Below are 72,089 nucleotides of genomic sequence, written 5' to 3'. Positions count from 1 at the left end.
GTAAAAATTAGATCTCCTTTCTTGATACTCTACTTAAATTGAACAATGGGCAGATTACTACCGACTTATATGTGAAACCCACGGACCGTAACCAATTGCTACATTTTAATAGCTTTCATCCCCCAAACGTTTTTTCATCCATTCCAAAAAGTCAGATGATGAGGGTACAGCGGATCGTGAGCGACCCGCTGTGCCGTGATCAGAGACTTAATGAAATAAAAAACAAACTTACTAGTAGAAGATACCCACAACCTTTAGTTAATATCGATTATCCTCATACAGATTATAATAGATCACCCCGAAAGGAAAACAAGAGAATCCCCTTTATTATGCAGTATCATCCCTTCTCCAACAAAATCAACCAAATTGTCAAAAGACATTGGAATCTTTTAAGATCCAGTTACCCCATGGTACAGGAATTCTGGAATCCACCCATGTCCTCCTATAGAAAAGGTAGAACGATACGAGATCGATTGATTAAATCTGATCAACCTGTGGCTGCAGCAGCCAAACTAACCTTTCTGGGACCAAAAAATCTGGGATCGTATCCCTGCTTGTCATGCATACAATGTAACTCTATGATTAAAGGTAAATACTTTACACATCCACATAGGGGTTTTAATATCCCCATACGGGGTTACTATACATGCCAATCCTCATATGTAATTTTTGCCATAAAGTGCCCGTGCGGTTTAGTTTATGTAGGGGAGACTACACAAAAAATAAAAGACAGGATAGCGAGACACAAATACTTAATACGAGATAAACTAACCCAATTACCGTTGGCGAGACACTTTTTGGAATTTGGCCACAATGTATCACAATTAAAATATATGGTCCTAGAAGGGATTGAGAAAAATAGGAGGGGGGGCAACAGTGAATTGATTCTAAGAAAAAGAGAAGTATACTGGATAAATTTTTTAAATACGATTGCTCCATATGGCTTAAATGTTGATTTGGATCTTTATTTATTTGTTTAATTGTTGGAATAAGCATCTAAAAGTAGCCAGATAAAATAACTTTATGATGGGGATATCTTTTTGTTTTTACTCATGAATGTACCATTTTCCTGCATTTTTATAGGTATTCTGAATATATTATAATGTTAGTGAGGAGAATGAGAGATTTGACACCTGCTGCTTATCCTTGTTTTAATGGCATGTTATAGAAACATATGCATATATAGATGTTAAATGGTATGCGATTTGAACTAATTAGCCATATTGATTCCATATGTGAAGTACTTCACTAAACCTGTATTTAAATGAATGATTGGAATGAAACCTTCAGATGTGCTTCAATGGATCTCAGGAAGGGCGTAAGCTGACTAGCCCGAAACGTAATCCATCCATCCATCCATATCTGAATCTACTCATGTCTGAAACTGTGTAAGCATTTGTTGCTTTTTGATATTGCTTGAAAGGATTATACTTGCTTTGTAAATCTCTCCTGAAGATATTGTGAAATAAAGCAAAGAAGTTTTTAAGTGCAGCAACCTCTTGGACTTTTTTCTATATAAATATATATATATATATATATAATTTCTGATGTACCGGTGGTCTTATTTCTTGAGGCCCGTAAAATGCCAGGACAGTACAAATACCCCTCCCCCCCCCCCCCAATGGCCACTTTTTGGAAAGTAGATAGTCTGAGGTATTTAGTAACAGGCATGGCGAGTTTTTTGAAGTTTTTGAAGTAATTTTTTGTCACAATTTTTTGGTAAGCACAAAAATTTTTTTTATCACATTTTTTTTTTCTGCATACTGTCACCAATGCAGTACAGCATCATCATATACGTGTGCTGGTGATCAGGGGTACTGACTGGTGACAGTATGTTAAAAAAAAAAATCAATACATTATTTTATATTCAATTTTTAAGATTTTTTTACTTTCTTTTTTTAAACATTTTTTTTTCCTTTTTGTAATATTTTTACATACTTTCATCACAGTAGTTCAGTTTCAGAGTGACAACTCTAGGAGGGGGGGTGGTGATTTTTTGATGATTACCGTAACAGCAATGTTTCAACTGTCATAACAGCTGTGATTACTATTGTGTGCTATGATTGTCCCACAGCTATCACATGGTACAAGGTGCTGTGATTGGCCCAGGTACCATGTGATAGCTGTGTGTTAGGATCAGACTTGCCTTCTGGTGGCACTGTGGTGCTCTGGGCCATTTGCTGCAGTTCTAGCATCCACCAGCAGGTGTCTCCCAGCAATCAGCACCACCTGGCCACACCTGCTGGGGGGGTACTTAAATTCCACTTCTGCTGTGGCTCCTTGCCTTAGTGTTTTGGTTGCTCCTGCCTTGTTCCTTGTTTGCTGTGTTCACTGTGTCCACTCCCTCAGTTTTCTCTCTGCCTTGTATATTTCCTGTGTATATACTGTATCTGTATATTTAGTTTGTTGATAGGTTTCTGCATTTTGATTGTTCAGTTTTGATTTTGTGCGTTCTCATGTTTATTGCTGTTGGTGTGTGGTTATTGTTCACTGTAAATAAATCTCACTTTAAAGATATACATACCTAGTCTGGTGTAGCTACATGTATCTGTTCTCACAGCTGCTGGTTTCTGACACTGTGGGCCAATCACAACATTACAAATAATGGTTTGGTCATGAAGGGGGTAAAATCTTCAGTTTTTCAGCTTACGGTTCTCCCCCACCTCCCTATATACTTACCTAAGTCCTCAATCAATCCAGCTCAGTGCACGGCTGCATCATTTCTCTCCCCTCTCTTTATCTTCACACAGGAACTCGAGCAGCAGCAGGAGCCATTGGCTCCTGCTGCCATCAATCAAATGCTGCGAGGAGGAAGTGGGAGCAGAACTAAGCTGCTCTGTGTATGTCTATGGGTACACTAAGAAAAGGAGCATAACCAGCAGGGAACTCTAGAAAAGGAGGTTCGGGCTAATAACATATGCAATAACATTGCATAGAGCAGGTGAGTATAACATGTTTATTATGTATATTAACATAATAATGCTTGCTGCCCACCCACCATCAAATGACAGAGGGGGCGTTGCTGCTCTTGTTCTGGGATGATGTCATATGATGTCATCCCAGAATGGCTGCACTCGCGAGGGGGGCGCAGCGCGGCAATCGCGGCCATGCTGTGTTGCTAGGATCTCTGTAAAGAGCCGCAGCCGCGGTTCTTTAACCATGTGATCGGCTGTGTCCAATCACAACCGGTTACATGTAAACACAGAAATGCCGGTAATCGGCTCTCATCGCCTCACACTGACAGAGTGTGTGGCGAGGAGAGCCAATCAGCAGCATCTCCTCGCAGGGAACATCGAGACATGTAATCGGGGCACTGATCATCAATGCACTGATTACAATAACGTGCCACCAGTGCCAGCAATCAGTACCCACCAGTGCCAACAATCAGTGCCCACAAGTGCCACCAATCAGTGCTCATTGGTGATGCCGGTCAGTGCTGGCTATCAATGTTGCCTATCAGTGCTGCCCATCAATGCCCATTACTGATGCCCATCAATGCCCATCAGTGCCACCCATCAGTGCCTATCAGTGCCGCCCATCAGTGACCATCAGTGCTGCCTATCAGCACCCATCAGTGCCACCTAGCAATGCCCACCAGTGCCACCTATCAGTGCCCACCAGTGCCACCTCATCAGTGCCCATCGGTGCAGCCTATCAGTGCCCTTCAGTGCCGCCTCATCGGCACACATCAGTGAAGGAGATAAATTACTTATTTACAAAATGTACTGACATAAAATTATTTTTTTTTGTAAAAACTAAAAAAAACCATCAGTGATTATACACCACCAAAAGAAAGCTCTATTTGTGTGAAGAAGATTATTAAAAAAAAATGTGCATGGTTACAGTGTAGCATAACCGCGCATATGTCATTCAAAGTGTGACTGAAAGCTGAAAATTGGCCTGGACAGGAAGGGAGTGAAAATGCCCTGTAGGCAAGTGGTTAAGAAAATATTTTACCTTTAGTAACACTTAAGGGAATATCATCCATATTTTCACAGTTCTTACTGAAACTAATGAATGCATTGTACAGGATATGTTTTTGATGCTTTTATTGTACTGTGCATCTATACATGTATTTTTTGTTTACTATCAAATAATCCAATCTGAATAATTAGTAGTCTATTTTAGTGTATAATGATTTATTTTCTGTAAAAAAAAAGCAATACTTTGCACATTATGTTATTTAAAATATACCTTGTTAACTCAGGATTTGCTTGCATCATGAAGTCTTGTAGAGCTGGGCTATATATTTCTAATGTAAAGATCTGATTCCATGTGACAAGTTACTAGTAGAACCTAAATGCCAGCAGGATTTCATGTACTTTATCTATGGTGGCAAATTTTCTGCTTTTGGTATTTAGTGTCATCTACTACACAATCACTGACTTGTACTTCATAAGAGTTTAATATCATTGTTACCACCTATCTTTATATTCTACTGCCTCAAGCATTAAAAATGGGTAGACCATCCTATTAAACATTTTACCACAACACATCAACTTCAGTACCAGCTATAATTATATTACAGTCAGACAGAAAGAGAAGGGTGGAAAATAAACATTGGCATATATGCGACAGGACAGCACAGTTGTGATGGTCAATTTAAGGTCTTGTCCAATACATTGCAAATAACGTTACACATTGACAAGTCACTGGATAGTGGTCCTATTATATGAGCGAGACTTGCTAGCTAAGTAGTTTCCACAAACAATGCAAGAAAAAGAGAGACTTAGGAGGCAAGTTAGCCATTACAAAAAAACTGACCGTACATAACAGTACTTTGCTATTTAATTGTAAACAGTTTTATCATAGCTAGTTACTGTAATTTGCTTCTGTTACGTACAGGTATATATTTAGATCATGCTGGAAAATAATTTGAAATAACTATATCATATGCTTACAGTGCAAATATTTTTAAAACAGTGCTTATGGTTTGTCTTTGCTTTTTTTACTCTCGATTTTCTTACTTTTATTTATTTATTATGTTTGCGCATAACTTCTGTTGTGTTCTGTACTTAATCATCTTTCACCGTGAATGGTTAGCAAAAGAATGCTTGGCTAAACCCATTCAGAACAGGCTTCTTGCATACTGTATCTTGGAAAACCCATCAAAACATGTAATGTTATATGATAATTTATCATTTTCATATTAAATTTAAAGCAGTACAATGCCAGACTTATCCACCTTACCAACCGCTCAGTGTCTGCCAACCCTCTCCTCCAATCCCTACACTGGCTCCCAATCACCCAGTGAATTAAATTCAAAATACTAACCACAACATACAAAGCCATTCAAAACTCTGCCCCGAGCTACATCACCAATCTTGTCTCCAAATATCACCCAAATCGTCCTCTCCGCTCTTCTCAAGACCTCCTACTCTCAAGCTCTCTCGTCTCCTGCCCCCATGCTCATCTCCAGGATTTCTCCAGAGCCTCTCCCAACATCTGGAACTCACTACCTCCACCTGTCCAGCTATCCCCTACTCTTGCTACCTTCAGGCGATCCCTGAAAACTCATCTCTTCAGGAAAGCCTATCACGTTTCTAACTAACCTCCTACCACTTCCATCAGCTCATTCCCCACAGTTACAACCTGCCCCACCCTATTAGATTGTAAGCTCTTCTGAGCATGGCCCTCTTAATCCTCTTGTATTTTATTGTATTATAACTGTATTGTCTCCTTTTTATATTGTAAAGCGCTGTGTAAACTGTTGGCCCTATATTAATCCTGTATAATAATAATAATAATACAATAGATAGAGAATGCACAGAGAAACTGTCTAGATGAACAAAAACAAGCGTTTAACAGTGGCAAAAATATTATACTATGCTATTGGAATATCTCCAAATTTGGAAATTACAGTGGAATCACAAATTAATAAGTTGCTTTAAATACCATAACAAGAAGTCAGAGCTGTAGAGAGCTGGCTTGCAGATGGATCATTAGGAGTGATATTATCATTATAAATGATAATATCAAATCTCAGTGACCTGCAGTAGGAGGCATGACTGCAAGGTACAAGGCTTTATTGAGGACTGGAAAAATAAATACTTAAACTGCCACTGTTACTTGTTAACTGTGTAGGGAAGAGCCAAATGTATGCGGGTTCATTTTGAGGTGGATTTTGGTAAACTTTACTGAAGCTCGGGTGCTGAATTCGAACCCCATTGCTTTAATTGGAGATGAATGTTAAAAACCAGTAATGGCAACATTCTAGGCTAATTAGCAAGGAATTGTCAAACAATGGCATGGGGTGCTCGGCACTACCCTGGGGAACATGTAACAAAGCAAAAAAAAATATTTTTAAAGTCTATTTATTTGGAGCTATGATTTTAACCGGTTCAATACCGGGCCTTTTCACCCCCTTCCTTCCCAGACCAATTTTTAGTTTTCAGCGCTGTCGCATTTTAAACGACAATTGCGCGGTCGTGCGACGTTGTACCCAAACAAAATTTACGTCATTTTTTTCCCCACAAATAGAGCTTTCTTTTGGTGGTATTTGATCACCTCTGCGGTTTTTATTTTTTGCGCTATAAAAAAAAGAAGAGCGACAATTTTGAAAAAAACACAATATTTTTTACTTTTTGCTATAATAAATATCCCAATTTAAAAAAAAAAAAAAAAAATTTTTTCCTCAGTTTCAGCCGATACGTATTCTTCTACATATTTTTGGTAAAAAAAAATCGCAATAAGCGTATATTGATTGGTTTGCGCAAAAGTTATAGCGTCTATAAAATACGGGATAAATTTATGGCATTTTTTTAAAAAAATTATTTTTTTTTTTTTTTTTACTAATAATAGCAGCGATCGCGATTTTTTTTGTGACTGCGACATTATGGCGGACACATCAGACACTTTTGACACATTTTTGGGACCATTCACATTTATACAGCGATCATTGCTATAAAATTACATTGATTACTGTGTAAATGTGACAGGCAGTGAAGGGGTTAACCACTAGGGGGCGGGGAGGGGTTAAATGTGTTTCCTAGGGAATGCTTCTAACTGTAGGGGGAGCGGATGCACAAGGGGAGGAGACCGATCAGTGTTCCTCCGTTCTGGGAACACAGATCGCTCTCCTCTGAGCTGACAGGACGTGGATCTCTGTGTTTACACACAGAGATCCACGGTCCGGCCCGGTTAATGGGCAATCGCGGGTGCCCGGCGGACATCGCGGCCGCCGGGCACACACACCGGGTCCCGAGCAATGCGGTGGGCGCGTGCACGCGCCCCCTAGGCGAGCGGGAACCTGAGGCCATCATATGACGTCCACCCAGGATGGGAGATCCCATCTGTGGACGTCATATTACTATAGGCGGGTAGGGAAGTGGTTAATAATGCTTAAAATGAAATATTAAAATTCAAAATCCCTTTAACCACTTGCCTACTGGACACTTTCAGCCCATTCCTGCCTACGCCAATTTTCAGCGTTTAGGGCTGTCACAATTTGAATGACAATTGCATGGACATGCAACACTGTACCCAAATTAATTTTTTATCATTTTTTTCACACAAATAGAGCTTTCTTTTGGTGGTATTTAATTCCTGCTGGGTTTTCTATTTTTTGCTAAAAAAATTAACAAAGACCTGAATATTGGAAAAAAAAAGGTTTTCTTAGTTTCTCCTTCAATGACGTACGCTGATGAGGCGACACTGAAGGGCACTGATTAGGTGACACTGATGAGGAGGCACTAATATATATGCCACACTGATGGGCACTGATAGGTGGCACTGATATGCGGTACTGATGAGCACTGATAGGTGGCATTGATGGGCACTGATAGACAGCACTGATAGGTGGCACTGATGGGCACTGATAGGCAGCAATGGTGGGCACTGATGGGCACTGATGGGCAGCACTGATGGGCGGTACTGATGGGAACTGATGAGCAGGCACTGGTGGGCACTGAAAGGCAGCACTGACTGGCATCACTAATAGGCACTGAAAGGCAGCACCGACTGGCATCACTAATGAGCACTGATTGGTGTCACTGATGGGCACTGATTGGTGTCACTGATGGGCACTGTTGGGGCTGTACTGTAATCAGGGCACTGTTGATCAGTGCCCTGATTACCTGTACAGGTCTCCCCTGAGAGAAGATGCTGTTGATCGGCTCTCCTCGCCACACACTGTCAGTATGAGCCGAGGAGAGCCAATAAACGGCACTTCCTTGTTTACATGTGACCAGCTGTGATTGGACTCAGCCGATCACATGGGTAAAGAGCCGCATCATCAGCTCTTTACTGAGATCGAGCCCGCACTGTGTCCTAGGTAAACAGCGCAGCCACGATTGACATGCTGCCTGCCCCGTGGGCGCACAAGAGCAGAGGTTCTGGGGCACCGTCATATGACGTCGTCCCAAAACGAGAGTGCCACCCTGCCGCCCTCATTTTACTATACGGCGGGCGGCAAGTGGTTAAATAACATGTCTAAGGGATGCAATTAACCTGCTGCAAAGTAGTGAATAGGTACGATGTATACAACCTATTACAGTAAAATTTATATTCACAAAGAAAAAACAAAATGCCATTTAACTCACTGGTAAATGAATTTGTAACGCCCCATTGCAATAAAAGGTCCTCCATTACTCACATGTTTTCACATAGTTCTAAATTTGTCTTTAACCACTTAAGCTCCGGACCATTTGGCTGCCCAAAGACCAGAGCACTTTTTGCGATTCGGCACTGCGCCGCCTTAACTGACAATTGTGCGGTCGTGCAACGTGGCTCCCAAACAAAATTGACGTCCTTTTTTTGCCACAAATAGAGCTTTCTTTTGGTGGTATTTCATAACCCTGCGGTTTTTATTTTTTGCGCTATAAACAAAAAAATAGTGACAATTTTGAAAAAAATTATGATTTTTTTACTTTTAATTTTTTTTAAGAAACGCATGATTTTTTACGGATACGGAAACGGGTGACCCCTCCCCCCTCTGCCAACACAGGGAAAACCTGAGGGAAGTCCCCGTGAATTCCCCGTGCATCAGAGGAGGGCGGGGCCACCATTATATAAGAAGTGTCAGAAGAACCGAAGCGTCACATGGCAGAAGACTCCCACTGAGGCAGATCGTGCCGACAAAGTGGAGAAGAAGCCGGAGGAAGATGCGGGGCGAGAAGAGCAGAAGAAGAAAAAGATGGAGAAGAAGATGGAGAAGAAGAAGATGGCAGAAGAAGAAGAACATCGAAGGAAGACCAGAAGAAAGAAGATGGAAGAGGACGAAATTAATAAAGTACTTGTCAAAAACTGTCTCTTGTGTTTTTTAACCTTTTTGACACTTTTTTGTGAAATGGTAGGCATTACAAATTCACACGGGGGGCCGGGATCTGGGGGTCCCCTTGTTAAAGGGGGCTTCCAGATTCCGATAAGCCCCCCACTCACAGACCCCCACAACCAGCGGGCAAGGGTTGTGGGGATGAGGCCCTTCTCCCCATCAACATGGGGACAAAGTGCTTTGGGGGGCTACCCCAAAGCACCCTCCCAATGTTGAGGGCATGTGGCCTGGTGTGGTTCAGGAGGGGGACTGCTCTCTCTCCCCCCCTCTTTTCCTGCAGCCTGCCAGGTTGCGTGCTTGGATAAGGGTCTGGTATGGATTTTGGGGGGGACCCCATGCCATTTAAAAAAAAAAATCCATACCAGACCTGAAGGGCCTGGTATGGAATTTAGGGTGACCCCCACATATTTTTTTTTTAATTTTGGTTCGGGGTTCCCCTGTGGGGAAATTCCATGCCGTTTTTATCAATGAACTTTTATGTGTTTTGCCGGACCGACAATTCATTATAGCCAGTGCTAGCGATAGTAGTTTTACATGACTTTTTCCTTTAGAAATGTAATTTTGCTGTCAGATTGTTCTAAACACAGGAAACATGCGTCCCTTTACAGGCATACTATAGACACCCCCCAGGTACGAAATTTAAAGGAATATTACACTTTTATTGTTTCACTTTAAGCATTATTAAAATCACCGCTCCCGAAAAAACATCAGTTTTTAAAACGTCTTTTTGCATTGATACATGTCCCTTGGGGCAGGACCCAGGTCCCCAAACACTTTTAATGACAATACCATGCATATAAGCCTTTAAAATTTGCACTTTTGATTTCTCCCATAGACTTTTAAAGGGTCTTCCGCAGCTTTCGAAATTGCCGCAAACCCCCCAAATTGTTCGCTGTTCGGCGAACAGGCGAACAGCCAATGTTCAAGTCGAACTCATGTTCGACCCGAACATAAAGCCCATCCCTAGTAGGTAGGGCAGTGTACAGAGAAAAGCAAACAAGAAAACAGGGTGTAAACAAAGGACAGGGGGTCAGCTGGGCAGTGTACAGGGAGGTCAGGAGGGCCTAATACAGGGGGACGGGAGAGCACTATACTGGGAGGTTAGGAGAGCACATTACTGGAAGGTCAAGAAGCATGAGGGGGGTCAGGAGGGCATGATACAGGAGGAATCATGGGGGCACAAGAGGGCATGGTAACAGGGAGCACAAGTGGGCAAAAATGCTCAGAAGGGCATCCAAAAGGAGCCTCAGAAGGGTACAGTATAGGTGGGAACATCACAGGGGGGCTCAGGAGGGAACACAACAGGGGGGGTCAGAAGACAACAGTACAGGGGGGCTCAGGTGGGCACACCAAGGGGGTTCAGGTGGACACACACCATGGGGAGCTCAGATGGGCATGGTACAGGGAGGCTCAGGAAGGCGCGGTACAGGGAGGCTCAGGAGGGCATGCTACAGGGAAGCATATGAGGAAACAGTACAGGGGGGCTCAGGTGGGCACACCATGGGGGGTTCGGGTGGACACACCACATGGGGAGCTCAGGAAGGCACAGTACAGGGGACTAAGGAGGGTACGGTAGAGGGGACTTAGGAGAGTACACCACAGGAGGGCTCAGGAGGGTACACCACAGAGGGGCTCAGGAGGGAAAACCACAAGGGGGCTCAAGAGGGCATGGTAAAGGAGGGCATGGTATAGGGGGCTCAGGAGGACACATAACAGGGTGGCTCAGAAGGACACACCACATAGGGGGCTCAGGAGGGCACCAAAGGAGTTTACTGATGTAGCACAGTGCAGGAAACTTACTGCAGATTATCTACTTGTTCTGGCCCCCGCCGGCCCTCCTCTCTTGTCCATTTGAAATGATGAAATCTAAATGCTCCATTGGTGGACTGGAGAGGAGGGCCAGTGGGGATTGGCACATTGCACTGTGGGGATGTGCTCAGGCTTGTTGGGACAGAAGCCCAAACCCGCCCGAGCTATCCCGACTGAAAGCCGTCAAAGCCAGCGGGTAAACATAGGCGGCAGAAATCCTCGCTCTGCAGCAGCTAGTAAACAAGGTACAGGCTGTGGGGTGGGGATTAGATTTGATAGCCTTGGAGCTCAGGTGACCAAAAATGTAAATGTATTTTATTGGGATTTTATGTGATAGACCAACACAAAATAGCACATAATTGTGAAGTGGAGGGAAAATGATAAATGGTTTTCAAAATGTTTTACAAATAAATATGTGAAAAGTGTGGCATGCATTTGTATTCAGCCCTCCTAAGTGAATACTTTGAAGAACCACCTTTCACTGCAATTACAGCTGCAAGTCTTTTTGGGGATGTCTCTACCAGCTTTGCACATCTACAGAGTGACATTTTTGCACAATAGCTCAAGCTCTGTCAGATTGGATGGAGAGCGTCTGAACAGCAATTTTCAAGTCTTGCCACAGATTCTCAATTGGATTTAGGTCTGGACTTTGACTGGGCTATTCTAACACATGAATATGCGTTGATCTAAACCATTGCATTTTAGCTCTGGTTTTATGTTTAGGGTTGTTTTCCTGCTGGAGGGCGAACAGCCGCCCCATTCTCAAGTCTTTTGCAGACTCTAACAGGTTTTCTTCTAAGACCAACTTCCCTGTCCCTGCTGAAGAAAAGCATCCCCGCAACATGATGCTGACTAGACATGTGCACTGACAAAAAATTTGTTCATTTTGGTTTTCGTTTCATTCTTTTTTTGGAAATTCGAAAATTCGGCATTTGGAAATTTCAAAATCTGAAAATGCGGATTTTCACATTTTTTAATTTCTGAATTTTTGAATTTCTGAATTTTCGAATGTCCGATTTTCCGAATTTTCCAAATTTCGAATTTCAGAATTTCCAAATTTTCAAATTTCCGAATTTCGAATTTCCAAATTTCCAAATTTCGAATTTCCAAATTTTCAAATTTCCGAATTTCCAAATTTTCAAATTTCCGAAATTTAAAATTTCTGAATTCCAAATTTTCGAATTTCCAAATTGCCAAAATTCAGAATTTCCGGAATTTCGAATTTCCAAAATTCCGAAATTTCGAATTTTGTAAAATTCGGAAATGTGAAAATTCGGAATTTCAGAATTTCTGAAATTCGTGGCTTCTCGCGAACTGCAAACAGAACATCTTATGTTTTTCTTTTAACAATGGCTTTCTTTTTGCCACTTTTCCACAAAGGCCAGATTTGTGGAGTGCACGACTAATAGTTGTCATGTGGACAGATTCTTCCACCTGAGCTGTGGATCTCTGCATCTTCTCCAGAGTTACCATGGGCCTCTTGGCTGATTGTCTGATTAATGCTCTCCTTGCCCTGCCTGTCAGTTTAGGTGGACGGCCATGTCTTGGTAGGTTTGCAGTTGTGCCATATTCTTTCCATTTTCGGATGCTGAATTGAAAAGTGCTCCATGAGATGTTCAAAGCTTGGGATTTTCTTTTATAGCCTAACCATGCTTTAAACTTTTGCAAAATGTTATCCCTGACTTGTCTGGTGTGTTCCTTGGCCTTCATGATGCGGTTTGTTCACTAAGGTTCTCTAACAAACCTCTGAGGCCTTCACAGTACAGTTGTATTCATACTGAGATGAAATTACACACAGGTGGACTCTATTTACTAATGAACTAACTAAGGTGACTTCTGAAGGCAATTGGTTCCACTTTAGTTAGGGGTATCAAAGTAAAGGACGCTGAATACAAATGCATGCCACACTTTTCAGATATTATTTTTTTTTTTTAAATGAAAACCATTTATCATTTTCCTTCCACTTCACAATTATGTGCCACTTTGTGTTGGTCTATCACATAAAATACCAATAAAATACATTTACATTTTTGGTTGTAACATGACAAAATGTGGAAAATTGCAAGGGGTATGAATACTTTTTCAAGGCACTGTACATTCCACATGCTACCAAATTTAGTGCGTGCTGTAAATTGCCTCCTGCATTGCTCCTGTTTCTTCTTACTGGAGGCTGCCATTTTGCTTAAGCCCAGAGCCCTTGAGCAGCAGTAAATCTGCTGTCAGCAGATTGGCCTCTACAGTGCCAAAAAAAATACACAGCAACTAATCTTGTGACCCTGGATTTTAAACAGTATTGGCAATTATTTTGAATATTTTATATAGCTATACCAAAAAAGGGCCCAGCCTGAAGTGATCAAGCAGGACTTAATTTTATGAACAAAGATCCACTTTAAAGAGAAAGATAATATTTATGGCAAGAGTGATGCACCAGAATCACTTGCTCCTAAAATTTCACTTTTTTTATCAATTCACTAAAATAGTGCAAAGGCTAAGGTTGCCATACAAGATGATTCATATATTTATCTTGCGAAACGCGTATAGAATTTAAGCACAGACCATCTTGATTGATGGACAGCATCAGCTCAGTTGTCATAAGTTGATGTCAGGTCTTTTCAGACTTGAAGGTTTTTGAATGTCATTTGATGATGTTTTTTCACTGTTGGTATACATATATATAATATGTGTTTTATAATATATGTATTTTTTCATGTAATACATTTTCTTATATTTTACCTTGGTGTTGTGACTCGATAAAAGTCCTATGGGCTATATATAGTTGTGGTGTATTGGCCATACAAGTCTTTTTTTTTATTCGACCAGCAAGTTAAATAATAGAAAATAACTTGATTCCCCCATCCACACGCTCAGTGTAGATGGGAAAATCCCTCCCACTTTGTTATTGTATTCTGACAGCAGGGAGATTTCCCCGCCATCAGAATACATTCATCAGCACTGCCAGCTATAGTCGGTGGAGCTGATCGAGAGAAAAATTTCCAACAGGCTGGTTGTACACAAGTCAATCAATAGATTGATTTGTGTACAAGCAGCCTGCCCATGCATAAACTGAAATTAGCGGTTTTCCCTGCAGATAAACAAAAAGGGATGAAGTACAACAAATTGACTGTGATGGTACATCTGAACAGCTAACCTGCTTCATAGTCCAAATAATCATATCCGCTCTCTGCTTACCAAGCATATAAACTGCCTTGAAACCTTGCACTATCTAATAAAAAGGTTCTCAAAAATGAACCGTGTCAGGCATGAAACAAATAATTTAACACTGACGGGGTGCTTACAATGATCAGCTTTTGCAAAATCTTTATCCTAAAACGCTCCCCACCCCTCGACTGGCAAACATATTATTGTTGGGTTTTGTGTTTAATATCACTTTAATTCCCACATAGTGGCCCATTTGGATTGTTTACAATTAGAGAATTTCAAGCATCTTCTTTTTTTAATACTGTAATGGGAAAAATAAGGAAAATTCTAATTATTTTTAAAAATGTTAGTCCCCCTCCTCCTACATATCCTGCATGCCCTATATAAAAAAAAAAGATTTGTGCACTTACCTATTTTTAATCTGGTCTAGTCACATGATTCTGCAGCATTGGCTCCCCTGTGTCAGAGTGGAATGTCAACAAACAGGAGCCATGAGAGCCTATGGGTGAAACCATGGCTCCAGGAATTCCCAGCCGTCGTCTAGCCAATGATGTCTTTGGTTGTTAGGATGTCAGTGCCAGGCCCACATGGTGCCCAAGGTTGAATTGTTGCCCAATAAAAAAATGGCTTTGTGTAATAAAAGGCAGGCTTGGTCCACTTGTTGACTTGTTGACAATGTTTAGGTAAATTGTGGAAAGTTTTAAGCATTTTGCATAGGTACCTGTGAAGGACCCAGAAGGCATCCCAGGGTGCCACAGCACCTTGGTTGAAAAAGGCTGCTTCAGAATCTTATAAAGACAGGACCATAAACTGAAGTTCCACTTCCTGCATTTAAAAAAAGGGGAAACATTGATATGTATTCATTATTTTCTTTACCCTAGCTATAACATTAAAAAAAAAAAAATGTTAAATGTGTTTTGCTTTTAGTGTTACATAAGTAACATTGCAATTGATAGGTCATAATATTTGTAAACTATCACACCCTCAAAGAATCACATTACCACTTTAACTAAATAATTAAGATACATTCATATATACACTCGCCTCAAAGATATGTAAGAACAAGGTAAAATAAAAATAACTGATACATAAGAAAGTTTTCCCAGAGCGGAGTGAATGAGGTGAAGCTCTGTTGATGCCCCTCTTCCAGTCATGTGCAAGCAAAAGTGTTCCTAGCACGTGATTAGGTATGGGACCAGAGGCCAAACACAAAATTGTTCATTAAAGAATAAATAACAACAAAGAGAAAAATTAAAACCATTAAACATTTTATTGTGGATAAAGGATCGATCAAGGACGGTTTTCACGGAATAAGGAGATTTAACCATAAACCATAAATATCCTTGAATCCCCATGTCAGGTTCTTATGAACCAAAAGCATTTGTCTGAACAATTCAGCATAAAAAAAAACATGATAAACCTGGAAAGTTCTTGTAAGCCTCCAGGATTATTTCCAGATGACAAAACAAACTGCTGCACAATTCAGCATGTTTCTCATCCATTACACTGGCAAAAAAGCAAAAGGCTTGGAGCCAGTTATTAAACGTGCATGGAACAGTCTTCTTCCTACCACCATCTTGTTTATCTGAGTCTTTCCTATCTAAAAGATTCTCCCTTTTTTTCTCTTTAGCCAAAGGAGGCCCCGGGATTCGATCTGGCCGAGCTGTCTTCACTCTCACAGTTTCTTCATGGCCAGTAACCACTGCGCCTGTGCCAGCATCATCGAAGGTCTCCTGCCCAGATACTGATGGAGGCGTCACGACTGAGGTCACAGCAGACGGAGCCGGAGCAATGTCAGTCAGAGGAATCATGCAGCAAACAGATGAGACACCGAGCTGGATGGAAGGGGAAACTGAGAAAGAGGGGAAGAAAGGGGTGGACAAGAAACTGGAGGAGGCACCAATGAGAGGCAAAGGCGCATCCAGGTATCCCCGTCAGGTGCGGCGGCCTGCTTCATCATCTGATGCAGCAAGTATTCCATGCTGAGGAGAACTGATACAGGAATGCTTCTTCTTCAGCAGCGGTCATTGAACTGACGACTGTAATAATTTTCTTTTCTTCTTATAGATACTTCGAGTCACATGACCACCGCAGAGGTGTAAGATTTGAATAAAGTTAAAACAGGTAAGTAGCCAATCACATTAATTGTAATGTTTAACTGTATTTTTGTGTCGTTCCCACGTCCCATGGGCAGGAATCGCTATTGAGCTTTTCCTGCCTTTCATTCTTTGCAAAGCGATATTTCACACTATTTACTAAGCTCTGGGGAAAATTTCCTTCCATAGTGAACAGCCTATTTGCCTTTAGTAAATCAACCCCATAGTTGAAAACCTTCATAGGGCTACTCAAAATAAAAGATACAGTAGTCATATAGAAAAGCTCTTAGCAACTGGCCAAGATGTTTACTGCCCCCAGTGGAAGAAATACAATTTAAATATATCACCTAAGGCAGTGATCCTGCTGCAGCTCCGCTGAACCCTGCCCAAAATTAGAGTGAAAGAACGCTGGGTGACCCGGTTTTCACACACCAACTTCCCACTCAAGTTCTCCTTCAGGGCTGAACCGTGTTTCTGTGTCTAAATAGATACATGGAGCTGCAACTCGGCTCGGGTACCCCTATAGTAAGCTGCTTGCTGTGGGGGTGCATAACAGGAGGGAGGTGCTAGGAGCTCCAGCCAGGGACCCGAGAAGAGGAGGATCCAGGCTTCCCTGTGAAAAACCACTGCACAGAGCAGGTAAGTATAACATGCTTGTTATTTTAATAGGAAAAAAACGAGGCTTTACAATCACTTTAAAAATAATAGGTCTCCATGAGTCATATAAGCCTAACACATTAATAGATATTTGCTCCAGGTGCATTCCAGAGGCTTTGGGGTTGGATTCGCCCTGTGAAGCAGAGATGGCTCATTGAGTAGGAGCACAATCTGAAGGTCGTTCATCTCCTTGACCTGTAATAGTCCGATATTTAAATTATACAAAATGTAAATTTTTCAGCGCTACAGGAAAACTCGCAATCTATCAATAGATGGTCATAATCTATTGATTTTTGTGGACTATTCTGCTGACGTCACATGCAAATGGAAGCTTTCGCCTCAATCTGTTCTGACCTATATCATAAAAAGGAGATGTTTAACCCTTGCATATCCAGCTATTTTATATGTCTAATCTCCTGATGGGGAAAATCTTACCTTTATATCTCCTGAAGATGCTGATAAACTTCTGGATTCCTTGACAGATGAGTTCCAAAACCCTGGAATGTCTTTTTCCGAGGAAAGAAATAACTCTAAAAATAAGCAAAAATCTTCACCTAAACCCCAATGTAGCCCTAGGAAATCACCTACAAAATGTTTCAGATCAACAGGGCATAGACGCAATTCCAGAGCATGTTGATCCATTCGACCCTTATATGAAGGCTCTTTTACATTTTCCTTGTCAAAAGAAGTTTATTGAGTATACAATGTTATAAAGATACATAAAGTAAGTTTACAAGGATCTATAAAGTAAGCTCATTGTTTTACAGTAGGGTTTATATAGGTAAATATCATGAAATTTCAAATATTAAACATTGGGTTCACGTAAACCTAAATTAAAGATATATATAATTTCCTTAGTTACTTTTGTAGGTATTTAGATGATTTATACCTACTATACATATTGTTTACAAGTAGAGTGTATATAGGTCAAATAAATTCTGATAATGAGCTTTAATCGTAAGGTGGAGAAAAGGAAAGAGAAAGAAGAAAAAGGGTTGAAAGGTAGAGGTATGGTCCACAAGGTTGTCCAGCTCGTCAGTTTATTATTCTTATTAGTTCTCTTTGAAGCCTTAGAATGGGTGTCTCTGTAAGTCATTTAATCTGTTACCATGGCAACAGGACAGAGTCATCGAAGTTTGACAGGAACTGTTGTTTTATCCAAGGATGCCAAAGTTTTTCAAATTTTGGAATTTGATTTTGATCGATGGCTACCATCTTAGCATGGGACATTGTATTATTCATTCTGTGAATTGTTTCTGCTAGTACCAATGTAGGAGATTTCCATGCCTTGGCCACTGTTTGTTTTGCAGCCGTTATTAGTTGGATCATTAGTTTGAATTGAGAGAGTGTTAACCATTCCGGTTTTAGATTAAGTAAAGTTAAATATGGATCTGGTTGTATTATTTTTTTTAATATTTTAGATGCAATCACGAAGACTTCCTTCCAGAAGGTTTGGATTACTGGGCACGTCCACCATATGTGTAAATATGTGCCTATTTCTGGGCATCCTCGAAAACAAAGAGCTGAGGTATTAGGTGAATATTTTGCCACTCTAGCGGGTACAAGGTACCAGCGAGTTAGGACTTTATAATTTGTCTCCAGTGCTAAGATGTTGGGTGAAGATGACTTAGATGTGAGCCATATGTTAGACCAGTCCGTGTCTTCTAAAGTTCGTCCCAGGTCCTCCTCCCACCTCTGAACGTAAGAGGGTCTATTAAGATTTGCTACTCCATATAATTGATTATAAAGTGATGAAATTGTACCTTTAGCAAATGGATCTTTTGTACAGATTGATTCAAAAATGGATAATTGGGATAATGGTGTATCCCCCTTTAGGAATGGTGTATAGAAATTTTTGATTTGGAGATATCTAAATATCTCAGAGTTTGGTAGATCATATTTTTCTCTAAGCGATGGGAATGAAAGGAATGATTTAGATGCTATGAAGTCATTTAGTGTCTGAATGCCTGATGTTGTCCAAGCTTTAAAAGAATTTGGGTAGATCCATGCCGGATAAAAGGCCGGATTTCTGATAAAAGAAAGGAGAGGATTGTGTGGAGATTGTAACTGATATTTGGTTTTTAGTTTATCCCAGAGAGATAAGAAGTGTTTAGTTATGGGATTATGAATCTTAAAGCGGTCTTTAGGATCAAGCCATAATAAATTTGATATTAATAGAGGGTCATTTTCTGAAGCCTCTATAAATACCCATAATGGGATTTCCTGTTTTGCATGGTATTTGGACAGACTGGCCAAATGTGCTGCTCTGTAGTAGTTAGTAAAATTAGGGTATCCCAGGCCTCCTTTATTTTTGGGAAGATGTAGTGTGTGTATAGGTATACGTGGTTTAGAAGAGCCCCATATAAATGAAGTTGCTCTTTTTTGTACTATTCTCAAAAAATAGGAAGGAATTGGAATAGGGAGGACTCTGAATAGATAAAGCAATTTGGGTAGAATAGTCAGTTTGATTGCATTAATCTTCCCTATCCAGGATAAAGGAAGTTGCGACCATTGTTTTATTAGATTTGTGATCTGTCTTAATACAGGAGGATAATTGGTTGAGAATAAGTCAGAATGAGATGCTGTTAAATGAAGATATGGGATTGATTTTTCTGCCCATGTGAATGGGAGTGCAGCCCTAGCCGGGATCAATTCCATGTTTGTGAGTGAAATATTAAGCACTAGGCATTTCTTAGGATTAATCATAAGGCCGGATAGGGCTGCAAATCCATCAAGAGCTGGTATTAAGTTAGGACCAGAGACCTGTGGTGATGATAGAAAAAGTAATATATCGTCTGCAAATATACATAATTTGTGTGTAATACCTCCTACTTCAATGCCAGTTATAGTTTGGTTTGTTCTGATGTATTGGGCCATGGGTTCGAGTATAAGGGCAAATAATAAGGGAGATAATGGGCAACCCTGTCGGGTACCTCTTTCGATATTAAAGGCTTCAGATTTGTATCCAGCATATTTTATATAGGCTTTGGGTTTATTATATAATGCTTTGATCCATGTTAAAAAGTGGGGTCCAAAACCCCATTTTTGTAATGAATATTGCATATATTGCCAGGATACTGTGTCAAATGCCCTCTTAATATCGAGAGATAGAAAACATAAAGGGATTTTCCGTTTTTTAGCAATATGTGCCAATAACACTGCCCTGCGTATATTATCGCCTGCCTGTCTATTTGGCATGAAGCCTACTTGATCTCTATGTATTAATTTTCCTATAATGCTATTAAGGCGTTTTGCTATTATTTTTGCTAATAATTTAATATCGAGGTTTAACAGAGAGATAATTCACACAGGAAGTATCATCAGAAAGGGGTTTTGGGATCATACAAACAATTGCCATTAGTGTTTCTTGCCGAAAAGAATGTCCATCTAGAAGTTTGTTAAACGTTTCAGTGAGAATGGGAGAGAGTATTTCTGAGAATGTTTTATAGTATAAAGCCGAGTAGCCGTCTGGGCCTGGTCTTTTGTTAAGTTTTAGGTCTTTTATGGCGTTAGCAACTTCATCTATAGTTATAGGCTCATCCAAACTGCTTTTTTGATTCTGAGATAACTCAGGTAAGGTTATTTTTGAGAAGAAGGATTCAGCCTCTGTAGGATTAAATTCATTGTTTGTCTTGTATAAAGTTGCGAGATGTGAGTGAAATTTATGGACTATTTTAACTGGATTACAAGTGTAAACATTTTTTGATAATTTCAAACGTATTGGTTTGAAAGATTTGTTAGTTGAATTTAATGCCCGAGCCAAATATGTACCTGGTTTGTTTGTATTCATGTAGAAATTGTGTTTGGAGCATTTGAGGGATTTATCAACTGACTCAGTGAGAAATAGATCGTATTCCAATCTAGATTTTTCCAGATTAGATTTTGTACTCTGAGATGGATTATCTTGAAGTGATATGTAGGCTGCATTAAAATTGAGTTCTAGTTTTTTTGCTAGATTTTTGCGTTCCCGTTTAAATATTGCCATTTGTCTTTGTATTGTACCACGCAAGACAGGCTTATGAGCTTCCCACAGTGTTATTGGGGAGATGTCTGTTGTATTATTAATTGATATGTATTCCTTTAAAGCTTGTTCAATGGCCATCTGATGTAGTGGGTGTTTGAGCATTATGTCCGGTAAGTACCACGTTGGGTCATGCGCTTTTGGTATGGCTGAGGCTATAGTAGTGTATACTGCATTATGGTCAGACCACGGAATCGGAATTATATCTGATGCAATAATTTCTGGTATCATTCCTATTGTTAGAAAAATATGATCTATTCTGGTGAAGGTTTGATGAGGGTGCGAGAAATAAGTGAATTTCTTTTTCATTGGGTTACTTTCTCTCCAAGAATCTACCAGATTGTATTTGGAAAGAAGTTGAGAAAAAGGTAATCTAGAGGTTATTTTGGATGGTGTAAAAGGTGATTTATCTAGAAATGGGAGGAGGACCTGGTTCGAATCCCCACACATTATCACTGTTCCTATTTTGTGTGTATTAATCACTTGTAATATTTGTGAGAGGAATGGTGTAGGTTGTTTGTTAGGAGCGTAGTAGGAAATCACCGTGATTGCTGTATCCATTATATAACCCATGAGTATCAGGTATCTACCTTCTGGGTCTTTAATTTCTGATGATAAGGTAAATGGTGTGGATCGGTGAAATGCAATTAGAGTTCCCCTTTGCTTGGTACAGGCAGAAGCCGTGTAAATTTGTTGATAAAAAGGAGAAATATATTTTGGAGTAGAATCTTTGGTGAAGTGTGTTTCTTGGAGGCATACTATGTGAGCCTTCTTGTTATGGAAAGTACGGAAGGCTTTGGTCCTTTTTTGAGGGACATTTATTCCCTGAACATTCAGGGAAAGTATATTCAGTGGTGCCATGGCAATAGATCAAATAGTTTTGACTTACTTTTTGTTATGCAGAGCTGACTGCGCAGATCAACCTGTGTGGACTGAAGAGATGAATAGATAGAAAAGAAACCAGTGAATTCTGGAGTAAAGAGTAAACAAAAAACATATGAGATTAGATGATACATTGTATAAATTATTTTTTGCAAGTAATCACAATTTACCCGTGAAAGAGAATAAATATCTCTCTCAGGGGAATAAGTGCCTTCGTCACACTCCTACATAATATGGTTGGGAGAATAAGGAGGGCTAATGGGGGTACACGGATCTTCCGCTTACAGGAGAGAAGTGCTATGTCAAAAGACATCAAAATGATGTTTCATTAATTGGAGTGCAGAATATAGTTTTTGTTGAAATTATTTATTCCAGGGTGGTTGTATATGGTTAGTCTTGCCCTAGGCTAAATAATTCAGTTAGAAAGGTACTGTTAATAACTTTGGTATTGATGAAGATAGTTTGAATTATTTTGGGATTTTAACCCTTTTAGAGTAAACAATTACATATTTTATTCATATGCAACTGTTTAGATATGTTAACTCATAAAATTGAGGTTGTATTGCTTCAGATTAGAATAAACAAAAACATAATTCTAGGAACTAGTTAGGTAATAATATATTTGTTTTAAGAAAAGAAAGAAAAAGCTTCCATTACTTCTGGATTATTGAACATATTTGTCCTAAAAAGTAATAAATCTATTGTTATTACCTGATAATATATAACTGAACAAGAATTTCCTTATTTCACTTATATATTCTAAGGCTATATGAATCAGAAGTAATAAGAAATATAACTGGAATGTAACATGATCCCACACAGTGTGTGACTATCAGAATGCAGTTACATTCAGTTATAAATACAGGTTTTTTATAGAGAACCATCTCTTAGTATAATAAATGAAGAGATATCAGGAATTAGGATGTCAGTCCATTGAATCTTCTTGGTCCATGGATGATGTGGCATAACGGCCTCTTTTGTGAGAATGATGATTCTCATTTTGTTCTGAAATTTTCTGGGTGCTGCCTGAAGGTGAAGATGATGCCATTCTTCTGCGTGTGGGGGTGTTGCTGCTTGTGGGTTCTGTCAGATTTAATTTTAAAAGGGTTTGTTGTAGTTCATCTGCTGATCTGCTTCTGTAAATTGTACCTTGGTAGTTAAATCTGACTGAAAAGGGGAAGCCCCATTGATACATAATGTTGTGGCGTTGCAGTTCCATTAGTTGGGGTTTCATGGATCGTCTTTTAGTAATAGTAAGTTGGGATAGGTCAGCAAAAATTTGATAATTGTGTCCTTGAAAATTAAGTTCCTTTTTTTCTCTTGCAGCAATTAGTATTTGTTCTTTCGTTCTGTAATAATGAAATTTTGTGATTATATCACGTGGGGATCCATCTTTCTTTTTGGCTGTGAGGGTTCTGTGTACTCTGTCCAGTTCTAAACGTTCAATAGGGATATCTGGCTTTAGTTCTTGTAATAGAGCAGTAATAGTAGATTGCAGGTCTGTCACAGTTTCAGGTATTCCCCTTATGCGCAAGTTTGAACGTCTGGCTCTATTTTCGTAATCTTCGAGCTTAGTTTGAAGTATTAAATTCTCTTTTTTTAATTGTTCCAATTCTGTTATATTTTCTTGGGTTGTAATTTCAATTTCATCCATTTTTATTTCTAAGGCTGCGGTGCGGTTTCCCAGCTCTCTTATTTCTTTGGTTAGGCTTTTTGTTATTTGGTCTGAGGTTTGTTTTAAAGCCTTATGAAGCATCTTTTCAAATTGTAATAATATTACTGGGGATACTGAGGAGGCTTGTGGAGAAGTTTGTGAGAGGATTTGTTCTGTATCTGACTCAAATGAAGAGTCTTGCTGTGACATTTTCTGTCTGTGAGAGCGCCCTGATGCTGTATCTTGTGAGGTGACTGGAGCTGCTTCAGCTGCAGTGAGTGCCTGTGAGCTCTTTGTGAGGTGATTTTTATTTCTGCCACGGTTTCCTCCCAGTACCATATTTCCGGCCCAAACTTTCACAGTTTGTTCCCAGGGGCAAAAAGGTTCAAATGGATACCTTTTGAGTCTGCAGGCTCCACTTTGTCCTTCTCTTCTCTCCTCAGCGGTGTGGAGCTCTAACAATGCATGTCTGCTCCGCTAGGCTCCGCCTCCTGCCGGAGCTCTTTTACATTTTCAACCACCTAGGGGTGGATTTGAGGTAGTGACAAGGCATTTTACTATATTGAAAATATTGAAATTTTTTTTTTGTCTAAAGTAGAGTCATTATTGATTAACTGTTTGTTTTATTTGTTGTCAATCGGATTATGGGATTATGCTATGTTTTCAATAATTACTTTACGACAATGACCTTGATAATAATTGGTTGCATCGGTTATGCATCCATACTTGGAAAATATTTAAACCCCTAATTACTATACTTTATAAAGATAAAAAACAAATATGAAAATAGTGTCTTGGAATGTAAAGGGTTCACCTTCAAAAAAATAAAAGTTTTAAGATATCTTAAAAGACTACACACTGACTCCAGGAGACACACCTAACAGATGATGACATCAAACGCATGCGTGAGCTATGGGTAGGGGAGGCAATAGGATCCTCTGCATTGGGCCATAAGGCCGGAGTAATAACTTTTCTCCATAAAAAAATCTATCTTATAATATAACTGTAGTAAACAAAGACCATTTAGGTCGTAAACTAACTATTCACTTAAAAGTTGTCACATGTAACATGGCCATCACTAACATTTATGCACCAAATACACCTAGGAAAACATTCTACCATGATCTCACTACTTGGGTTCTGAAAGCCCACGAAGATCACCACATAATAGGAGGGGATTTCAATGCAATCATGAATCCAGAGGAAGATAGATCATTCAGATGCACTCCTGGACCTAATAATACTAATTTATCCTCCAGTTCCATTACCCCCTTACCCCAAACCATGTCTCTTCTTAAAATGACAGACATATGGTGGCTAACACATCCCTTAGATATAGAGTACAGGCATACCCCATTTTTAAGTACACAATGGGGTTTATTTACTAAAGCTGGAAAGTGCAAAATCAGGCTCACTTCTGCATAGGTTTTATTACCATAGCTTAATTGAACAAGCTGGGGTTAGAAGCTCATTGGTTTCTCTGCAAAAGTGAGCCTGATTTTGCACTTTCCAGCTTTAGTAAATAAACCCCATTGTGTACTTAAAAGTGGAGTATTTTGCAATAGAGCTTAATCTCATAGATTAAATGGTTCCTAAACATGTGTATATTGTTTGGAGATGATCTGCCTTTAAATTTCTTGAAATATTGTTGTGAAAGTAAAAATATGCTTGAAAGTCTGACAAGAGATACATTTACCCTGTTTTTTGACACAACTGAGCATGCCCAGACTGAAAACTAGTCACAAACCTACACTCATTTCTTTATGCCCCGTGCTATAGTGAATTTCAGAATGTGTGAATGCCAAACAAGCCTTCACGAGCGTGAATTAGTGAGAGCTAACAAACTATGTGCTATTTATATATCAATGCAAGTGTCAACCATTGATTCTCATTGTATAACTGTTACTTCCACAAAACATACATAATTATATTAATTTTAATTAATTAATTGTTAATTAATTTTATATTAATTTTAAGATGAACTCTTTAATTCCTAAAATAAATGGTCCTTGCTGGATTTTTATGTTGCTTCTTGTTCCTTTTTTTTTTTAAACAATGATAGTAATGTGTTATATTTTCCTGTTTATGGAACAGATATTACTTATTTATCGGCATATAACAGACACCGGCGTATAACATGCACCTTAACTTTAAGAGGGAAGTTCCAGAAAAAAACTTAAATTTTAAAATAAGGGTCAATGCTTTACAGCCTCACCAGTGCCCATCAATGCAGCCTGATCTATGCCCAGCTGCAGCCTCTAACATGCCCATCTGCAGCCTCTAATGTGCCTATCATTGCAGCCTGTTTAGTGCCCATCTGCAGCCTCTAATGTGCCCATTATTGCAGCCTGTTTAGTGCCCATCTGCAGCCTCTAACCTGCCCGTCTGCAGCCCCTAATGTGCCCATTATTGCAGCCTCTAACATGCCCATCTGCAACCTCTAACTTGCCCATCTGCAGCCTCTAATGTGCTCATTATTGCAGCCTCTAACATGCCCATCTGCAGCCTCTAATGTGCCCATTATTGCAGCCTGTTTAGTGCCCATCTGCAACCTCTAATGTGGCCATTATTGCAGCCTGTTTAGTGCCCATCTGCAGCCTCTAATGTGCCCATTATTGCAGTCTCTAACATGCCCATCTGCAGCCTCTAACATGCCCATCTGCAGCCTCTAGCATGTCCATGATTGCAGCCTGTTTAGTATACATCTGCAGACTCACCTTTGCAGGTGATTGCAGCCACGCCAGTGCTGGATGACACAGAGCCGCAATCTCCTGTGTATGCGGCGCTCAGTCACTCACAGTGATGGACATAGCAGTGGACCAATGCCGGGCCATGGGGGTGGGACTGTGTGTGACAGCACCGGATACACAGGAGATTGCGGCTCTGTGTCATCCAGCAGCGTTCGTCCCCTCCTTCCACTCCGAGTAGCAGGGATCGGCAAACACGCACACACGATTTCCCCCTGATGTTCATACGCCGATAAATACAGTACTCTCTCTCTCTCTCTCTCTCTCTACGTATATCTATCTATGTCTATATATATATATATATATATATATATATATATATATATATGTCTATGTATATAGACATACAGTTGTGCTCAAAAGGTTAACATACCCTGACAAAATGTGTGATTTCTTGGCCATTTTTCAGAAAATATGAATGAGAACACAAAAACATTTCTTTCACTCATGGTTAGTGTTTGGCTGAAGTCATTTATTATCAATCAACTGTGTTTACTCTTTTTAAATCATAATGGCAACAGAAACTACCCAAATAATCCTGATCAAAAGTTTACATACCCTGGTAATTTTGGCCTGATAACATGCACACAAGTTAACGCAAAGGGGTTTGAATGGCTATTAAAGGTAACCATCCTCACCTGTGATCTGTTTGCTTGTAATTAGTGTGTGTGTGTGTATAAAAGGTCAATGAGTTTCTGGACTCCTGACAGATCCTTGCATCTTTTATCCAGTGCTGCACTGACGTTTCTGGATTCTGAGTCATGGGGAAAGCAAAAGAATTGTGAAAGGATCTGCGGGAAAAGGTAGTTGAACTGTATAAAACAGGAAAGGGATATAAAAAGATATCCAAGGAATTGAGAATGCCAATCAGCAGTGTTCAAACAAGAAGTGGAAGAGTAGTGGGCGGAGCCTAGCGGAGCAGACATGCATTGTTATAGCTCCACACCGCTGAGGAGAGAAAAGAAGGACAAAGCGGAGCCTACAGGCTCAAAAGGTATCCATTTGAACCTTTTTGCCCCTGAGAACAAACTGTGAAAGTTTGGGCAGGAAATATGGTACTGGGAGGAAACCGTGGCAGAAATAAAAATCACCTCACAAAGAGCTCACAGGCACTCACTGCAGCTGAAGCAGCTCCAGTCACCTCACAAGATACAGCATCAGGGCGCTCTCACAGACAGAAAATGTCACAGCAAGACTCTCCATTTGAGTCAGATACAGAACAAATCCTCTCACAAACTTCTCCACAAACCTTCTCAGCATCCCCAGTAATATTATTACAATTTGAAAAGATGCTTCATAAGGCTTTAAAACAAACCTCAGACCAAATAACAAAAAGCCTAACCAAAGAAATAAGAGAGCTGGGAAACCGCACCGCAGCCCTAGAAATAAAAATGGATGAAATTGAAATTACAACCCAAGAAAATATAACAGAATTGGAACAATTAAAAAAAGAGAATTTAATACTTCAAACTAAGCTCGAAGATTACGAAAATAGAGCCAGACGTTCAAACTTGCGCATAAGGGGAATACCTGAAACTGTGACAGACCTGCAATCTACTATTACTGCTCTATTACAAGAACTAAAGCCAGATATCCCTATTGAACGTTTAGAACTGGACAGAGTACACAGAGCCCTCACAGCCAAAAAGAAAGATGGACCTCCACGTGATATAATCACAAAATTTCATTATTACAGAACGAAAGAACAAATACTAATTGCTGCAAGAGAAAAAAAGGAACTTAATTTTCAAGGACACAATTATCAAATTTTTGCTGACCTATCCCAACTTACTATTACTAAAAGACGATCCATGAAACCCCAACTAATGGAACTGCAACGCCACAACATTATGTATCAATGGGGCTTCCCCTTTTCAGTCAGATTTAACTACCAAGGTACAATTTACAGAAGCAGATCAGCAGATGAACTACAACAAACCCTTTTAAAATTAAATCCGACAGAAACCACAAGCAGCAACACTCCCACACGCAGAAGAATGGCATCATCTTCACCTTCAGGCAGCACTCAGAAAATTTCAGAACAAAATGGGAATCATCATTCTCACAAAAGAGGCCGGTATGCCACATCATCCATGGACCAAGAAGATTCAATGGACTGACATCCTAATTCCTGATATCTCTTCATTTATTATACTAAGAGATGGTTCTCTATAAAAAACCTGTATTTATAACTGAATGTAACTGCATTCTGATAGTCACACACTGTGTGGGATCATGTTACATTCCAGTTATATTTCTTATTACTTCTGATTCATATAGCCTTAGAATATATAAGTGAAATAAGGAAATTCTTGTTCAGTTATATATTATCAGGTAATAACAATAGATTTATTACTTTTTAGGACAAATATGTTCAATAATCCAGAAGTAATGGAAGCTTTTTCTTTCTTTTCTTAAAACAAATATATTAGTACCTAACTAGTTCCTAGAATTATGTTTTTGTTTATTCTAATCTGAAGCAATACAACCTCAATTTTATGAGTTAACATATCTAAACAGTTGCATATGAATAAAATATGTAATTGTTTATTCTAAAAGGGTTAAAATCCCAAAATAATTCAAACTATCTTCATCAATACCAAAGTTATTAACAGTACCTTTCTAACTGAATTATTTAGCCTAGGGCAAGACTAACCATATACAACCACCCTGGAATAAATAATTTCAACAAAAACTATATTCTGCACTCCAATTAATGAAACATCATTTTGATGTCTTTTGACATAGCACTTCTCTCCTGTAAGCGGAAGATCCGTGTACCCCCATTAGCCCTCCTCATTCTCCCAACCATATTATGTGGGAGTGTGACGAAGGCACTTATTCCCCTGAGAGAGATATTTATTCTCTTTCACGGGTAAATTGTGATTACTTGCAAAAAATAATTTATACAATGTATCATCTAATCTCATATGTTTTTTATTTACTCTTTACTCCAGAATTCACTGGTTTCTTTTCTATCTATTCATCTCTTCAGTCCACACAGGTTGATCTGCGCAGTCAGCTCTGCATAACAAAAAGTAAGTCAAAACTATTTGATCTATTGCCATGGCACCACTGAATATACTTTCACTGAATGTTCAGGGAATAAATGTCCCTCAAAAAAGGACCAAAGCCTTCCGTACTTTCCATAACAAGAAGGCTCACATAGTATGCCTCCAAGAAACACACTTCACCAAAGATTCTACTCCAAAATATATTTCTCCTTTTTATCAACAAATTTACACGGCTTCTGCCTGTACCAAGCAAAGGGGAACTCTAATTGCATTTCACCGATCCACACTATTCACCTTATCATCAGAAATTAAAGACCCAGAAGGTAGATACCTGATACTCATGGGTTATATAATGGATACAGCAATCACGGTGATTTCCTACTACGCTCCTAACAAACAACCTACACCATTCCTCTCACATATATTACAAGTGATTAATACACATAAAATAGGAACAGTGATAATGTGTGGGGATTCGAACCAGGTCCTCCTCCCATTTCTAGATAAATCACCTTTTACACCATCCAAAATAACCTCTAGATTACCTTTTTCTCAACTTCTTTCCAAATACAATCTGGTAGATTCGTGGAGAGAAAGTAACCCAATGAAAAAGAAATTCACTTATTTCTCGCACCCTCATCAAACCTTCACCAGAATAGATCATATTTTTCTAACAATAGGAATGATACCAGAAATTATTGCATCAGATATAATTCCAATTCCGTGGTCTGACCATAATGCAGTATACACTACTATAGCCTCAGCCATACCAAAAGCGCATGACCCAACGTGGTACTTACCGGACATAATGCTCAAACACCCACTACATCAGATGGCCATTGAACAAGCTTTAAAGGAATACATATCAATTAATAATACAACAGACATCTCCCCAATAACACTGTGGGAAGCTCATAAGCCTGTCTTGCGTGGTACAATACAAAGACAAATGGCAATATTTAAACGGGAACGCAAAAATCTAGCAAAAAAACTAGAACTCAATTTAAATGCAGCCTACATATCATTTCAAGATAATCCATCTCAGAGTACAAAATCTCATCTGGAAAAATCTAGATTGGAATACGATCTATTTCTCACTGAGTCAGTTGATAAATCCCTCAAACGCTCCAAACACAATTTCTACATGAATACAAACAAACCAGGTACATATTTGGCTCGGGCATTAAATTCAACTAACAAATCTTTCAAACCAATACGTTTGAAATTATCAAAAAATGTTTACACTTGTAATCCAGTTAAAATAGTCCATAAATTTCACTCACATCTCGCAACTTTATATAAGACAAACAATGAATTTAATCCTACAGAGGCTGAATCCTTCTTCTCAAAAATAACCTTACCTGAGTTATCTCAGAATCAAAAAAGCAGTTTGGATGAGCCTATAACTATAGATGAAGTTGCTAACACCATAAAAGGCCTAAAACTTAACAAAAGACCAGGCCCAGACGGCTACTCGGCTTTATACTATAAAACATTCTCAGAAATACTCTCTCCCATTCTCACTGAAACGTTTAACAAACTTCTAGATGGACATTCTTTTCGGCAAGAAACACTAATGGCAATTGTTTGTATGATCCCAAAACCCCTTTCTGATGATACTTCCTGTGTGAATTATCTCTCTGTTAAACCTCGATATTAAATTATTAGCAAAAATAATAGCAAAACGCCTTAATAGCATTATAGGAAAATTAATACATAGAGATCAAGTAGGCTTCATGCCAAATAGACAGGCAGGCGATAATATACGCAGGGCAGTGTTATTGGCACATATTGCTAAAAAACGGAAAATCCCTTTATGTTTTCTATCTCTCGATATTAAGAGGGCATTTAACACAGTATCCTGGCAATATATGCAATATTCATTACAAAAATGGGGTTTTGGACCCCACTTTTTAACATGGATCAAAGCATTATATAATAAACCCAAAGCCTATATAAAATATGCTGGATACAAATCTGAAGCCTTTAATATCGAAAGAGGTACCCGACAGGGTTGCCCATTATCTCCCTTATTATTTGCCCTTATACTCGAACCCATGGCCCAATACATCAGAACAAACCAAACTATAACTGGCATTGAAGTAGGAGGTATTATACACAAATTATGTATATTTGCAGACGATATATTACTTTTTCTATCATCACCACAGGTCTCTGGTCCTAACTTAATACCAGCTCTTGATGGATTTGCAGCCCTATCCGGCCTTATGATTAATCCTAAGAAATGCCTAATGCTTAATATTTCACTCACAAACATGGAATTGATCCCGGCTAGGGCTGCACTCCCATTCACATGGGCAGAAAAATCAATCCCATATCTTCATTTAACAGCATCTCATTCTGACTTATTCTCAACCAATTATCCTCCTGTATTAAGACAGATCACAAATCTAATAAAACAATGGTCGCAACTTCCTTTATCCTGGATAGGGAAGATTAATGCAATCAAACTGACTATTCTACCCAAATTGCTTTATCTATTCAGAGTCCTCCCTATTCCAATTCCTTCCTATTTTTTGAGAATAGTACAAAAAAGAGCAACTTCATTTATATGGGGCTCTTCTAAACCACGTATACCTATACACACACTACATCTTCCCAAAAATAAAGGAGGCCTGGGATACCCTAATTTTACTAACTACTACAGAGCAGCACATTTGGCCAGTCTGTCCAAATACCATGCAAAACAGGAAATCCCATTATGGGTATTTATAGAGGCTTCAGAAAATGACCCTCTATTAATATCAAATTTATTATGGCTTGATCCTAAAGACCGCTTTAAAATTCATAATCCCATAACTAAACACTTCTTATCTCTCTGGGATAAACTAAAAACCAAATATCAGTTACAATCTCCACACAATCCTCTCCTTTCTTTTATCAGAAATCCGGCCTTTTATCCGGCATGGATCTACCCAAATTCTTTTAAAGCTTGGACAACATCAGGCATTCAGACACTAAATGACTTCATAGCATCTAAATCATTCCTTTCATTCCCATCGCTTAGAGAAAAATATGATCTACCAAACTCTGAGATATTTAGATATCTCCAAATCAAAAATTTCTATACACCATTCCTAAAGGGGGATACACCATTATCCCAATTATCCATTTTTGAATCAATCTGTACAAAAGATCCATTTGCTAAAGGTACAATTTCATCACTTTATAATCAATTATATGGAGTAGCAAATCTTAATAGACCCTCTTACGTTCAGAGGTGGGAGGAGGACCTGGGACGAACTTTAGAAGACACGGACTGGTCTAACATATGGCTCACATCTAAGTCATCTTCACCCAACATCTTAGCACTGGAGACAAATTATAAAGTCCTAACTCGCTGGTACCTTGTACCCGCTAGAGTGGCAAAATATTCACCTAATACCTCAGCTCTTTGTTTTCGAGGATGCCCAGAAATAGGCACATATTTACACATATGGTGGACGTGCCCAGTAATCCAAACCTTCTGGAAGGAAGTCTTCGTGATTGCATCTAAAATATTTAAAAAAATAATACAACCAGATCCATATTTAACTTTACTTAATCTAAAACCGGAATGGTTAACACTCTCTCAATTCAAACTTATGATCCAACTAATAACGGCTGCAAAACAAACAGTGGCCAAGGCATGGAAATCTCCTACACATGAATAATACAATGTCCCATGCTAAGATGGTAGCCATCGATCAAAATCAAATTCCAAAATTTGAAAAACTTTGGCATCCTTGGATAAAACAACAGTTCCTGTCAAACTTCAATGACTCTGTCCTGTTGCCATGGTAACAGATTAAATGACTTACAGAGACACCCATTCTAAGGCTTCAAAGAGAACTAAAAAGAATAATAAACTGACGGGCGGGACAACCTTGTGGACCATACCTCTACCTTTCAACCCTTTTTCTTCTTTTTCTTTCCTTTTCTCCACCTTACGATTAAAGCTCATTATCAGAATTTATTTGACCTATATACACTCTACTTGTAAACAATATGTATAGTAGGTATAAATCATTTAAATACCTACAAAAGTAACTAAGGAAATGATATATATCTTTAATTTAGGTTTACGTAAACCCAATGTTTAATATTTGAAATTTCATTATATTTACCTATAGAAACCCTACTGTAAAACAATGAGCTTACTTTATAGATCCTTGTAAACTTACTTTATGTATCTTTATAACATTGTATACTCAATAAACTTCTTTTGACAAGGAAAAAAAAAAAAAAAAAGTGGAAAATGAGGTCAGGTAGACCAATTAAAATTTCAGCCACAACTGCCAGGAAAATTGTTCGGGATGCAAAGAAAAACCCACAAATAACTTCAGGTGAAATACAGGACTCTCTGAAAGCATGTGGTGTGGCTGTTTCAAGATGCACAAAAAGGAGGCACTTGAAGAAAGATGGGCTGCATGGTCGAGTCGCCAGAAGAAAGCCATTACTACGCAAATGCCACAAAGTATCCCACTTGCAATACACCAAACAGCGCAGAGACAAGCCTTAAACCTTCTGGCACAGAGTCATTTGGAGTGATGAGACCAAAATTTAGCTTTTTGGCCACAACCATAAACGCTTCATTTGGAAAGGAGTCAACAAGGCCTATGATGAAAGGTACACCATTCCTACTGTGAAACATGGAGGTGGATCACTGATGTTTTGGCAATGTGTGAACTACAAAGGCACAGGAAATTTGGTCAAAATTGATGGCAAGATGAATGCAGTATATTATCAAAAAATACTGGAGGAACATTTGCATTCATCAGCCAGGAAGCTGCGCACGTTCCAACAGGACAATGATCCAAAACACAAGGCCAAGTCGATCTGTCATTGGCTACAGCTAAATAAAGTGAAGGTTCTGGAGTGGCCATCTCAGTCTCCTGACCTCAATATCATTGAGCCACTCTGGGGAGATCTCAAACGTGCAGTTCATGCAAGGCAGCCCAAGATTTTACTGGAACTGGAGGCTTTTTGCCAAAAGGAATCGGCAGCTTTACCATGAAGAAAAAGAGCCTCATCCACAAATACCACAAAAGACTTCAAGCTGTCATTGATGTTAAAGGGGGCAATACACAGTATTAAGAACTGTGGTATGTAAACTTTTGGTCGGGGTCATTTGGGTAGTTTCTGTTGTGATTATGATTTAAGCACTTAAGGACCAAGTCTCTTCCTGAGGTTTGGTGTTTCCAAGTTAAAAACATTTTTTTTTGCTAGAAAATTACTTAGAACCCCTAAACATTATATATTTTTTTCTAACACCCTAGACAATAAAATGGTGGTCATTGCAATATTTTATGTCACACCGTATCTGCGCATCGGTCTTACAAGCGCACTTTTTTTGGAAAAAATACACTTTTTTAAATTAAAAAATAAGACAACAGAAAGTTAGCCCAATTTTTTTTATATTGTGAAAGATAATGTTACGCCGAGTAAATTGATACCCAACATGTCACGCTTCAAAATTGTGCCCGATCGTGGAATGGCGACAAACTTTTACTCTTAAAAATCTACATAGGCGACAACAGGTTGCATGTTTTGAGTAACAGAGGAGGTCATGTTTAAAAAATGTTTTTTTTTTTCTTATTTATTTTACCTTTTATTTTTTTTATTTTTACACAGTTCTTAAAAAATTGTGTCACTTTTATTCCTATTACAAGAAATGTAAACATCCCTTTCAATAGAAAAAAGCATGAATTGACCTCTTAAATATGAGCTCTGGGGTCAAAAAGACCTCAGATCCCATATTTACACTAAAATGCAATAACAAATAAATAAAATTAAATGTCATTTGAAAAAAATAAAAAAATAAAAGTGTCCCTTTAAGAGCTATGGGCGGAAGTGACGTTTTGACGTCGCATGCGCCCTGCAGTGGTATGGAGACGGTTGGGGGCCATTTTCCCCTCACTCGTCTCTATGCCTAACAGGAAGAAGGATTCGATCGCCTCTGCCGGTAAGCAGCGGAGGGCCACCGGAGCGTGGCGGAAGGGGAGTCCCTCTCCCGCTGCCGAAAAAAGTGATCTTGCAGTGAATCCGCCACAGAGACCACTTTTATCTGAAAGCGGATCGCCCACTGAAGATGAGGATACCGGGGTTATGGAAGCTAGCTGCTGCCATAACAATGATACACCTCTTCAAAGTAGCGACGTAAAACAACGGCGAGTGGTCCATAAGTGGACTTGATAAAACACAGTGGACCAACGCCAGCAGATGACATGACTCCCCAAATAATCATTGACTGTGGAAACTTCACAATGGACCTCATGCAACTTGGATTCTGTTTCTCTCCACTCTTCCTCCAGATTCTGTGATCTTGATTACCAAATGAAATGCAACATTTTCCACAGTCCGTGATGATTTGGGGAGCCATGTCATCTGTTGTGTTGGTCCACAGTGTTTTATCAAGTCCAAAGTCAGCGCAGCCCTCTACCAGGAAATTCTAGAGCACTTCATGCTTTCCTCTGTTGACCAGTTTATGGAGATGCTGATTTCATTTTCCAGCAAGACTTGGCACCTGCCCACACTGCCAAAAGTACCAATGCCTAATGATTAATGATCATGGTATCACTGTGCTTGATTGGCCAGCAAACTCGACTAACCTAAGACCCATAGAGAATCTGTGGGGTATTGTCAAGAGGAAGATGACAGACACCAGATCCACCAATACAGACAAGCTGAAGGCCGCTATCAGAGCAACCTGGGGCTTCCATAACACCTAAGCTGTGCCACAGGCTGATCGTCTCCATGCCAAGCTGCATTGATGCAGTAATTCACGCAAAAGGAGCCCTGACCAAGTATTGGTATAATGCATACTATACCGTAACATCGACATTCTTTTCAGTAAGCCAACATTTCTGTATTAAAAATACCTTTTTTATTAGTCTTGTGTAATATTCAAATTTCCTGAGATACTGAATCATGGGTTTTCACTAGCTGCAAACCATAATAATCAAAATAAAAACAAAATCGTGCTCAAAATATATAATTCTGTGTGTAATGTATTTATACAAAATAAATGAGCTTCAATTTTGAATTGAATTATTGAAATAAATGAACTTTTTGATGATATTCACATTTTTTGAGATGCACTTATATATATTATATATATATTTTTGTTAATATATTTGATATAGATCGATAGATAGAACTTCTATATGCATTCTCTGCAGTATATATATCTGTGTATTTACTGCCATGTGCATTGTGTATGCCCATGGACTTTGCCATGTGTGAAATATCTTTTGTTTCACTGAGCATGCTAAGCCACTTTGCCATTTGAGCCATATCTCTGGTTACACTGAGCATGCTCAGAGACTTTGCTGTTTGACATCTAATAAGTAAATGGTAGATAATGCACTTGTTGCTCTCCATCTCACAGAAATCAGAAACCAAAACTGCCACAGCCCGTCTTCACAAACCACACACAATACCATTGCTGATGCAAATTTAAAATGAGTAACAATTTTGTGTGTTGTTTAGTTATTCAAATGATCAACATTTTCACCACAAAATGTAATATGTGTACCAACATCATAAATCTAAATCAAAATGTCATTACCAACACCATGGCGGAAATTAAATTTATGATGTAAATGATTAAAAGGAGAGCCGTGTTACAATATTTGATAGGTCAGAAGGTAGATATTGTCACATTGGTGGAAACTCATGTCACAGGCTACTTACAGGAGGCCCTGAAGCGTCCTTAGGTGGGGGGGGCTACCACAGTACCCACACAAATATGTCTAGAGGGGTAACGGTGCTAATAGCGAAATCTACACCTTTTGAGTTGGTCTCCGTGGTGTCGGATCGGCAGGGTAGGTATCTCTTTCTGCATGCAATTGTGGGGGGAGACCCCTTGTTGATATTGGCTAGTTATATCCCCCCTCCATACAGGTCGGACGTGGTTACAGAGGGGCTTGCATTTATAGCGCTGTACCCATCTATACCAGTAGTGTGGATGGGGGATTTTAATCACACGATGACTCCATCCCTGGACTGCCCAGCACAGGCTGAACCCAGACTTGGTGAACCACTACATACTAGGCTGTACCGTACACTGACTGAATTTGTCCTTATTGATGTCTGGAGACATGCTAACCCCACGACTAGAGCATACATTTGACACTCAGTAAGCCATAATACCATGTCCAGGATAGACTTTATACTTGTTTCCAGGGCCCTTCTGCTAAAGGTCACAGGCTCAGGATTTGCTCCCAATATCCTGTCGGACCACTCTCCGTGCTCGCTGACGGCGTCCTTGTGGGTAGCCTCTCCCACCATACGTTGGTGACTAAACCCTCACTAGCTATCCCTTCTTACGGACCATGACTCCATTGCCAGGGAGTTGCTCTTCTTTTGGGAAGGGATACAGGGACCCCCTGCCCTTACCACATACTGGGATGACTTTAAAACTCATGCCAGTAGAATATTGTCCTCTAGAATAAATAGGCTAAAACGAGAGTCTACCACTATACTTCAACTCACATCTGACAAACTGCAGGACTTAGAAGAGGCCTATAGCTCCAGCCCAACCCTTGAAAACCTAGACAGAGTAAAACTGCAGACCCGCCTAGCCACACAACTGCACACAGAGAAGGCTAAACAGCATGTTTTTTTTTGCAGACAGAGGATGTATGAACAGGGAGAAAGGGCTGGGAGACTGTTGGCTTTTCTGGCTCATATGGACGATAAGCCCCCCAGTCGTGGTAGACCCACGAAGGGAGATTCACTCGTATTTATCTTCCATACAGTTCCCCCGGCTGAATCGAGAGCAAGTTGAACTTCTTGATGTACCTATTACAGCACATGACATTGCGGAAGTGATGGCACAGCTAGCCAAATCTAAAGCTCCAGGGATGGACGCACTGCCTCTGGAATTTTATACAAGTTACTCAGATATTTGGTCCCCAAGCTGAAAGCCTTATACCAATCTACTTTTGATCAGAACTCACTCCCAGAGTCTATGCAGGAAGCCCAAATCATAGTTCTCCCCAAACCGGGAAAAGGCCCGCACTACCCTGAATCCTACAGGCCTATCTCACTTCTGCAGGTAGATATCAAAATCTTAGCTAAAATCCTGGCCTCTAGGTTAAACACTGCTATCTTAACTTTAATTCATACGGACCAAACGGGCTTTATGCAGGGGAAAAACACAGCCATGAATATCAGGCGACTGTACATGAATATCCAAGCCCGACAAGATAACTCAGGAACGAGGGTGATGGTGGCGTTAGATATAGCTAAGGCCTTTGATTCCGTAAAACGGTCATATTTGTGGGAATGTCTGCATAACTATGGTTTTGGGTCACGTTTCATAAAATTTGTACAGCTCCTATATCAGACACCCAGGGCGAGAATTTTTGTGAATGGATGGCTCTCGGAGCAGTGTCCATTAGAGAGGGGTACCCAACAAGGGTGTCCCCTCTCCCCCTTACTGTATGCGCTGGCTGCTGAACCACTGGACATTGCCATCAGAGCACACCCTGATATTCAGGGTCTGCGCCAAGGCCCCACAGTCGACAAAATAGGAATGTATGCCGATGACACCATATTATACCTAGCGGACCAGGGACCATCACTCCAAGCTGCGTTGAGACTTATTGAACAAGTGGGGGATACTCGGGCCTGCGTATAAATTGGGACAAGTGCCAGATTCTTCCAATCTATGTGTTTCCTCCCCCTTTCACAACCCCCCTGCTACCACTCGCTAAGGTATCCAAGATTAAATACATGGGTGTGGAAGTAATCTGGTTGACTACACACCCCTGAATGTAGATCCTTTGATTTACTAAAAAGCAAAACACAGACATGGTCTAGACGGCCATTGGGGGTGATGGGGCGCGTAAATTTAATAAAAATGATCATACTGCCCAAGATTCTATATCTGGTGTGGCATGCCCCCTATACATTCCCTTAAAACTCTTTAAGCAGATGGAAGCTATTCTAAATTAGTTTGTCTGGGGTAATAGTAGACACAAACTAGCTTGGCAAATCTTATAAAACCCCACAGATATGGGGGGTGTATCCCTCCCGGACCTACAGGACTACTACCTAGCCTCACAACTATCCCACATGTACCACTTCCACACGTCGGAAATGCAGCAATACAAATCCTTTGTGACAAACCGGGACACCCAACGTATACACCCGTTCAGGCTATCCTTTGCCTGAAAAAAGCACCATATATCTCCATCAGGTCTTGCCCACCTCCGGGCTCAAGCAGTTCCAGACCCTTAAAGAGGAGTTTTTCCTCCCGCACCAACTTGCGTTTAAATACCTGCAGCTCCGTCATGCATTTAGAACCCAGCTACCGGGCCTAGATGTAGGGATGGAGCCCCCCCCTGTGCTGAATATAGTTTTGGGAGATGACCCCTCCAAGCTTATATCACACCTGTATTACACAATCAGACAATGGGGTGCAGCTGCTATTTTTCACAGGGCCAAAAAGATATGGGAACAGGACATAGGACCCATAGATGACGCTGACTGGGACGAGGTTTTAGAGGGAACCAAGACAGCGTCTCCCAAGCTGTCCGATAGACTGACACAACTGTATTTAGTACACAAAGCCTACCTGACGCCGGTGAGATTGACAAAGTTCCAGCACACGTCGGATCCGACGTGTCGCTTATGCAGGTCTGACCCAGGCTCGTTTTACCATCTCATATAGAGCTGCCCACATGTCCAGACGTATTGGACGCAGGTTGTCCGTTTCCTCCATGATAATATGGGATCCCCTGTGGTGCTGGACCCTAAAATATGTATTTTGGGGCTACTGTCAGATGTAGAGGTGGACAAATGTCACACAATATTCATTTTTGAAATATTCCTAGCACGTAAAATGATAGCTCAGAGATGGATGCAGAACGTGTCCCCCACACTACAGTTATGAAAAAAAGCAGTTCATGACACCCTGCCATTCAAGAAACTGATCTACGCACACAGGGGATCTACACAAAAATATTCCAAGATCTGGGACAGATGGTCGGAGGATGGGGAAACCTGTGTATAATTGTTCCATACCCAGTGCAGAGTTCTCCTGTACCTGTGGCACACTTTGTTTATAGGTTGGATTAAATTGCCACCTGATTCACTGCACCTGTGAATATGTGTATGCACACCCTGTAACATACTTGCATATTTAATTTCACTGTCATAATATGCAACTGACCTTCTATGGCTATATGTACCTGAATGGCTTGTAAAATGTGCTTTATATCAATAAAGTTGTTTTTTTCCAAGTAAAAAAAAAAGTCATTACCAAAATTCAGAGAGTAATTTAAGAGGCTATTATACACTCACACACCAATAAACACCAAATATCACAGAATAAAACAAGAAACAGAAATTCTGTCTGATGTAATTCCACCACCTATAGGTAAATACCTAAAGAAATTTAGTATTTAGGTGTAGGAGGGTTCCACCTCCATTGCAAATCTTGCCATATGTGTTCCACTGGGAAGGACAATAAGCAGCCTTGTGAAATCCACACCAGTACCAATTGCAGCCTCTTACCAAGCAAAAAGCCCCAAAATTAGAGATGGTCCTATAGCAGAATGCTCACAGTAATCAGCCATAACTTGCCTTGGAACCAGATGGCATATCACAGAAACAGGTTGGTCAGTGGCACTCAGGACTTCCAGGGTACATCTGCATTGATTCACTTTTTGCAGCCCAGGGACTTAGGGCTGTTTAACACCACAGAGATGGAGATTCCATGCAGGTGCAGCACAGTGGCAAATTGGTTAGCACGTCTGCCTTGCAGCACCAGGGTTGTTGGTTCAAATCTTGAACATGCCACTATCTGGTTAGAGGTTTGAATATTCTTCCTCTGTTGTGGTGTTATAGCTTTGTTATCACAAGGTATTATATTTCTGGCGGGTTTTACATAATGGAAACAAAAGAAATGACAATCATTATACACTGTAAATAAAGCGAGTGTGGGTTTTACACCAAATCTATAAAAGTTTTTTTTGGTCAGATATGGATTTATAAGTATGGTGTGATCCTGCACCCATATTTAAATGTTGGATGCTGATGACGAATGTGCTTGTCAACAATTTGCGTGAAGCAGCCCTCACAAAGTAGACATTTCCTGCTTTGTACCCTCCACATGCCCAACAACTTATAACTTGAATTGTTTTGTGTTTGGTATCACTGATCATGGCCAGAGACTTGGACATTTAATATTTTCCATTATACACTGCATAAATACATATGCTTATATAGCTGATGCATTCTTTCATTTGCCAAGAGTGTGTGTTCCTGATTAACAGGTGTGAGTACTTGAGGCATACACGAAGAGACAGAATTAATTACACTGGTGGGTGTGTCCTTTACTGGGTGGGTGTAGGTGTGCTATCAATCCAACCTATGTTATATAAAGGTCTGCACTAGTGCGGTTTGATTTGCCTGAAAAGAGGCCAGATTATTTGCAGGCAGGGTGCTATAGTGTGCATGATGACCCACAATGGCTGTGGTTTGATGAATGTTTTGTCTGTTTGCTGTAATTGCTTTGAATTTGGCCCTCAAAAGTGGATTTTTGTGTGTCTTTGACTAGTGTGACCATGCGTTTTTTGTTTGTGAGCATCAGCTGGCCCTTCTCTTTTGATTGTTACTTACAAATATCATGTATTAGACAACTCCTAATGTTGATCTAGTTTCCTAAATTGTTTTTATAAAAATGAATCTTCCTGCTAACCCTAACTAGAAATGTATGTGTGTGTGTGTGTGTGTGAATTTGGAGGGGTGTAGTTATTGCGCTGCCTTTTATTTTGTCAAATTTTATATCTTGTCTTTTTTGTTTGTTTAATCCTGCACTTAAACTTTTGATGGGGGTGGGGTGGTGAGAGTTGTTATACCCTAAAATGTTTGACATGGTTAGTGCTCACCCTGTTATTGTCCCTGCTGTACACTATTAAATCTAAGGTGTGTCCAATTTAAGTGGTTCTCTTTTTGATTGTAAGCTCTTTACAGCAGGGACCATATTGTAAAGTGCTGTGAAAAATGTTGTAACATTAAATGACACTGAAACTGAATGTACAAAATTAGTTTTTATATTGTCTAAATAAAATGTAACTGTTTTTAATTGTGTTTTTTTTTTTTTTTTTGAGGATTAATAAGTCGAATGTATTGTTAAAACACCTTCTCTATTAAATCTACTTTGCTACAAAATAATTTTATTGTGCACACATGTGCAAGTCATTAAATAAAGTGTAAATCCAAAAACTAAAAGAGCAAGCTTTTAACAGCTCCGATGCTGATTTTCAGGTTCCAATGATTTTTGCTATGGCCTAGGTAAACTATTGAACATGTCAAATTACGAATTTATTTTCTCTAATCACCAGTTGCCTACCCCATAAACATTTTTGAAATAATTATTTAGCAAAATAGGCATAGTGAACACATGTGAAAAGATGTTAGCGAACGTAAATTTATTGTGATCGCTAACACCTTTTCACATGTGTTCACTATGCCTATTTCGCTAAATAATTATGTTAGCGAATGTAAATTTATTACAATCGCGCATATCTTTTCACAATGGCACACAAATGGAAATGGCCTGCAAATGCATCCTCATGTGTGTGGAAGGACGTTCGGATGCACTTGCAAGTGTTAGTGCTGCTCAGAGGTGTCAGCAAGTTAACTAAATACAAATCCACTTCCGTAACATTTAGAAAATTAGGGGTAGCTCTTAATTGTGTCCAGGGAACTCTTTGTAGCTTTGTGGAGTTGTGCTGCCTGCCACAAGTGGGTATAACAACACGAATTTGATCACAGAACAAATCAGCGTGGGGGTCCCCCCAAGTCAAACCAGGCTCTTAGGTCTCTATTATATGATAAATAATTGCTAATGTCTAAATATAATTTTATTAGAATGTTGACTTCTAGTTATATATGTTTATGCTTTCATCATGGCACTACTATATATACTCTGTATATAGCTTATCACCACAGTAGCTTACTGATTAGTGCTTTGATCTAGCAACAATCCGGTCATGGGTTCAAATCCCACTTATGCTACCTACCTAAAGTTTCAACGGCGATGGATAGATATGTGTGTAGGCGAAAGCGTGATACAATTTATTTCTCGCTGATGGCACTTATGCGTTCGCACATATGCATTTGTCATTGCAATTCTAGGGAGGTGGTAGCATAGGTGGTATTTGAACTCATGACCTAAGTGCTGCTATCTAAGACTGCTAAAGATTAAGCCACTGTGCTGAGCACAATTATACTTGGAACATAAAGAAGTGCCATGATTACAGAATGAACAAATGTAACTAGAACTCAACATTTTCATAAAATACGAAATTAGACGTTAAAAAGTTTGACATATATAGAATAGAGATATAACTTTTCCATAAATAATAATAATATAAATATCAGCAAAACAAGTCACATATACTAATTTTTGATGATTTAGCAATGATCTTGCGTTTGTATTTTAGGAGAATATATAGTCTCTTGATTTATGTGCATTCGTTAATCACTGTACTACTGTATATTCTAAGTATAACTGTACTCATCTTGATGGCTTAGTGTGAAGCAATCCTACCTAGAAAGACTCAGACCATGGGTTCAAATCCCAAACAAGATATCACTTGCTTAAATTTTTAACAGCAGATTATGCTGAAAATTGGCAAAGGCCTATTTGTCACTGCCACATGAGCATGGTTGTTTCCATAATTTGCATGTTCAATTACATGTAATGGTATGTTACTTAGCAAAAATATTATTGTGTGGAAATAAAATAATCAAGCACTAGTGAACACGTAGGGTGTTAACATGTTAGAGATTTGAACTCATCACATAAATGCTTTTTGTTGATGAGTGCAGACTACTAAGCCAATGTGCTGAGTACAATTAGACTTGCGTAATAGATAGTATGATTAAAGAATGAACATAGATAATTTGAACTCTATAGTCTCCTAAAAAAGAAATGTAACATGATTTTTTTTTTTTTTTTTTTTTTTTACATATAACAGATATGTAACTGTAAATGAAAAATACATGTAACTTTATGGAATAGCAGACATTACTCTGTAATAATCATTCAGAACAGCATTTGTTAGCAAAAGAAGAAAACAAACTATGCACAATAATTGTAAAATAAATAAATATCGACACACGAGGTAGAGCACACCCCACATAGAAATGGTTTATTGGTATATATGTACACACATGATCATAGCTAAATACTGCAGTGCAGTTCCATATAGGAAACTTGTTGGCAATTGCCAGTTATGGAACCGCAACTATGCCAAATTGGAATTCACAAATGCATATTTGTGTGTTTGTACTCACTATTCCATTCACATGTTCACTTAGTTGAGGTCTTAATTGACTTAAGCTCCTTTCACACTGAGGCGCTTTGCAGGTGCTAAAGTGCTAAAAATAGCGCCTGCAAAGCGCCCTGAAAGAACCGCTAAATGCAATCCAATGTGAAAGCCGCAAGGGCTTTCACACCGGAGGAGTGCGCTTGCAAGGTGGTCTAAAAAGTCCTGCAAGCCGCATCTTTGGAGCGCTGTAGGAGCGGTGTATTTACCACTCCTAAAGCGCCCCTTCCCATTGAAAACAATGGGGGTGTGCTCCAAACCCGCCTGCAAAGCGCCGCTGCGGGCGGTTTTAACCCTTTTTCGGACGCTAGCGGGGGGGTAAAAACTGTCCCGCTATATTTAGCGCCGCTGTACCGCCAGTACCCGCAGGCCTCAGTGTGAAAGTAGCCTTAATTTGGAGTAACTAGATGTAGAGTGGCTACTTTTTCTCCTTATTCTTAGACCCCTTTCACACTGAGGCGCTTTTCAGGCACTTTCACGCTAAAAAAAGAGCCTGAAAAGTTTACGAAAACCTATGTTCATTAAAATCAATGAATGCTTTCACACTGGGGCAGTGCGCTGGCAGGGTGTTGAAAAAACACCCCTCTCCATTGAAATAAATGGAAAGCGCTTCAAAAGCGCCTGAAAAGCTCTTCAAAAGTGCCTGAAAAGCTCTTCAAAAGTTCTCAGTGTTTTACTGTCAGTTTACAAGCGCCTCGGTGTGAAAGGGACCTTAGTGAATTAAGCCTCAAGTGTCTGCGGAAATTCTAAGGACCTTCAACATAGTGAACCACAATACTATCAATGTTAACAACTGTTACTATTACTTTAAATTATTTCAAATATAAAGGATTTTTCTTTATTTCTTTCTGTTTTCTTTCTTTGTTCTTTTCTTTTCTTTTTCTATATTTCATAGTAGATCTTCTATACAGATTATTTGGTTATATTATCAGTTAAATGCAAATTACCCATACATGCTTCCACTATAAATTAATCATTTGGTAATAGTTACCTATTTACATATATGTTAATGTGATTAAAACTGCATGATATTAGGTACAAAGACATAATATCAATGCAGTAAAAGGAAATATTGGTAGTGGGTTAGATACAAGCTTTGTAAATCTATCCTTTTCTGTTTCTGTTTGCGGCTTGTAAATTGCAATTTTTCAAAAAAAAAGTTTGAATATATATATATATATACATACAGTATCTCACAAAAGTGATTCCACCCCTCACATTTTTGTAAATATTTTATTATATCTTTTCATGTGACAACACTGAAGAAATTACACTTTGCTACACTGTAAAGTAGTGAGTATATAACAGTGAAATTTGCTGTCCCCTCAAAATAACTCAACACACAGCCATTAATGTCTAAACCACTGGCAACAAAACTGAGTACACCCCTAATTGAAAATGTCCAAATTGGGCCCAAAGTGTTAATATTTTGTGTAGCCACCATTATTTTCTGGGACTGCCTTAATCCTCTTGGGCATGGCATTCACCAGAGCTACACAGGTTGCCACTGGAGTCCTCTTCCTCTCCTCCATGACAACATCACAGAGCTGGTGGATGTTAGAGACCTTGCGCTCCTCCACCATCCATTTGAGGATGCCCAACAGATGCTCAATAGGGTTTAGGTCTGTGGCTGAGCTCCAGAGATGCAGTTGGGAGATGGGAGAAAGTTGTAGAAAGTCAACTATCACTGCAGCCCTCAACCAGTTGGGGCTTTATGGCAGAGTGGTCCATCGTAAGCCTCTCCTCAGTGCAAGACACATGAAAGCCCGCATGGAGTTTTCTAAAAACACCTGAAGGACTCCAAGATGGTGAGAAATATGATTCTCTGGTCTGATGAGACCAGGATAGAACTTTTTGGCCTTAATTCTAAGCGGTATGTGTGAAGAAAATCAGGCACTGCATATCAACCTGTCCAATACAGTCCCAACAGTGAAGCATGGTGGTGGCAGCATCATGCTGTAGGGGTGTTTTTCAGCTGCAGGGACAGGACAACTGGTTGCAATCGAGGGAAAGATGAATGCGGCCAAGTACAGGGATATCCTGGACAAAAACCTTCTCCAGAGTGCTCAGGACCTCAGACTGGGCCAAAGGTTTACCTTCCAACAAGACAATGACCCTAAGCACACAGCTAAAATAACGAATTAGTGGCTTCACAACAACTCTGTGACTGTTCTTGAATGGCCCAGCCAGAGCCCTGACTTAAACCCAATTGAACATCTCTGGAGAGACCTAAAAATGACTGTCCACCAACATTTACCATCCAACCTGACAGAACTGGAGAGGATCTGCAAGGAGGAATGGCAGAGGATCCCCAAATCCAGGTGTGCAAAACTTGTTGCATCTTTCCCAAAAAGACTCATGGCTGTATTAGATCAAAAGGGTACTTCTACTAAATACTGAGCAAAGGGTCTGAATACTTAGGACCATGTGATATTTCAGTTTTTCTTTTTTAATAAATCTGCAAAAATGTCAACAATTCTGTGTTTTTTGTCAATATGGGGTGCTGTGTGTACATTAATGAGGAAAAAATGAACTTAAATGATTTTAGCAAATGGCTGCAATACAACAAAGAGTGAACAATTTAAGGGGGTCTGAATACTTTCCGTCCCCACCGTGTATATATATATATATATATATATATATATATATATATATATATATATATATATATATATATATATATCACCTTGATTTATTATTTCATAGTATTTCATGTTAGGGGTCCATGGCATAATTTTATTATGAGGTCCCATTCTCAAATTGTATCCATTTAAACATTATTTAATTGCTCTTTTCCAAATAATGATTATGGTATTATACTGTATGACTAACAAAGACAATAGCCAGTCTGTTGGTGAGACTTAAACCAAAAAAACAGGTTTCATCTTATTCAGACAATTAACATTACACCTCATACCATGGAAAATCAGAGCAGAATACAAAAGAAAAGGAACATAGAAAAACAAAAAAGATCAAGCCATACTTCTTTTTGAAGCCAAAAGGATTAGGGGATAGATCATTATACTGCCATTGTTAACTTGGCCTTCAACCTTTTCCTATTGTTGCTTTTCATAAAATAATTAACTACTCTGTATTTTCAGAAAACTTCAAATTATACAATACTAGACATTTCTATTATGTTCAGGCTTACATTGTATATAATCACCTCACATACACTGTGCAATCAATAACAATAATTAGCAGCATTGAATATGCTTCAATCTACAGCAAGATTATACTGGTATATTATGTATTATGTAGGCATATTAGGTGTAATGCGGAGATCCAGACCCCCCCCCCCCTTTTAAAAATTAAAGGCCAGCAGCTACAAATGCTGTAGCTGCTGATTTTTAATATTAGGACACTTACCTGTCCAGGGATCCCATGATGTCGGTACCCCAGCCAATTTTCCCAAGCAGCTCTCAGACGCTGTTGCCGCCATTCGTGGTGAGGGAAACTGACAGTGAAGCCTTTTTAACTGGCCCAGCGGCGGAGGAAGGAGGAGGGGGGCCGAACTTCCAGGGGATCTCGCCGCATCTCGCCGCAGCCAGGTCTCCCAAAAGTGGGGACATGTACCTGTAAAAAACAAAAGGTGCCAAATGTGGCACTGGAGTGGGGGAGGAAGAAAACAATCGAAGCTTCCACTTTTGAGTGGAACTCAGCTTTAAAGCATATCCAAAGCCAAAACTTTTTTGTTTTGGATAGAGTAATAAGGTTTTGAAATTCATATCAGGTTTATTGTGAACAAGGCCCACAAAGCTGAAATGTGTTTACATCTGTCTGTTACTGTGTCTTTTAGGGAGAATCAATCAATTCTGAAGATTTTGAAGAGCAAGCAAGGAGTTGCGGATCATCTTTTCTCATGATTGCCATTGTAGCTGTGCGACTGCCTTTCAACACCCAGGTAGGTCCTAAAAAATGTCTAATCTTATTGGGTAGTATCCCCCTACCTCTGCTTTATTTTAAGGTTTTATTGATGCCTATGTCTCTGAGAGATACCATACATTTTATAATCATTGGCCATACAATATAGGTACAATCAATCTAAGATTTACCATAACTATGTGAGATCAGAACCTACAACTGTATCCAATCAATTAGCATTTGATCACGCAGGAACTTGCACTAGCATGCCTCCACCACCTATGATTGGTTGACTCGTTTTGACAGCTTCTTGGCAAGATAGCTCAGGCAGGTTCAGACTCGTGTCTGAACCCCCTGAGCTCATCTCTACTGGAAATCACTGTAACTAACAATGAAACTGAGGGAAAATCCAGGTGTTTTTCTTGTCCCTGGTAGAGAGGAGAGGAATAGAGAAGAAATTTGTTAATGGGAATGCTTGTCTAGAGGGGACCTTTCTCAATTTATTTTCACTTAACTAACTGTGTATACAGAACAGGAAATTATTGGAAATTTCCCCAGTTGAACAGAGATGGCAAAAATTAACTTGCAAAGTGAACTGACTATTGGCCTCAAGTCAATCAATCCCAGAGTATATGAAAACCCTAACAAAGAACTTCTCTTATTTGCTTCCTTCTGATATGTTTAATATACCACTGAAAACATTTTGTTATATCTATATGATAAGTGAAAAATACCTGTTGATCAGAAATTCAGAGATGTACTGCGTTCTCTGTACACTGTTATTTTATAGAGCCCTCCTAATTCTTATTTTGGGCTACAGAATGAGTATCTAAGTTGCAGAGATCTGAGAGCGGTTGAAAAGTTTAGCAAAAGACACTGAGAGGGCTGACAACACTCAGTCCACAAAAATACTGTCAGTCTCCAATAGACATGCGCAAAACAGAAAAATTTGTTTTGTTTAATTTCGTTAGATTTGTTATGTTGCTAATTTCCTTTCGTTATGGAATTCGTTTAGTTTGTTTAGTTTGTTTTCATTTTTTGTTTTGTTTTGTTTTGTTCTCATTAAAATTTGATTCACCCAGGTTCACACTTAGCTGCGGGAATGAAGCAGTGCGAGTTCAGATGAACTCGCACGATTTCACTCCCGCTTGTCAGTCCCGATTTCAGACGAGATTTCACAGACATCTGTGCAGGCTTCTGCACAGATGTCATTGGAAATTGCACCTTGAAATCACAAAAAGTAGAACAGAAACTACTTTTTGAAATCAGTACGGCGCTGCAAATGTGGCGTCCCACCAATTAGGACGGTGCCATTTCTGGCAATTGCCACCGTTTTGACATGTGATTTGACATGTCATATCTCATGTCAAAATGCACCAGTGTGAACCAGAGCTGAATCTACAAATTTTCTAAAGAATTCCAACTTTTCAGAATGATTAGCATTTGGATCATCAAAAATCGATTGACCGATTCAAATTCTGCGTGAGGAAATAGCTGGTTGTTAAGCAGTGGGCCGGAAAGCCGGCTGCCCGCGTCCTTAACAACCATGATTTATCAACTGTCAGTGGGCTTCCCCACTGACAGATGAATGTAAAGAAAACAATGCCGGCAATTTCAGCCTAGCTGGCCCCAAAGCACCCACCCCCCCATGTTGAGGGTATGTGGCCTGGTATGGTTCAGGAGGGGCGCTTGCTTTCCTGACCTGCCGACCTGCATGCTCGGATAAGGGTCTGGTATGGATTTTGGGGGGGACACCACGCCAGTTTTTTTTACTTTTGCCATGTAGTTCCCATTAAAAATCCCTTTGGGTCTGGTATGAACTGGGGGGGGGGCCCTGGGGGGGACCCTTTTTTTTACATTTTTCTATTTCTGGGCATTCTTTTCTTTACATTCTTCTGTCTGTGGGGAAACCCACTGACAGATGATGACTCATGGTTGTTAAGGACGCGGGCAGACAGCTTCCCATCCCGCTGCTTAACAACCAGCTATTTCTTTACACAGAACTGGTCGATCGTTTTTTGACCTGCTCCAAATTCTAATGCTTCTGAAAAGTTGTAATTTGTTAGAACAAAATTTGTTGCTATTCATTACTATTTCATTCGGAGATTTGGATGCATAACCAAAAATTTGTCAGAATTTGTATTCGGACCGAAACAAATTGCACGTGTCTAGTCTCCAACAGTGATTAAAGTGCTTGTAAACCCTTGCATATACAGTATCTGGAGAAGTGACTAGCCTCAGCTGATACACAGAGATGAAACAAATTCTCCTGAATAAGTTGTAACCATCTATCTGCAGCCCTCTTACCTCCTAAAGCATAAATTTTATTAGCATCTCTGAGTGGCGAGAATCTGACATCACATACTGAAGAGCATATAGCAGAGAGCTGACTGTAACCTGAGAACTGAGCGGAAGGAGAGGATGCATGCCTCCCCTTAAACTCATAGACAAACATACACAGCTGAGGTTGTCAACACAGGCTGTGTGCTGGAGCTCCCCTCCCCAGTCCCCTTCCATCCCAAAAAACGACCCATACGGATAGCAGAGCAGGAAGGAAGGCAGCGGACAGAAATCACACTTAATGATTTGGATTGAGGCAAGTACACACTATAGAAGGATATGATTGGTTCATTTTTCATGTACAACCACATTAAGAAGTGCATTTCCAGCAGATCAGCATATGTTTTTTCTGTACTTGCAGGTTTTTAAAAGAGATACATGTATTGCAGAGATGTATTGCATCTTTATGTTTTGCCTTGGCATACACTTTAAAAATATAATTATCTGCATTTAAAATAAAATATTCAAACACAAGTATATGAAATTCTTTCCTTGTGCTTTATCATTATTTTAAGTAACTAGGTCTCTCTCTTGTGGTGCTAGCATGCAACTGTGTCTTCTCATATTTGTGCTGCGTTTGTGTGGCAGAAAAACACACACAAAACATACACTACATGCACTGCTTCTAGTTGGTTATTGGTTGTTCTATGTTCATATGTTTTCCATAACATGCAATCAGCTTAAACATCAATTAATTATTTGGGAATATGTAAAAGCAGTTTTGTGCTTCATGGACACTATGCAATGACCACTGACTTTATTGTGACTATATCAGGAGCACAACAATGTATATGTGTTTATATACCTTTAAACTAATTTTTTTACTTGTCTAATTATAATTCATCTTAATAAAATACAGCATATCTGATTGCTATCATCATTTCTCTGTATTACTTACTGCATGCTTTATTTTTAATTTTAAATTAAATCTGTCACCACACCGTAAAAAAAGATTGTACATTTTAATTTCCCTTTTGTGCCTGGGGAACATTTTTTTAAACATTTCATATCTCTTAGAGGATATTGTTCAATCTAAAGACACACACAAGCTTTAATCATTTCCAAAAATACAGATAAAGAGTTCAGGTATTGGAAAGGTCCTCCTCTGTCAACCTGTAGCCTGTCTGGGACCCTTAATTAGTTATAGAGATCATGATATAGAGGCACTTGAAACCGCAAAGAGTGGTAGTTCGTTGTGGAGAAACAGAACAACCTTTTGTACCTGGTAATTTAAAGAGTAGCAACAGGCTAATATGCAGACAACAGAGGGTGTAGCATGTGGTGTGGTTCTCATCAGAACAGCAGGCTTCTAATGAGGCCTAGTAGTGGATAGCAGCTGGTAAACTCTCTACTCCAAATACATGGCTCACAGAGTCTTTATTAGATAACAAAGGAGTGCAAATTGCTCAAAGTCCTAAGTAGGCAGTGAGAACATGTTTATGTGTTGAACCTCAAAATATAACTGAATTCGACATTGAATTTGACAGTAGGACTAGACATCACTGTTACAGTCCTAATATACATTTTATTTTCGCTGTAAAGCTACATTTTAACTCTCACAATGAAGATTTAAAAAAGTAAAAGGTTTTTATACAGCTAAATGAAGATTCCCTAAAAGCAATGCACTAGGATTGGTAGTCTTTCATAGTAATATTTGGGGATTATTCACCAATTTATAAATTATATGCAACTTGCAATTCATAAAAAGAAATCTTGCACTTATAAAAATATTTGTAGTCTGGGAGATTGTGCAAGTGATAACTATTTTTTTTTGGATTTCTCATACTTTTCTCATGGTTTTATCAAACCTCTACCTTTGTAAAACTCAATAAAACACACATGCCAGACAAGCAAATTCATAAACTAATGTACCCCTTCTAGAATTTTTTTAACTTCCAAAGCATGTCATCTCGATGCAGCTATGGCAGAAGTGTCATAACCTGCTCATGCAACAGGCTTATTGCTTTTTCAAGCAGTTTTCTTCTTAATATAATATTGGGACTGACCATGGGCACTCCAACATAGAAAGAAGGAAGCGATTATATTCTAAATATCAGTAACAACAGAGCAAGCACAGATACAAGTCTGTAATGAAGTTTGCTAAATTACTTGATATATATGTAGAGTTGCCACCACATCCCTTTAAACCCAAACACATATGAATTATGCAGGTTCTGAGGCTAGTTTAATGCAGACAAGGCACCAAGTGAGTTTAATTACCACCTTAATCAGCCACAGAACCTGTGTAATTCATATGTGTTCGGGTTAAAGGGATGAGGTGGCAATTCTCTATATGTATGTCATATAAAAAAAGATGTGGTGCTTTTCTCAACAAAAATGGAGTATCACTTCTTCATTGTGGCCTAGCTTGTGTTCATGCTATTCTTCTCTCTGTTTATGATTTGTATCTTTCTTCTGCTGTTGACCTTGGTAGCCTGCTGACCTTGGTTGCTGGGATTTGGCTTTTTTTCCTAATTATCAGGTTCTCACTTCAGTGGACTCCTTTTTTCAAGCCATTGGCCATTAATACAATGAACTTGGCCATGCTAGCACTGCAGAATTTCCCTTTATATCTCTCTGTCAAAGTACAGGGATAGCCAAGGAACACTGCTCTGACATTTAGAGATAAATATCAGATTCCCAGGGAAGGAGCACACAATAAGAAACCAAATTTGTCTCCATCTTACAGATTCCACTAAAGACTCCTTAATTAATGTAGTAACATTGACCCCAATCCTTTGAGGAAGCTATGTATCCTCTTGTTAAAATTAATCAGTGCTGTAGAAAAAGAAGGAAAGGATGCATGAGAAATGTTCATGGCAAATGGCAACATTTTATAATGGTGGCACCAAAACAGATGTTGCATTGGCAATACTAGCTCAAATAATTTTTTTTTGTGCATTATGATGCAAAAACGTATTTTAGAGGCATTCTGAGACATTTTCTTGCATGTGCAGTTTCTTTATTGCACATTCTTAGAACTGCAGGTCAAAAGATATCCAGGTTTAAAATGTGCAATAATACTACAAGCCTGATTTACTAGAAGAATGTGTATGTAAGCTAGCACATTGATTATGCGTGAAGAAATAAAGCTTATGCTCAAGGTATTTACCATGTAACCATGATGTGTGGTTTATAACATATACATAGAATTTAGTAATAAGTGTAGTTTGCTATGGAATGTATGTAAAAATCTAACTACTGTTATCATGTTTACCATATCAAGTGCATACAGCTATTATTAAATGAGACTGAAAAATCTAAATTAGTAAAAAGCTTCAGTGAACCATAATTGGAGGGGTGGTGTACCTTTAAATTTAGGCACTAGCCTGTGCATGAGATTGCATACAATTGTGTTTTGAATAGAGATTTAAATGGTAAATACACAGGTATACACATAGATATGCTTTCAAACGGTGTGTGTTTTATTGCTTAGCAAGTCAGTCACATTTGTTTCTTTTTTCATTTTCATTTGTTTTATAGAAAAATATTGATGTTTATATTTCTCAGTGTACATTATAGAGATAGAGGGGACAAAGGCAGAATTATTTGGATGTTTATAGTTCACATGTACTCATACCTCCCAACCTTTTGATATAGGAATGAGCCCCAGCAAAGTATGATCCAATTTGCTTCAGCAGGGGAAAAAATTCCTTAATGATCCCCCGAGAGGCAATCAAATATTCCCTGGATCAACTTTACCTTTAAATGTTTGTACCCAGTCATATTATGCCCATTTAGGAAAGAATCTAGGCCTTTTTTAAAGCAATCTACTGAGCTGGCCAGAACCACCTCTGGAGGGAGTCTATTCCACAGTACTATTCCAGTCATTAATGAGTCCCTAAAAAGTAGAAACAATGGCTTTTAAATTACAGAGCTCAATTCTTTTAGGATCCGTGGGTGGATGTCATCTGGTCCCGGTGCTTTATCCACCTTTATTCTATCTAAATATTTCTGGACCATATCACTTCTGAGCCATTGTGGATCATTTGGGGCTGTGTCAATACCATCCCCATTATGACCATGAGCTCCCCCATGTTCCTTTGTATAGTTAGATAGTTACCTAGTTCGTAAGGTTGAAAAAGACACAAGTCCATCAAGTCCAACCTGTGTGTGTGCGCTTTTATATCAATATTACATTGTATATCCCTGTATGTTGTGGTTGTTTAGGTGCCTATCTAATAGTTTTTTAATTATCTATGCTCCCTGCTGAAACCACTGCTTGTCGTAGAGAATTCCACATTCTTATGGATTTTACTGTTAAGAACCCTTTATGCAATTTCCGTTTAAATCGCTATTCCTCTAATTTTAGTGAATGGCCACGAGTCTTTTTAAATTCCCTTTCGCGGAAAAGTTTTATTCCTATTGTGGGGTCAACAGTACAGTATTTGTAAATTGAAATCATATCTCTTCTGAAACGTCTCTTCTCCAGAGAGAATAAGTTCAGTGCTTGTAATCTTTCCTCATAACGGAGATCCTTCAGTGCCTTTATTAGCTTTGTTGCCCTTCTCTGTACTCGCTCCATTTCCAGCACATCCTTCCTGAGGACTGGAGCCCAGAACTGGACGGCATACTCCGGGTGCGGCCGGACCAGAGTCTTGTAGAGTGGGAGCATTATCATTTTTTTCTCTGGAGTTAATTCTCTTTTTAATGCATGCCAATATTCTATTGGCTTTAATACTGAACCGATCTTAAAGATGCGCCCCCAACAAAGATCAGAACACCGCGCCACAGATCAATACAAAAATAATAATAATAAACAGCAGTATTGCAAAGCAGCCACTATAAAAAAGGCAAATAAAACGTTATTACCTAAAAGTATATATATAATAGAGGTAAAAAGTATGAAAACACTCAAAAATAAAGTCCCCTCAGTGAAAAAGTGCACAGGAATGCATAAAAATATTGCTAGTCCATTAATAGTCCATAAGCAACTTCACATTCAGACATATGATATCGAGTTTCCGACTGTCACCACACCGTGTGAACATAGGTGGTCCTACTTCCCCAATCAGATGTACACTTATCAGCTAATATTGCCTCTCACTCTCTATCAATATTTGATACAGTTCTCCACAAACGTTTACTATACAAGCTAAGGTCTGTCGGCATGGACCAAAGGGTGAGTACCTGGATTGAAAACTGGCTACAAGGGCAAGTTCAGAGGGTAGTGATAAATGGGGAGTACTCAGAATGGTCCAATGTGGAAAGTGGGATCTCTCAGGATTCTGTCCTGGGACCAATCCTATTTAATTTATTTATAAATGATCTGGAGGATGGGATAAACAGCTCAATCTCAGTATTTGCAGATGATACTAAGCTAAGCAGGGCAATAGCTTATCCACAGGATGTGGAAACCTTGCAAGAAGATCTGAACAAATGAATGGGGTGGGCAACAACATGGCAAATGAGGTTTAATGTAGAAAAATGTAAAATAATGCATTTAGGTGGCAAAAACATGAATGCAATTTACTCACTAGGGGGGAGAAACTCTGGGGGAATCTAGGATGGAAAAGGACCTGGGGGTACTAGTAGATGACAGGCTCAGCAACAGAATGCAATGCCAAACTGCTGCAAGCAAAGCCAATAGAATATTAAAATATTATTACCAATATTCTATTGGCTTTAATACCGAACCGATCCTAAAGATGCGCCCCCAACAAAGATCAGACCACTGTGCCACAGATCAATACAAAAAGAATAACAATAAACAGCAGTATTGCACAGCAGCTATGCACTATGAGAAAATCAAAATATTAAAACATTATTACCTATAAGTATATACCGTATTTATCGGCATATAACACGCACCGGCGTATAACACGCACCCCAAGTTTAGGAGGGAATTTTAAGGAAAAAAAACTTTTAGGAGGGAAGTTGAAGGGAAAAAAACTTACATTTAAATGCCCATAATTGCAGCCTTCTCAGTGCAGCCTTGCCCCAGTGCAGCCATGTCAGTGCAGCCTTGTCAGTGCAGCCTTGTCAGTGCAGCCTTCCCCAGTGCAGCCTTGTCAGTGCAGCCTTCCCCAGTGCAGCCTTCCCCAGTGCAGCCTTGCCCCAGTGCAGCCTTGTCAGTGCAGCCTTCCCCAGTGCAGCCTTGTTAGTGCAGCCTTCCCCAGTGCAGCCTTGCCCCAGTGCAGCCTTGCCCCAGTGCAGCCTTCGATCCTGTGATCCCCTGCCATCCTGGGCTTCAAAATCGCCGACCGTGATTTGAAAATGGCGCCGCCGGCGCCGAAATACACAGAGCTGGTCCTCGGCTTTTCTCGGCGGCTCTCGTTCACTTTCAGCTCCATTCGTAGTCCCGCCCGGGATGGGCGTGACTGTGAGCGGAGCTATCCGAACCTACACTCGGCTAGGTTCGGGCGGCGCTCGAGTGAAGCCGAAAGTGGCCGAGAAGAGCCGAGGACCGGCTCTGTGTATTTCGGCGCCAGCGGCGCCATTTTCAAATCGTGGTCGGCGATTTTGAAGATCTGGCAGCTCAGGATCGCAGGGGATCGGCGTATAACAGTCACCCGCGATTTTCCCCTGATTTTAAGGGGAAAAAAGTGCGTGTTATACGCCGATAAATACAGTATATAATAGAGGTAAAAAGTAGTGCTTAGGAATGATGAAAACACTCAAAAAAAAGTCCCCTCAGTGAAAGAGTGCGCCGGAATGCATAAAAATATTGCTAGTCCATTAATAATGGACTCGGGAGCGCGTCCGCAAGGCAACCCCCCGGAGAGCGCTTCTCCCAGGGGGTTTACGATGTGAGGAGGAGCCACCAGAGCTGCCGGGGGACCCCAGAAGAGGAGGACCGGGGCCACACTGTGCAAAACGAACTGCACGGTGGAGGTAAGTATGATATGTTTGTTATTTTAAAAAAAAACCCGAAGGTTTACAATCACTTTAACCACATGCCGACCAGCCGCCGCAGTTGTACTGCGGCAGAATGGCACGGCTGAGCGAAAGGACATTATGTAACATCGCTTCGCCCTGTGGCCACTAGGGGGCACGTGCACACTGCCGGAGGAGCATGCTCGGGCCCCCCCCGAGCTGATGCGAGTGCCCGGCGGTCTCGATCACCGCTGGGCTCCCGTGATCGCTCGGACACACAGAGAACTGGGATCTGTGTGTGTAAACACAGTTTCCGGTTCTCTGAGGGGAGAACTGACAGATCGTCTGTTCATGCAGAGTATGAACAGATGATCTGTTAGTTTCCCTGCACAGTCCACATCCCCCTTCAGTTAGAACACTCCCTAGGACACACATTAACTGCCCCCTAGTGTTAACCCCTTTACTGCCCATGACATTTTTACAGTAATCAATGCATTTTTAATTGCACTGATCGCTGCATTAATGCCAATGGTCCCAAAAATGTGTCAAAATTGTCCGACATGTCTGCCATAATGTCGCAGTCACAATAAAAATCGCTGATTGCCGCCATTGCTAATAAAAAAAAATTATTAACAAAAATGCCATAAAACTATCCCCTATTTTATAGATGCTATAACTTTTGCGCAAACAAATCAATATACGCTTATTGAAATTTTTTTTTTTACCACAAATATGTAGAAGAGCACGTATCGGCTTAAACTGAGGAAAAAAAAATGTTTTTTTATATATTTTTTGGGGATATTCATTATAGCAATAAGTAAAAAAATAATGCGTTTTTTTTTTAAATTGTCGCTCTTTTTTTGTTTATAGCACAAAAAAATAAAAACCGCAGAGGTGATCAAATACCACAAAAATAAAGCTCTATTTGTGGGGAAAAAAGAACGTTGATTTTTGTTTGGGAGCCACGTCGCACGACCGCTCCCACTCCCATCTAACTAATCACTGCTATGAAACAATTTTACATATTTTACTTATCTGAAGTCTTGGTCACATGAAAATCCTTCTCTCTTCTTCTGTTTACTTCCTGGGGTCCTTCTTCAGGTGTCCATATAGCAGCCTGCATAATGTGGTTACCTCCTATTCATGGAGCAGCTGGGTCCACTCTCCAGAGGCAGGAGAACTCAGGGGGCGGTGAGAGGATCATTTCTCAAGAAGATAACGAGCAGGGAAAAATGCCTGATCCCCAGGGTAGGAAATTAGCTTTGCTCATAGAGATAACTGAAACTTTGATCCATTACACCGCAAGATGGCTTAGGAAGAGGTGTTTGGAATCAAGACTTATGCCCCATACACACGATCGGACCTTCCGACAACAAAACCGTGGAATTTTGTACGAAGGTTGTTGGCTCCAACTTGTCTTGCATACACACGGTCACACAAATGTTGGCCAACAATTACGAACGTAGTGACATACAAGACGTACGGCGAGCCGATAAAAAGGAAGTTCAATAGTCATGTGATATCTCCATTATGAACGCTAGTTTTACAAGACTGAGTGCTTCCAGCTTGTACTTGATAATGAGCATGCGTGGACTTTTGTGCGAGGGACTTGTGTACACGCGATCAGAAAGTCCGACAACAAAAATTTGTTGGCAGAAAATTTGAGAACCTGCTAGCCAACATTTTTTGGCGGAAAGTCTGACAAGAAATGTTCGATGGAGCATACATAAGGTCTGACTTTCCGCCAACAAGCTCACAATCAACATTTGTTGTCGGAAAATCGAATCAGGGCATGTACGGGGCATAAGGAGTGAAGCAATTGACACACAATGTTGTTATTGCCTGAAATTGGGTTTTAAAATCAAGATTTCAGTTGGGTTCTGCCAAGTTACCACAGGTCACCCAGACCCAGAGATGGGAAGACCGTTTGGTGCAGGTTTTCTTATTCTGGTGCACCGTGTGATCGGGCATAAGTAAAAAAAGGTGTCCCCTCAGCAAAGTCGCTGATGGAACAATTTTTTTATTAGTAACCTATCTCTAATTGTCACCCAATTGCAAATGAGTAGTTTGCAGTAAAAAAAAAATGCATGTGACCTGAATCACAGCACAATTTCTACCAGATTTTACAGGAGCAGACCAATTAGGGAAACAGCCTAGAGACAGAGGGTGAGATGACCTTTTTGTTTTATGCTGCTTCTATGAAGGTGCTGCTTGAAGAGTTAGAATGGCCTTGTCTCTATTTATCTGTCTACCTTGACACATTCCTTTACAATAAACTTATAAGACATAGCTTAAGCTACTAGAAACTACTGAAACATAAGCACTTCTTGGTTTTTTGTTATTTGCATTGTCTCATTATGTCCCTTTAGAAATGTTTACATTTTCTCAAGTTTCATGTTTCGTTAGATAAGACTGGTTTGTTTTAGTTTTAAAAAAAATCTAGAAAAACTTACCAAAGTTTGCATAGCAAGCTAGCAGTATCTCTCTGAAAGAAAGTATGCTAATTATAATGTAATGCGATACACGGGCAATATTCTGCTGAAATTCTCAGTATCTAATAAATGGATAACTGTGCATGTAAAAAGTTAATGCTGGCCACAGATATAAGACAGAGGTACTGTATCCAGATATAATTCATCAAAATGATCTTTATTAAATCAAATTTATCAAATGATCTTTTGTGTGTTTTGTTTTTTTTTACAAATGCGCACAGTTATAGGATCGTTTTTAAGGCAGGGCAAAAGGGGCAGCTGCCCTGGTCAGTGTAAATCCCCATTACATTGGTGGCCAGTGTAGGAACTCCTCTTTGTATTGGTAATCATTAAAAAAATCGAAACTTGCATTTGTGGTCAGTTTCGAATCCTCCCTTACATTGGTGGTCCATGTAGAAGCCCCCTTTAAATAGGTGGTGAGTGTAAATCCCCCTTACATTGGTGGCCAGTGTACAAATCCCCCTTTATTGGCTGCTGATGTAAAACTCCCTATTACATTGATTGTCAGTGTAAATTCTTCATAACATTGGTGATAAGCGTACATTTCCCTTTACATTGATGGTAAGTGCAGAATTGCCCTTACACTGGCGGTCAGTGTAAATCCCCCTTTACATTGGTGGTCAGTGTAAATTCCCTCTAACAATGGTGGTCAGTGTAGAGGTTTCAGCCTTACATGGAGGTCATTGTATATTCTCCCTTACACTGGTGGTTGGTGTAAATGTTTTTACTACATTGGTGTCAGTGTAGAAATCCCTCTTTTCTATTGGGTGGCATAAAATCCCCAGTTACATGGTGGTCAGTGTAAATTCCCACTCACATTGATGATAAGTGTAAATCCCCCCTCACATTGGTGGTCATTGTAAATTCCCCATTACTGTCAGAGAGGTTACCTGGTTGGGCGCCGGTGCGCGCCGGGGCGCGTTGGTGCCCGTGTCTCCGTGCGTGCTGGGGCGCGTGTTCCGGGGGGCGCTGGCGTGTCTGGTCTGACCGGCCATGGCGTGCAGGGTGGCGTCCGGGCGGATGTGCGTACGCGCGTACGCGCTAACGTGCTAGCGCGCGTTCGCCTATGGGCGTTACCACAGGCGTGGCGCCGGCATCGGGAGCGCGCTCGGGCGTGTGCGGGGGCGTGCGGCGCTTTGGCGAATCGGCGTACGCACGTGCGCGGCGTTTTGGCGCCAATCAGCTTATTTAAGTCTGCCTCTGTCCCTGTTCGGTGCTGCCTGATCAAACAGCTCTGTGTCTTGTTCCGTGATCATCTTGTGTTCCTGTATCTCCGTAGTGTTTACCCGTTGTGACCCGGCTTGCCTTTGGACCTCCCTTGATTGCTGCCTGAACCCGACCTCGGCTTGTCTGACCTTGTTTCTGCCTTCTCCCTTGTACCGTTGCTGCCAGCCCGTTGCCGACCTCTGCCTGTGCGTGACCAGCCTGATTAGCTCCTGCTCAGCATCTGCTCCATCCAGCTCTGAAGCTCTACCGGTTGCTTGCCAGACCATCTTGCTCCAGGACCCTAGCTTCAGGCCCTCATACCATTCCGCACTCGTGGGCCTCCTGTCTACTCTACCAGGGGCCCCGAATCGGATACGTAAGGGAGCCTACCCTCTGCCCAAGCGGACTCATCTGTCTGGTAAGTGTGGGACCTGACAGTATCAGGCAGCCATGACTGAGTCCAGGCAGGGGGCCTCCCCCATGGATGAACTGTGCAGACATCTAGCGGGTCTTACCCAAGCTGTCAAAAGCCTACAGGAGGGCTATACCAGACTGGAAGGACAGGTCCAGGCCCTCTCGGCCCCTCCTCCGGGAACAGTATCTGCTAATCCTGCCTCAGCACCTTCTGTAGTTATGCTTCCACCAGAGCCCCGGGTGCCTACACCCAAAAAGTTTTCCGGAGATCGTAGCAAGTTCCGGGCGTTCCGTAACGCATGTGAACTATACTTTGCATTACAACCCCGTACGTTCTCCTTGGAGGCTACCAAAGTGGGGTTCGTCATATCCTTGTTAACCGTCGAGCCTCAGACCTGGGCCCACCATCTGCTGGAGCAAAAGGCCCAATCTCTAGATTCTCTGAGTGACTTTTTCTTAGCCATGTCCCAGCTGTATGAGGACCCTCAGCTAACAGCCACGGCAGAAGCCGCTTTGCATTCCCTTCAACAAGGCCGCAGAGCGGCCGAAGATTACGCTGTGGAATTTAGGCGTTGGAGCTCCGATACGGAGTGGAATGACGCAGCCTTGCGTCACCAATATCGGCTGGGGCTGTCGGATCCCCTAAAGGATGAATTAGCACGGGTGGGGGTACCTCAGACACTTGAAGAATTAATCAACTTGTCAATCCAGATTGACCGCCGCCTCAGAGAGAGACGCTCTGAGAGATCTGCTGGCCACCCACGCCTCACCTGGATGTTGCCCAAGGCCCCCAGTTCCCCGAACCAAGCTCCGCTTGTCTCGTCTACTCCAGCCCAGGAAGCCCCTGAGCCCATGCAGTTGGGACTGCTCCGTCCCTCTCTGACCCCAGAGGAGAAGACATGCAGACGCACACTCAATCTGTGCCTGTACTGTGGGGAGCCTGGGCACTTTGCAAAAGCATGCCCCAATAAAAGACGTAAGTGCCTGCCGTCCTCCTCGTTGTGTGCACCTGTCTTACCCAGTGTCGGTAACCACCTAACATTTTCCATTGTATTACAGTTACCTGGAAGGAGCATCCCAGTACCGGTCATCATTGATTCGGGAGCATGTAGTGGATTCATTGACCGGACCTTCGTCGAAAACCATCACATCCCTACTCAAACTAAAGCCCAGGGACTGGCAGTTTTCTTAGCGGACGGCTCCACCCTCCGCTCGGGACCTGTTACCCAAGAAACGGTTCCCCTATTGGCCACCATTGGCCCGGAACATCAGGAACTTTTACGCCTAGATGTCATCTCCTCTCCCCTCTTCCCAATTATCCTAGGAATACCTTGGCTACAGGCCCACAATCCTAGTATCAACTGGTCTACGGGCAAGATCCAGTTCTCTTCTGAATATTGCAAACAACATTGCTTACGAGGGACTCCTTTAACTTCCTCCCAATGCCTGTGCTTGGACTCAGAAACGAAGTCCAACCAAGATCTTCCCGAACCTTACCGGGATTTCCTGGATGTGTTCAGTAAAAAGGGGGCAGAAACCCTTCCAGTACATAGACCCTATGATTGCCCAATAGAACTTTTACCGGGTACTGAAGTCCCTTTCGGGAGGATTTTGCCTCTAACTGAGCAGGAGCTGGGCACCTTGAAAACCTATATAGATAAAAACCTGAAGAAAGGGTTCATCCGTCCTTCCACATCACCAGCTGGGGCAGGCATCTTTTTCGTGGAAAAAAAGGATCACTCCTTACGTCCCTGCATTGACTACCGGGAGCTTAATAAGATCACTATAAAGAACAGATATCCACTACCTTTGGTTCCCGAATTATTTCAGAGATTAGGATCTGCTACCATCTTCACTAAGCTAGACCTCCGTGGAGCCTATAATTTGATACGCATAAGAGAGGGGGACGAATGGAAGACGGCCTTTCGTACTCGATTCGGAGATTACGAGTACCTCGTCATGCCCTTTGGTCTGTGCAACGCACCGGCTACATTCCAGCATTTTGTCAACGATATCTTTCATGACCTCCTGGACTTATACGTCATCGTTTACCTGGACGATATCCTGGTTTTCTCTGCTTCTCTGATGGAACACCGCCAACACGTCCGAAACGTACTCACCCGGCTTAGACAACATGGGCTTTACGCCAAACTTGAAAAATGCGAGTTTGAGCTCCAATCTATCCAGTTCCTAGGCCTGATCATTTCCCCTGACGGCATTAAAATGGATCCACAAAAAGTATCCGCTATCCTGGACTGGCCTGCACCTATAGACAAGAAGGGAGTACAGCGTTTTATTGGCTTTGCCAATTTCTATAGGAAATTTATTAAGGGATTCTCTTCGATCATAACTCCCATTACAGAACTTATTAAACAAGGAAGCCGGTTCTGCTGGACCCCTAAGGCACAAGAGGCCTTTGAAAAACTCAAAGCGCTGTTCACATCTGCCACTATTCTCAAGCATCCCAACCCTGCCTTGCCCTTCGTTCTGGAAGTGGATGCTTCCGAAGTTGCAGTTGGAGCTGTGCTCTCACAGAGACAAGGCGCCAAAGCACTCCTGTACCCTGTGGGATTCTTCTCACATAAACTCTCCTCTTCTGAGAAAAATTACGACGTGGGAGATCGGGAACTTCTAGCCATTAAAGCAGCCCTGGAGGAATGGCGTTATCTCCTGGAAGGTGCAGCGCACCCCATTTTGGTCTACACAGACCACAAAAACTTAGAATATCTAAGAACGGCCAAGAGATTGAAACCACGGCAGGCCAGATGGGCACTTTTTTTTTCCCGATTTATTTTCCATATCACCTATAGACCCGGATCCAAGAATGTCAAATCCGACGCCCTTTCCCGAATGTTTCCCGATTCTGAGAAGACCCTGTCTCCAGACACCATCTTGCCCTCTGGATATTTCCTAATCCTACAGGAAGATCTAATCTCCCAAATCAGACGAGCCTCTATGGGAATGTCTCCACCTGCTGAAGCTTGTGCCAAAGATGGGCTGTTCTGGTTCAAGAATAAAATTGTGCTCCCTGAGGAGCTAAGAGTACGGGTGTTAAATTTGTGCCATGATCACAAACTTGCTGGTCACTTTGGAACACGAAAGACAACTGACCTTGTCCAACGCACCTTTTGGTGGCCTCACCTTACTAAGGACTGCAAGGAATATGTGGAGTCTTGTAACACGTGTGCCAGAAACAAGACTAGCCGGACAAGAGCATGGGGTCTGTTGAGACCATTACCAGTCCCAGAGAGACCATGGGCCATGATTTCAATGGACTTTATCGTTGAACTCCCCCCATCAGAAGGCTTTTCGTCCATTTTTGTTGTGGTGGACAGACTGTCGAAAATGGCCCATTTTCTCCCCATGAAGGGCGCCCCTTCGGCCATGGAGACCGCTTCCATCTTTATTAAGGAGATCGTCAGACTGCATGGGGTTCCGACCAATATAGTCTCAGACAGGGGCGTCCAATTTACTTCCAGATTCTGGAAGGCCCTTTGTGGCGCCCTTGAAATCGAATTGTCCTTTTCCTCGGCCTACCATCCTCAGTCAAATGGACAAACCGAGAGGACGAATCAAACCCTGGAGCAATACATCCGCTGTTTTTCTGCATTCTCCCAGGATGACTGGGCTTCCCTGCTTCCCATCGCAGAGTTTGCCTACAATAACTCACTACACTCAGCTACTAATCAGTCTCCGTTTTATGCCAATTATGGTTTCCACCCATCCTTCTTGCCTGGACCATTTCCTGAGTGCCCTGTTCCTGCGGTATCCGAAACTTTGGATTTTTTTTCAAACAACAACAAATTGCTGCAGGAAACCATGACCAAGGCTCAGGAAGACTACAAGAAAATCTTTGACAGGAAAAGACGAGGAAAACTTGTCCTGGAACCCGGCAATTCTGTCTGGTTGTCTACCGCTAACCTCAAGTTGGCCTGCCCGTCCAGAAAACTGGGCCCCAAATACCTGGGTCCGTTCTTGATCAAAAGGAAAATCAACAATGTGGCATACGAACTTGACCTTCCTAACTCCCTGAGGATACACCCAGTCTTCCACGTGTCCCTCTTGAAGCCGGTTACCCCCAACTCTTTTTCTGGCCGTAGTATTGGGCCACCCAAACCTATCTTGGTTAACGGCGAGGAGGAGTTCGAGGTGGAGGCAATTTTAGATTGCAGAAGAAGACGCAATCAGATTCAATATCTGGTAAAATGGAGGGGCTATGGACCCGAAGACAATTCATGGGAGCCAGAAAGTAACCTGCATGCCAGAGAACTTCTTCAGTCCTTTAAAACTTCTCATGCCGCAAAGATGGCCCAGCTGGGCATCCGGAGTCTGCCCTTGAGGAGGGGGCACTGTCAGAGAGGTTACCTGGTTGGGCGCCGGTGTGCGCCGGGGCGTGTTGGTGCCCGTGTCTCCGTGCGTGCTGGGGCGCGTGTTCCGGGGGCGCTGGCGTGTCTGGTCTGACCAGCCGTGGCGTGCAGGGTGGCGTCCGGGCGGATGTGCGTCCGCGCGTTCGCGCTAACGCGCGTCCGCGCTAGCGCGCGTTCGCCTATGGGCGTTACCACAGGCGTGCCCAGTGGCGTTGGCGTGCACGCCGGCATCGGGAGCGCGCTCGGGCGTATGCGGGGGCACGCGGCGCTTTGGCGAATCGGCGTACGCACGTGCGCGGCGTTTTGGCGCCAATCAGCTTATTTAAGTCTGCCTCTGTCCCTGTTCGGTGCTGCCTGATCAAACAGCTCTGTGTCTTGTTCCGTGATCATCTTGTGTTCCTGTATCTCCGTAGTGTTTACCCGTTGTGACCCGGCTTGCCTTTGGACCTCCCTTGATTGCTGCCTGAACCCGACCTCGGCTTGTCTGACCTTGTTTCTGCCTTCTCCCTTGTACCGTTGCTGCCAGCCCGTTGCCGACCTCTGCCTGTGTGTGACCAGCCTGATTAGCTCCTGCTCAGCATCTGCTCCATCCAGCTCTGAAGCTCTACCGGTTGCTTGCCAGACCATCTTGCTCCAGGACCCTAGCTTCAGGCCCTCATACCATTCCGCACTCGTGGGCCTCCTGTCTACTCTACCAGGGGCCCCGAATTGGATACGTAAGGGAGCCTACCCTCTGCCCAAGCGGACTCATCTGTCTGGTAAGTGTGGGACCTGACAATTACATTGCTAGAATCCCCCAATATATACTTGCCAAAGATTTCCATCTTTGCTCTACATGATTCAGATATTGTCACAGTGTACTGCCTGCTAACTAATCCCAACCCCCACCACTGCCACTGATACCACCAAGCCCCCAGCATTGCCATTGATCACACCCCCCATTTCTCTCCCCCAGCATTGCCACTGATCACATTCCCTCCACCAGCATTGCCACTGATCCCAGGAGTCCTAGGATTCCTAGGAGTTTTCTGTCTATTGATAGGTCTAGCAATCAATCAGTGAGCAGTAATGCTGTGCACTAACCTTTTGTAACCAATCATTGAGCGGTAAGGCTATGCAGTAACCTCTAGGAACCAATTAGTGAGTAGTATAGATGTCCAGTAACCTCTAGCAATCAATCAGTGAGCACCATTGATGTACAGTAATCTCTAGCAACTAATCAACAAGCAGAAGTCATGTGCTGTAACCTCTAGAAAATAAACAGTGTATCAGGAACCATGAATCAGAGTGAGAAAGAAGTATATTTAAATCATACTTGTTTAATAATAATAATAAGGTAAACAGAGTAAGCGTAGTCAAAACAAGCCAGAGTTCAGTAACCGGATCGGGTAGTCAGCCAAGCAAATGTCAGAGAGCCAGAGATAAATGTAGAGTACAGCAAGCAGGATCAGGAGCCAGAAGGAACGTCATCTGAGCAAGTCTTCAACAGGAACGCAGGAGAAAGTCTCTGTGATGTTGACAAAAGGCGAAGGCAGAGATCAAGTGAGCTGGACGACTTTAAGTAGGCAGGCCTGACAAGCAGAATCAACAACAGCTGGGTAACTGTGGAGAGAGATGGGAGCTGGCAATTAGCCGACAGCTGAGCGGCCAGCTCAGAGAAGGAAGGGCTGAGCCCAGCCCTGACACAGTGAGCCATAATGTGTGCTGTAACCTCTAGCAGCCAGTTAGTGAGTCGCAATCGCTGCCTGATCTGATTCAGTAAACTGATTTTGAGTCTAGCTGCTATTTATTGTATGTCTCAAAGGATGTGGAGAGCGAAATTGTATGGAAGAGGGGGGCCCAAGAAAATGTTTGCCCAGGGTCCAGTCAATTTAAAGATGGCCCTGTTCTGTTCACATGGGATTTGGTAAATCTTGTTTGGAGCCTGAAAGAACACAAACTTAGCAATGAACCCCACTAAAGTCTATGGGAGTGGGTGAATCTTGATACTAAATTCTGGTTATTTTCAAGGCTAATAGGCAAGCTATTGTCAAAAATGGCAAGAGGGCTGGGCACTGCCATTGGGGACATTTAGCAAAGCAAACAAATGTTTTTTAAAAATACCAAACAGCAGGGAGAGGGTCGATTTAGTGCAACTTTAAAGGCAACAGAGGTGAACACCAATCATGCTTAGGAGATACCTTTAAGTCGGATGTAATGTTATGGAACAGTACAATTTTTTACAAACAGCATCAGCAACACTGTATTCTGGCATCATATATTTTGGATGTGTAATTGATTTTTAACTTTTTTAGTTAGCTTGCCTTATATACAGCAGCAGTCCAATCAAATTCATTAAAAAGTTTTTTTGGTGGCGACACATGCTTCTTTTATTAGGCAGTAACAGGCACAAATGAACCATTTAAGTAGCAGCCAAAACAGATCTAAAAGGTATAGGAAAATGTATTTTAAAAAAGAAAAAAAAAGCTGCAATCTTATCATCTTTAGTGGGAAAAAGAAATAGGGGTGCTGCTGCATCCGGAGGACTGGCAGATCATGAGCCTGGCATTATCTAAGAGCTATAAGAATGTACTTATATTGGAAAATGCCTACAAAATCCTATAGAGATGGTACTATACTATAGGCTGGCTCGTTTTATCCCAGCCTATTCCCTGCTTTGTTTGTTCACAAGTGGGAATGATGACACACATTTGGTGGGCTTGCCCAAGGGTGTGCAGACTTTGGGTCAGGGTCTATGGGCTTCTTCGCAGTTTGCTTCACACTGATCTCAAGAGAAATCTGTACAAAGCCCTTCTTTGCAAACCGATCCATGAACTACCTCGCCCTGAACAATGATTGGCCTTGCACCTCTTTACTGCAACTAAATTGACTATTGCGCGAGCCTGAGAAAACCCTAGCTCTTAGCTTCAAAGCTGTCAAAAACCATATGAATGACATTATGGTCAATGAGAAATTGACAGCTATATTATCAGGTACCCATGAGAAATTTCTTCAGGTTTGGCAACCCTGGATCGCCCATGCACAGTCATCTCGGTTTGACGATACTCTTTTGTCAATCTAGTGGTCTTCCGTCGCAGATTCCTTGGACTCCTCTTCTTTTCTTTATCTTGTTTCCCCTTTTCCCCTTTTCTGTTTCCTCTGTCTTCTTATTTCTTGCTTAGCTAATATGGTTATCTGGCCGCCAGGTGTTGTTATGATATGTGCACTTCTCATTCATGACAATATAGCATGCTTTAGGTCTAGCACTTTAAGGTTTATGTGTATATATAATTTGACATGTGGTTTGATGTCTTTGTGTTACGGAAATCTACACATTGGCTTGGATCCGGCTTTTTTATACTGTAATGCCCCGTACACACGGTCGGATTTTCCGATGGACAATGTCCGATCGGAGCGTGTTGTCGGAAATTCCGACCGTGTGTGGGCGCCATCGGACATTTTCCATCGGATTTTCCGACACACAAAGTTGGACAGCAGGAGATAAAATTTTCCGACAACAAAATCCGATCGCGTCAATTCCGACCGTGTGTGGCCTGTTCCGACGCACAAAGTGCCACGCATGCTCGGAAGAAATTCCGACATGGGACAGCTCGTTCTGGTAAACGTAGCGTTCGGAATGGATACAGCACTTTCATCACGCTGCAATGTTCAAAATGGTTTAATACAGCGCACTCTCTTCTTCTTTATAATGTGACAAGAATTAAGTAGTTTTGCTGCTCATATTCACACACACTTCTCACAAACTTATTTCGTTACTATTTATCGGGATTCCCTCAATATATTTTGATTTCTCACATCTGACAACAAAATTTTTTATTTTTTTTGGACTTTAATGTAGATTCTTTTTTTGTGTTTCTCTTTTTTTTTTTTTTTGGTGATTTTGATTTGTATTCCCGAAAATGTTTGTGTGTGTTTTTGGTGACAAGTTCCCACAACACCACTAATATGTTGTTCTATTTAATCTGTAGGAGATTGTTTGGTGTTGTTGTCCCTTGTTAATTTCACATTGTACTTTAGAAATGTACCTGAATCGTCACCAACAAACTGTCCTTTTTGGATGAAAACACACACAGGAGAGTAGAATTTCCCCAAAAAATGTATTAAGGGCTCACAACTATAAACAAAGAGGGAGGCAACGCTGGAGAAACTGCAGAAGTGGGCGAAACCTTGTACCCCCAGGGCAGACATCAATTATTTAAAAGCAAAATTGGTGGCCTGAGGAGTCCATATCATAAGGGAGGGCAGTCTGGTCCAGAAGTCCCAGAGATCCGGAAAGCAGCAGATGACATCTGTGTCCCCAGGCTGTGGTCATACGAGAGACTGCATCTTCTGTCAGACCAGACTGAACCCAGGGCCATCACTTTTTGGTCTTCCTTCCACGCTTCCTTACAGCCTTTGGCTGTGGTGGTGGAGTTGTGGCAGCAGGAGGAGGAGGAGGATCGTCCCTCTCAATGACATCCGTCTTGTGTGTTAGTTCCCCACTCTCCCCCTTACGAAGGACTTTATAAATCAGGTCCTCAGAGATCTTGCGTTGACCCTCCTGCATGCCCTGCAATTTTGTGGCAGCCATGCAGGCAAAGGCCTCTTCAGGACTGGGGAAGGCTCGGAGGGACGCCGAAGCCTCCTGGATCAGCCTGTACGCTGAATCCTGCACGGGACTCGGAGTGGCCTTCCTGGCTCGTTTATATGGCAGGCGGAGGGGAGGGACCTGAGACTCAGTCAGGCTGCGACTTGTCCCAGGCTTCTCTTGGCTGCCACTTAGCCCCGCCTCCTCCTGGCTGACACTAATCCCCGCCTCCTCCTGGCTGACACTAATAATCCCCGCCTCCTCCTGACTGCCACATTCCACAGCCTCCTCCTGGCTGAGGTCTTCCTGTGTATGAAAAAGGGACATAGTTTTAGTTTTTTAGTCATCAATCACACACAATTTTCACCTCCTGACTGCTGCAAATTGAATGTTAACAAATATAACAGACTATCCTTCTGAGCCCAGCAGTTTTCATTCTTTTCCCAATTTTGGGTGCCCACTACTGTCTATTGATATGTAAAGCACTTTTTTTAATCAGCAATTAGTGATCAATAATAACATCTAATAAACATCATTTATTTATTGACCAGAAATCTGTAGAAGAATGCTATACCTGACCCCAGCTGGGCTCCTCCATTTCTTCCTGGCTGGAAGGCCCAGGTTGGACATCGGAAGCCTCAGCTGGGGTGGAAGGAAGCGTGGAAGGAAGAGTAGAGAGGGATTCCCTGACTTCAGTGTGGTCTGACAGAAATCGCAGTCTCTCATAGTACCACATCCTGGGGACATAAACGTCATCTACTGCAGCTCCGGATCTCTGGGAATCTGTGACCTTCTTGCGCTCCCTTAGATAAGTGCTCCTCAGGCCACCAATTTTAGCTTTCAAATAAGGGATGGTTGCTGTGGGGACCACCGGCTTCACCAACTCCAGCAGTTTCTCCAGCGCTGCCTGCCTCTTCTGTTTGTGATTATAGTGGGGGTGTCTCACTTGCCACAGACAGGGCAGCTCCCTGTACTTGTCTATGAACAGGGGCAGGAAATTGTGGTCGTTGAACCCATCCATTTTCTCTGTAAGACACAACACAAGACAAAGCCTAATGTCAGGCTAAACTCCCCTAATCTTGTTACAATATAGGCTTCCATTTCGAAGCAGTATAGGCCCAAGTTTAGATCCTACCTTCGTTAGCACGATCGGCGTCTCCGATGCTCCTTCCTCCACTCACAGATCGTACGTAAGACACGCGCGTCACGATTTATACACACTGCGCATGCGTATAACTCCGCCTGCCCCTGACGTTCTTTCTAGTCTATTCCCCGCCCCTTTTCGTTCGGCGCAGTGGGGGAAGAGCACATGGCGGATAGACAGCAGGATCGTGCTAATTGTAGCAACGAGGAGGAGGAGGAG

Source organism: Aquarana catesbeiana, linkage group LG04, assembly GCF_042186555.1.
Source record: "Aquarana catesbeiana isolate 2022-GZ linkage group LG04, ASM4218655v1, whole genome shotgun sequence".
NCBI classification, from domain to species: domain Eukaryota; kingdom Metazoa; phylum Chordata; class Amphibia; order Anura; family Ranidae; genus Aquarana; species Aquarana catesbeiana.
Note: the sequence above shows the minus strand (reverse complement) of the source record.